Source organism: Miscanthus floridulus, unplaced genomic scaffold (genome assembly GCF_019320115.1).
Source record: "Miscanthus floridulus cultivar M001 unplaced genomic scaffold, ASM1932011v1 fs_504_4, whole genome shotgun sequence".
Lineage (NCBI taxonomy): Eukaryota > Viridiplantae > Streptophyta > Magnoliopsida > Poales > Poaceae > Miscanthus > Miscanthus floridulus.
The window spans coordinates 3,304-75,392 of record NW_027096852.1 but is presented as its reverse complement, the minus strand read 5'-3'; the positions used below and the strand labels follow the sequence as shown (position 1 = coordinate 75,392).

The window sequence follows — 72,089 nt, the reverse complement described above, 5'->3', positions numbered from 1 at the left end:
CGGCTCCGTTCTTCTGGACGACAAGCCGTTCTTCGTTGGCGAGAAGACGGCTGTGCCCAACGCCAACTCGCTCAGGGGCTTCGAGGTCATTGACGCCATCAAGGCCGAGCTGGAGCGGGAGTGCCCAGAGACAGTCTCCTGTGCCGACCTCCTTGCCATCGCTGCCCGTGACTCCGTCGTGGTGGTAAGGACGTACTAGCATACATATGCATGCATTGATCGATCAGGAGTTCAGGACACTTAGCTTCTTCTCAGTTACATCTTTTCAAGTCGTGCAAATAAAAAAGAATGTTCTAGTGAGTGATCATCGTTTGTTGCATCATTAAATTGTCCGGCGGCGGCCGGTTGATCAGTCGGGCGGGCCGAGCTGGGAGGTAGAGGTCGGCCGGAAGGACAGCCTCACCGCCAGCCTGCAGGGCGCCAACATCAACCTCCCAGCACCGACGTCTGGCGTCGCCACCCTCGTGCAGAAGTTCAGGAGCGTCGGCCTCTCTGCCAAGGACATGGTCGCACTCTCCGGTAGCTCTCTTGACGAATCTCTGCATACTCGGCACACACATGTACGTACGTCGGTACGTGCAGACTAAATAAATAATAATTCACATGAATGTATACACAGGCGCGCACACCATCGGGAAAGCGCGGTGCACTTCGTTCAGTGCGCGCCTTGCCGGCGTCGGCGGCGACTCGGAAGGCGGCGCGGGCGCGTTCAAGGACCTGACCTTCCTGCAGTCGCTGCAGCAGCTGTGCACGGGATCAGCTGGATCGGCGCTGGCGCACCTCGACCTCGCCACACCGGCGACCTTCGACAACCAGTACTACATCAACCTGCTCTCCGGCGACGGCCTGCTGCCATCAGACCAGGCGCTAGTGTCGCCGTCGTCGGGTGCGGGTGCCGTGCCTGGGGTAGAGGCGGACGTCGCCAGCCTTGTCGCCATCTATGCCTTCGACGCGTCCGTGTTCTTCCAGGACTTCGCGGAGTCCATGCTGCGGATGGGGAGGCTTGCACCCGGCGCCGGCACCGGCACCAGTGGCGAGGTCCGCCGGAACTGCCGGGTGGTGAACAGCTCCGGCTAGATCCTGTCACCAAGTTGCCTAATAATAAAGCCATGCATGCTCACGCTCAATTATCTGGTCCATGCGGCTTGCATTGCTGCTATGTTATCAGCTAGTAATTCAGTCCAATAAGCTTGTTTCGTTTCAATTAATTTTAGTTTCTGCTTTGACTTTATTTGGCATGCATGGTAATTATGGCGGCCATCGTTTAACTACTAGCAGGTCTATGTCATGTACTCTCTCCGTCTATGTGATGCAGACTCTCTGTCTCAAAACAAATAATTTTCTGAGATTTAAACTCTGTCGAAAAAAATAACATTCCACAAAAACATGAAACGCCGCATTCTAATGTGGATGCTAATCACAAATGCATGCCCAAATCTATGAGATATGAGACATGCATCCTCCGTGATAGGAAAGAATATGAGCTTATATGCGTCTTTTGTCAACGTCCTTAATCTATTTAAAAACTTTCAAAAAGTTATTTATTTTGGGATGGAGAGAGTAATGATGTATGCAAGCCATCTCAAAGTTCCAAAAATTTGATAACAATCTGGAGGTTACTAAGTTTGAATTAATTTTAGGGAGCATCTTTTTTCGCTCAAGCATTATAATTCTCTTTCACAAAAGATGGAATAGCAGAAACTTGCGATTGATAAAGGGAATTTAGATCAATTTGAGTGTTTTGGATATATCATCTAAGATGTGAGGGTCGGCGATCTATTTCATTCAAATTTTTGGAAAACAAAAGTGGTTTCTTTAAGGAAAGCTTACGAGCCTTCAAGCATTTCTAGCTGATTTCTACGGCGTCAGATCTGTCTTTTGTTCTAATACCTCCATCCCAAAAATGATGCAATTTGGGATTTGGATTGAGTCAAACTGTTGATGCGAGTATCTGTCCCACACGGAACGAAGAACGTTGCAGCGGAAGCATCCAAGGTCGATCTAGCCAATCACAGAGCCAGCTTGGACGATATCTGGATTTGGAGGGGCCGAAAAGCCTGTATAGTCGGCTTTGCCAACTAGTCGTGATCAGATAAAAAATTCCCCAAGTTTCACCTAGATAATGATATCAATCACACTTACATGGTGAAGAATAGTAAAGTTTACGAGCAAACTAGCAAAGGATAATCAAAGCACTTACGTGATAATGAGCGGCTAGATTCCAGGCAAACTAGCAAAGGAGTCGTTGAACCTCTTGCTCAGGAGGGACTTCGTCTAGGCAAGGATGTCACCAGGTTAGCCTAGGTCAGTCAGTAAGCCTAGGACATCATCCTTGGTTGTCGGATCAAGCGATGAACATCAACGTGTGGTTGGAAGAAATTAGAGCAAAAAAGAGGTAGAGATGAGTAGATTGGTTTGTGTTTCCATTGTGTTGGATACCTCAACCGATCGTAATCCTCTTATATATAAAGAGTGTGGTCCTGTCCCACTAGAAAAACCTTCCCAACCGATCGAAATCCACAAGTTTCCTAGTTTTTGAACTCAAAACCCGCAAAAAGTTGGCGTAGCCCATCTCAAAGTTAGCTTAGCCGACTTTCCATGGCAAAGTCGCTATCCAAACTTCTAAGTTGGCTATCCCAACTTTCCTGGCAAAGTTGGCTATATCAACTTTCTTGGCAAAGTCGGTTATCCCAACTTTTGTGGGGTAATTTTCTTGGGGTCGTAGCACTCATCTCCAGATTCTAAATTTGATGCTCTATATATGTTTTTTTACCATCTCAGTGAGAGAAACACAATAGTAAAGTTTAATTAACTTGCATTTTGAGAACTTCACTTCATCAAAGTCGGCTTAGCTGACTTGAAGATAGGCTTAGCCAACTTTAGAATTGTCAGCCCATGATAGTGCCAAAGTCGGCTATGCTAACCTCTAAGTCGGCTAGGCTAACTTTCCTACCTTGGTTCCATCTTTGGTCAATTTTATGTGTCAATATATGGCCTCCTATTTTTTAGTGAAGCTTAAATACTAAAAACATTCTTCTAAGCCAATTTAGCCTAAGGGTGATGGTCAATAACTATTCATTGGCCATTTTTCTAAGGCAATGTTGTATATCGGCCACTGTTTGAATAACACTTAAGTTTCTTACCAAACACTTGAAAAATACTTCCTCAAGTACCTCCCATTGAGTACTCTTGGGAGACAATCACCTTGCAACTTAACATCTCCATTAAATATGAATTCCCAATCACCACTTTATTCACCTCATGGGCTTCTCCCATACCCACTCTAGCTTGATTAACATCCGAGCATTTAAGCAACAAATGTTTGGTGGTTCGTCGATAGAGCTCATCATTGATCAAACCATATTTAAATGTAACACACTGAACATTTTTATCAACTTTGTTAGTGCTTGGATCATGTAAATAATTGATAATGGAATTCCTTCAATAATTACCCAAATCGGTGTTAGCATCAATGCGGTTCTGGATAGGCCAAGTCGGTTAAGCCTGTCTCAAGGTCGCCTTATGCAATTTGGCACTTTAGGAGACTATCTAAAGGTTGGCTTAACCGTCTTTCTCTAGCAAAGTCAGCTATTCCTACCTCAAGAGGTCGGTTATCCCAACTCTGCTTGCTAGATTTTTTTTTGTAGGACCATAATTCCCTCGTCCAGGCTTTGAGTTTAATGTTCTATACTGTAAGGTCCTAATGGCTAGAGAGGGGATGAATAGCCTATTAAAAAATTTCTACAACAACACTTAACAAACCGGTTAGACAATTATGAGGCGAAGCGAGTATTGCGCTAGCCTACTAAAAATGCAAGCCACCTACCACAATTCTAGTTTATGTAGTTTCTATCTACACAATAACTATGTCACCATACTAAGTTAGTGTGCTCTCAAAGGCTAACTAAAGAGTCACACTAACCAAACTAACAAGCTCTCATAACTAGCTACACTAAAGAGCTTGACAACTAGTTTGCGGTAATGTAAAGAGAGTGAGCAATTTGTTTATACCGCCATGTCGAGGAAGGAGCCAATCAATCACAAGAATGAATATCAATAAAGACTAATCACCTCGGAATCAAATGATGAACACAATGATTTTTTATCGAGGTTCACTTGCTAGCCGACAAGCTATTCCTCATTGTGGCGATTCACTCACTTGGATGTTCACGCGCTAATTGGTATCACACGCCAAACCCTCAATAGGGTGCCGCACAACCAACACAAGATGAGGATCACACAAGCCACGAGTAATCCACTAGAGTATCTTTTGGCTCTCCACCGGGGAAAGGTCAAGAACCCCTCACAATCACCCCGATCGGAGCCGGAGACAATCACCAACCTCCGCTCGACGATCCTCGCTGCTCCAAACCGTCTAGGTGGCAGCAACCACCAAGAGTAACAAGCAAATCCCGCAGCGAAACACGAACACCAAGTGCCTCTAGATGCAATCACTCAAGCAATGCACTTGGATTCTCTTCCAATCTCACAAAGATGATGAATCAATGATGGAGATGAGTGTAAGGGCTTTGGCTAAGCTCACAAGGTTGCTATGTCAATACAAATGGCCAAGTGGAGTGAGCTTGAGCCGGCCATTGTAACACCCCGGTGTTACGATCTTAGTTAGCACCGCGATTTAGGTCTCAATAAAGTTTTCAAAACGAGTTTCTCGGATTTTTTATTTAAAACGTATTCGAAGCGATACGCAAATCCTGTGTGACGTAATTTCGCGAATTCAAATAAACGTCCATAAAAAAAATTTCAGTGCGAAAAAATAGTTAAGAATTGCTGAACGACAATTCTGGCCAATCGATAACGAACGGTTCGTTCTATTAGATTAAGCATGAAAAGCAATGTTTATAAATAAAATAAAATCCATTAATAAATAGAACGATATATATATATATATATATATATATATATATATATATATATATATATATATATATATATATATATATATATATATATATATATATATATATATATATATATATATATAGAGAGAGAGAGAGAGAGAGAGATATTTAGAATCAAATTTAAATTCGAGCTTGCTGAATTTTTTCTGTGCCTAGACGTTGCAAATTGACTAAAGTAATAAACCGTTATATATATATATAGGTATGCATGTGTGTGTATATATATACACACACGCACGTTACGGTAGTCACTTTAATAAAGAACTTGTAGTAGTGCTTGTTGACCTGCTCCTCTGCGGCCTGTCTATGTCTGTCTCCGCTCTCTGCGGCTACAGCTGCGTTCATTATCTCGGTTGCCACGCGTACTAGAAGTGGGCCGCGAGCTGCCTTCTCTTTTTTTTCTATTGATGCCGTCATGTACGACTTTTTATTTTCAACAAATCATGTACAGGTACTAGTACGGAGGAAAAATCGGATGGCATGAATGTTGCTGCTCTCGCTTGGCACCAGCGCCCTCTTATATTTTTACTTCCCTGCTCTGGACCACAGCACCACGCCACTGTCGGCCGTGCTGCCTCTGTGCCTGCCTCGCTGTCTTGTCCATCTGCTCTATCTGTCTCTGTCTCAGATTAATTTTTCTAAGCCATAGCCTGCTGCCGCTGTTGCCGGGTACTCTCGGGTCCTCTCTTCCTCTCCTTCTTGTTCTTCTCCACGGTCTCTGCCGTGCCGCAGCAACCGAAGCCCCGCGCCCACTGTTGCCATGCCTCCACTGCGCGCGCTGCTCATCCAGCCACAGCGCCTCACCGTTGCCTCCCTTGCTCTCCGTTTCCCCACAGCAGCGCTGCTTTCCCGTCCACGCCATGGCCATCCGCGCTGGGCTGACCTTCCACGCACATGCCCTAGCCTACGCTGGTTAGCCACCTGAGCACGCGCCGCTCCCTTGGTTCCGTGCCCGAGCCGCACGCCGTGCCGCAACGCCCCGCGCGCTGGTGTCCCTCCATTTCCTTTTCCGCGCCAGGCCGCGCTGGCGAGCTGCTGGCACCGGTCCGGCCGCGAGCACCGCCGCCGCTCTAGGCGCACCACGCGTGTGCTAGCCACGGCGCTGTCCTCCTGCAGCGTCCAGCCATGGCTGCGCCAGGCCGCTAGAGCCGTGGGGCCCGCCTACCAGCGCGTGGCTCTGCCTCGCTTCCTTTTCCTCCCCGTGCTGCGCACCCGCCCCGGTTACATCGCCGTTGCTCGGTCGCCGTGCGTGAGCGAGCCCCCACTGCCACGCCGTTCTTGTTTCTCCACGGCGTCGTTGCCGCCACCACCGGCTGGTGCCCCTACCCTGGTACTCTGCTTTTGTGAAGGGAAGGTAGAGAGGGGTAAGTATCCAAACCGGAACGTTATACGTGGTCCTTACTGCAAATACATGACTCGTTTAAATAGTACTCGTGGACCGCGGCGTGATTTAGTAGAAGCTTAGGGGTCGTTTTGCGAAAATGCCGTGCCATCCGCCGACTGCTGGGCCGCTGCCACTTACCGCCTGCTGGGCCGTCCGCGCCACTAACCGCCTGGGCCGCGCGTCCTCTGGGCCGCCGCGCGGTCGCGCTTCTCGTGGGCCGTTTTGGCTGCTGGGCCACTTGGGTCGCCGCCGGCCCTCTTTGGTTTAAAAAGCATTTCCTGATTTAGTTTCCGTAATAAAATTTTAATTTCGATATAAAATTGTGCGGACGTCCAAAAATAGCGAAACCAATTTTGTTAGTCCCCTAAAATCACGCTCTACATGTTAGTATATTTTGTTCACGTAGTGGGTAATATTTTTGGGAGCTATATAATTAATCTAAGATACTTAATATTGTTAAATATAAACGTGTAGGAAATTTCCGTGGTAAAATGGTAATAGTGTTGGGGTCTGAAATTTCTATAGTAGGCTCCTAGTAATATTAGGTACTCACTATAATTTTTGTAGTTTTGGAATAATTAATTTGCTAAATAGATAAAGATGTCCTATTCGAATAAAGATTACACTAATAGAACGGAATTAAGAAACACCGTTGGTTTATATAACTAAACTAATTGTTGAGAAATAACGCCTTATCCGGCAATATGTACATGTAGCCTAAGTATGGTCGTCGTTAGAACTAGCCCGTTAGCTCAAGAGGCATACGCCGTATTTTACGAGTCACGATTGCAGTTGATTAATTACATCTTTGTATTTCATCGCATGCATATCATATAGGTACGATGATGCATCAACAGATTGATCGAAGGATGATTGGGAATCCGAAGATGGTGTAATGGTATTCTTTCCAGGAGGTGATGCAATGGGCTTTCTATCCAGATGATCTGAAGATGCAGATACTAACTTTTAATATATCTTACCCAGACAAGCCCCGGTGCATAACCCCTATCTTTCTGCAGTTTAAATTATATTTGTGCATTAAGTTTTAAGGAGTTGAATGAAACCCACTTGCATATATATATATATATATATATATATATATATATATATATATATATATATATATATATATATATCTTTATCCTATGAGTCTTACTAGTATGACATGATCGTGTAGATTGCTATACTACAGGACTCCGGTAGAAGTCGAGTGATTGTCTGTCACTCGCGAGATACAAGAAATATGTTACTATATGATTATCACCTGGAATATATAAAATGGTGGAAAGGAAAAATGGTGACCGGGCAGGGATATGGTTTGGGTATTGGTGAGTGTAAGGAGTTGTGTCGCCGTGGACACGGGGCATAGCTTGGTTACACTGTTTTTCCCTGTCTGGTCAGTTAAGGACCGATCGTTGCATATGACTCTATGCAGGTCACAGACTTATTATCCCGAGCACATACTTGTGTATAGGCGCTTGGAAGACTTGTTGCTCTCTTGTCATGGATCCGACTCTTTTTGGACCGACTGTTAGGGTTTCTTTTAGTGGAGGAGGTCCTTGCACCGCACTGAGTCCGGGACTCAGGGGCGGGGGCTTGGAGTCCCAGTTTGGACGGGGACCTGGACACCTAGGACAGGAGAGTGATGGGTTGGTCCTGCTTGTGCCTGGGGTACAAGCGGGGCATGTGTTTTTAGGGTACCCAGCTGGGGGCATTGATTCGCGAATCGCTGGGCTATCCGGTACGGCTTGTCTACGGTTTAGCATCGTAATAAGAACTGAAAGATGAAAGATGGAAGATGGACAAAGGAAATCTAATTGCTTACCACCTGCTTGAAAGTAGCATAGGTGCTCACATAGAATGGTTAGTTAATGAACCAATGTGGCTATTAATAAAAATCAAACATAAGGACACACGATTAGTAATGCTTCCTATAAATGTAATAAACCCACCAGTCAGATAACCTTGCATATCCTTGGAGTCTTTTCTTTTCTCCTGTCGGGTAAGTCTTGCTGAGTACAATTGAGTACTTAGGGTTTTATTCCCCCTGTTGCAGGTGCCAGGTGGATGTTAGAGCTGACTCTTGTGTGTGGATTCCTCCTGGTGGGCTCAGCGAGGATTCCTTTACGCTGCCATCGTAGTCTTTATTTATAACTCTCACTAAATACTTTTATAACCGAAAGTTTCAGAATTTGTTGTCGTAGTCTATATATCAATATTTCATCAAGTCATTAATAGATGTTTAATTCCACTGTAACTCTATTCACATGTTTCTATTCCGCTGTTCAATTAAATTGTTGATAACTCTATAACATGATTTCATTCCGCTGTTATATTAATAAATAGTATACTCTGATGTTGTACTAAAAATGATGTAAGAAATGGTTAAGAATGATGTAAGCTTTATTCTCTTATTTGTGATCCTGAGGAAAAAATGTGGATTTTCGGGTTCTCCCCTAGGGTGTGCCCGACGGAATCGAGTAATTTGGTGTTCTCCCTCGAGTGCTTAGTGTCTAATGAAAGACAAGCGCTCCTGTGAGGCATTAGATTAGGCGGTTCTGCCACAGGTGGTATCAGAGCATAAATGAGGAAATAAAGCTTCGAAAACCTTTTCTATACTAAAATTTGACAACCTATTGTTGCAAAAAGTTAGGGCGTTTGTATGCGAAGTTATATAAGTAGCCCTATTACTATGGTTATGTATCCAGGATAGATGGCACTCTGCTGACTGAGGTAGACTTAATCAAGTTTCTGCAGGTACACAAACTCGAGCATAGTTTGATAGTATCGGCTAGTTACAGGGAGAGAACGCTGTGCCAAAAAACTGAGAACGATTGCCCTATATGTTGGCAATAGGGAAAGGACGTATAGGACGTGCATTCATGCATATGCCGTTTGTGCATTGTAGCGCTCGTATTGCTGGTAGATACGCCATCCATAGGTGTCAAGCGCATCGTATTATGCACGAATGACTCGTTCCTGTTCTAGAGTTAGGTCTGCACCATGGCTTCGTGTTTCGCGTTCGCCCGTGGTTCCCCTTTCTGCGCTCTTGTCGGACCCTTGCCCTGCAGTCGTACTAGTCAGTAATGGCATCGCACGTCGCTTGCCTCCAACACGCGGAATTTGGTCGATCCGCCGTAGTGATCTCGCGCGGGAACCCTGGTGAACCGCGCTAGGACCACTAAATGCTCCACCTTTATAAGTAGAGCCTGGCTTAGCCATTGGTACCACAACTCGGCGCACTTTAACTCGCTTAGCTTTTCCTTTGAGCTAGCTTTTCGCTTAGCCTTCCTTGCAACCACCGCTAGAGATGGCAGGAGCCTGGGTTAGTACCTACTGCATGAATGTTGAGGGTTTTCCTAGAATCCTGCATGCCACCCTACAAAAGCTCAGAGTCAATGATTGCCCCGAGTATGAGGGCCGTGAGTATGAGGAGCATGGCACCGAGCGGTGTGAGGTTACCGTCTACATCGGGAAGAGTGAAGAGTTCCCTGACCTCACCGAAGCCTGGAGTGTGACCGCAACCGAGTTTCGCTTTATCAACACCTACCAGGTTGTGGCCCGCAAAGCCTTGCAGTACCTCTACCAGATCTTTGAGGAGCCCATTGCTCGTACTCCCATGCGGTTCTTTCCTCCTTTGGATAAGAATCGGCGGGCATGGAGGGCCCGCATGGAGGCTTTACAAGGACGGGATGTGCAAGAGGACAGTCCCACCATGGTGCACTTGACCACATACCTGCTCGCTCTAGATGAGCAGTACGACCGTCAAGCCTTGGTGCTGAGGGCGTGCCTTTGGCGCGCCGAGGAAGCCAAGATCTTCAACCAGATGCTCCAGGTGCAGCTCGTCGAAGCGCATGCCAGTGCTGCAGCTGCTGAGAGCCGGGAGACTGCCATGTCAGAAGCTCTGAAGGAGGCTGAAGATCGGCATGTTCATCAGCTGCGGGTGGCCTATCTTGTCACCAGGGCTGAATGGAGGACGCTGGCTGCTGGAAGGCAGGATGCCCTGATCTTGGAAGGGATCCCTATCCACCTGCTAGAAAGAAGAAGAACCGGTGTTGCAGCACCGCCAGCACCTCCACCCTCGAAACTGTCAGAAGAAGAACCCTTGATTCCTCTTGCTCAGCCGTTGCCCCATGAAGATGTAGACTAGCTGCCTTGGTACGCTGTACTCGTAGTAGTAGTGTTTTTCGTTGCTGTCCCCCCTGTATTGTACTCTTGCCATTGTTGTCGTCCGTAGTTGTTGAGATCGTCCGACCGTAGGTGAATGCTGTGTCGTGAATGGGAGCCTGAATGCCTGTATGCTGTACCCATATAAGACGGTTGGAACATGCAATTTATTTATTTCGATGTGTTTATTGCGTTCATCTACCTTAAGTTCGTTAGATGTGCTTAAGAGTTTCATGGGTGATATCAAGTGGGTTACAAGAGAAGTTGCCATTCCGATATAGCAGATCAGCCGTGATTGGGTGTTATTGGACACTGTATCGACTAATTGTGGATGTCCCAACAGAACACTTGATTTTTTAAAAAAACAAATCCGTCGTTGGATTTGAATTCCTTGTCCCTTGTTGTGGAGGGAAACTTTTGTTGTTGAATTTTTCCCTTGCGATACCCCCTTACTCTGTGGTCTATGACCCCACTGCCTTCATGGCGTGTAAGTTAGTAGTAGTTGCCTGGTTAATAGCTTACGGTGCTGCGACGAAACCGAGGGCTCCCTATGGAACAGCTACCACATGGTGCTGCTACTCGGCACGCGCTGGTATCGAGGTTGTTGATCAAGTACCTTGCCGAGTTACACCTCCATACCATTTGTTTTAAAATTTTTCTCCTTGGAAATGTTCAGGTGTTCAAACGGGAAATCCACAACGGGGTGATGCAGAAGTGTTCTCTCAAGGTAAACAAGAGATGGTTTGGAGAAAGAAAGTATGACATGATCTGGGTTTACAGAAAAGACGGATGTGATCGAGTAAAGGAAAGAAAAAGAAGAGTAGTAAAAGAAGGTTAGCGGTGGATAGCCGGGAGTAATAGAAAAGCCTGAGTGGACGTCATATCCTAATCCCTGTTTTTAGTTGACCGTGCTTCGCATGTTGGGTCATTTCGCTGCGTGCCCTTCGAACGCCGTCGGTGTCGGGTCCATTATTGTCCCATTTTTGCATGGCCGCGGCATCGTGCAGTGCTCGCCACCTGTGTGCACTGTGCGTTGCTCCTTTTCCCCAGCATCTGGTCGGCTCTCGACTCTCACGCCTCATCCCTCGTATCGGACCCCCCTTCCCCTCCCTCTTTTCTTCTTTTGCGAACATGGTCGCCCGCACGCCTACCTCATCGAGCGGACCCCCTCTCCTCTCCTTTATTTCCCCCCTCCGTCGCTCACGCAGGGAGCGCAACATGTCCAATCTTATCTCTATTCCGGTGTGTTGCTCCCCACCTCCATTCTCCACTATAAGTAACCCTTGGTCCTTGCTTTTCTCCTTCATCCCCATTTCCCCTCTCCTTTAGAGCAGAACTACGAAATCCAGTCGATGTTGTGAAGCTAGGTTCGTCTGTCTGAGGTGATGGTGTGATCGAAGAAGAAGAAAGGATCCAGTTCGTCGAAGAAGTTCAAGTTCTCTTTTGGGTAGTCAATCTTAGGGTTCACGATGTTTTACTTCTCAGTCGACTGTTTCTAGATTTGTTGGTGCTACGCCATATTTTGAATACTTATTATCCTGTTGTTTCTCCATTGCCCTCGTCTATCTCGACTTTTCGATTAAGTCTCGGTTGTACCAAGTTGCTCCTAACCATGTATCCCTAGCTCCCCGTGTGGTTTAGTATTCAAAGTTGTGTAATCTTTCGTGTAGTTCCTGATCTACGGAATGTAATCGTGTTTCTCCTTTTTTGGTTCCAGCTTCGAATCTCGGGACGAGATTCTTTTTAAGGAGGGTTGGTTGTAACACCTCAGTGTTACAATCTTAGTTAGCACCGCGATTTAGTCCTCAATAAAGTTTTCAAAACGAGTTTCTCGGATTTTTTATTTAAAACGTATTCGACGCGATACGCGAATCCTGTGTGACGTAATTTCGCGAATTCAAATAAACGTCCATAAAAAAAATTTAGTGCGTAAAAATAGATAAGAATTGTTGAACGACAATTCTGGCCAATCGATAACGAATGGTTCGTTCTATTAGATTAAGCATGAAAAGCAATGTTTATAAATAAAATAAAATCCGTTAATAAATAGAACGATATATATATATATTTAGAATCAAATTTAAATTCGAGCTTGCTGAATTTTTCCTGTGCCTAGACGTTGTAAATTGACTAAAGTAATAAACCGTTATATATATATGTATATATATAGGTATGCATGTGTGTGTGAACACGCACGTTACGGCAGTCACTTTAATAAAGAACTTGTAGTAGTGCTTGTTGACCTGCTCCTCTACGGCCTGTCTATGTCTGTCTCCGCTCTCTGCGGCTACAGCTGCCTTTATTATCTCGGCTGCCACGCGTACTGGAAGTGGGCCGCGAGCTGCATTCTCTTTTTTTTTTCTATTGATGCTGTCATATACGACTTTTCATTTCCAACAAATCATGTACAGGTACTAGTACAGAGGAAAAATCGGATGGCATGAATGTTGTTGCTCTCGCTTGGCACCAGCGCCCTCTTATTTTTTTACTTCCCTGCTCCGGACCACAGCACCACGCCACTGTCGGCCGTGCTGCCTCTATGCCTACCTCGCTGTCTTGTCCATCTGCTCTATCTGTCTCTGTCTCAGATTAATTTTTCCAAGCCATAGCCTGTTGCCGCTGTTGCCGGGTACTCTCGGGTCCTCTCTTCCTCTCCTTCTTGTTCTTCTCCACGGTCTCTGCCGTGCCGTAGCAACCGAGGCCCCACGCCACTGTTGCCATGCCTCCACCGCGCGCGCTGCTCATCCAGCCGCAGCGCCTCACCGCCGCCTCCCTTGCTCTCCATTTCCCCGCAGCAGCGCTGCTTTCCCGTCCACGCCATGGCCATCCGCGCCGGGCCGACCATCCACACACGTGCCCTGGCCTACGCTGGTTAGCCACCTGAGCATGCGCCGCTCCCTTGGTTCCGTGCCCGAGCCGCACGCCGTGTCGCAATGCCCCGCGCGCTGGTGTCCCTCCATTTCCTTTTCCGCGCCAGGCCGCGCTGGCGAGCTGCTGGCACCGGTCCGACCGCGAGCACCGCCGCCGCTCCAAGCGCACCGCGCATGTGCTAGCCACGGCGCTGCCCTCCTGCAGCGTCCAGCCATGGCTGCGCCAGGCCGCTAGAGCCGTGGGGCCCGCCTGCCAGCGCGTGGCTCTGCCTCGCTTCCTTTTCCTCCCCGTGCTGCGCACCCGCCCCAGTTACGCCGCCATTGCTCGGTCGCCGTGCGCGAGCGAGCCCCCACTGCCGCATCGTTCTTGTTCCTCCACGGCGCCATAGCGCCACCATCTCTCCCTTGCGCGTGCCCCCTCAGCCCGCGCCTGAGAACGCCATGGCCGCCGGTGCCGGAGTTGCCTCGCCCGTCGCCGCTGCCCCCACGGCGTCGTTGCGGCCACCACCGGCTGGTGCCCCTCCCCTGGTACTCTGCTTTTGTGAAGTGAAGGTAGAGAGGGGTAAGTATCCAAGCCGGAACGTTATACGTGGTCCTTACAGCAAATACATGACTCGTTTAAATAGTACTCGTGGACCGCGGCGTGATTTAGTAGAAGCTCAGGGGTCGTTTTGCGAAAATGCCGTGCCATCCGCCGACTACTGGGCCGCTACCACTTACCGCCTGCTGGGCCGTCTACGCCACTAACCGCCTGGGCCGCGCGTCCTCTGGGCCGCCACGCGCCCACCTGCCTGTGCCGGACTGCCGCCGCGCGGCCGCGCTTCTCGTGGGCCGTTTCGGCTGCTGGGCCACTTGGGTCGCCGCCGGCCCTCTTTGGTTTAAAAAGCATTTCCTGATTTAGTTTCCGTAATAAAATTTTAAATTTGATATAAAATTGTGCGGAAGTCCAAAAATAGTGAAACCAGTTTTGTTAGTCCCCTAAAATCATGCTCTACATGTTAGTATACTTTGTTCACGTAGTGGGTAATATTTTTGGGAGCTATATGATTAATCTAAGATACTTAATATTGTAAAATATAAACGTGTAGGAAATTTCTGTGGTAAAATGGTAATAGTGTTGGGGTCTAAAATTTCTACTAGGCTCCTAGTAATATTAGGTACTCACTATAATTTTTGTAGTTCTGGAATAATTAATTTGCTAAATAGATAAAGATGTCCTATTCGAATAAAGATTACACTGATAGAACGGAATTAAGAAACACCGTTGGTTTATATAACTAAACTAATTGTTAGGAAATAACGCCTTATCCGGCAACGTGTACATGTAGCCTAAGTATGGTCATCGTTAGAACTAGCCTGTTAGCTCGAGAGGCGTACGCCGTATTTTACGAGTCACGATTGCAGTTGATTAATTACATCTTTGCATTTCATCGCATGCATATCATATAGGTACGATGATGGATCAACGGATTGATCGAAGGATGATTGGGAATCCGAAGATGGTGTAATGGTATTCTCTCCAGGAGATGATGCAATGGGCTTTCTATCCAGATGATCTGAAGATGCAGATACTAACTTTTAATATATCTTACCCAGGCAAGCCCCGGTGCATAACCCCTATCTTTCTGCAGTTTAAATTATATTTGTGCATTAAGTTTTAAGGAGTTGAATGAAACCCACTTGTATATATATATATATATATATATCTTTATCCTATGAGTCTTACTAGTATGATAGGATCGTGTAGATTGCTATGCTATAGGACTCCGGTAGAAGTCGAGTGATTGCCTGCCACTCGTGAGATACAGGAAATATGTTACTATATGATTATCACCTAGAATATATAAAATGGTGGAAAGGAAAAATGGTGACCGGGCAGGGATATGGTTTGGATATTGGTGAGTGTAAGGAGTTGTGTCGCCGTGGACACGGGGCATAGCTTGGTTACACTGTTTTTCCCTGTCTGGTCAGTTAAGGACCGATCGTTGCATATGACTCTAGGTAGGTCACAGACTTATTATCCCGAGCACATACTTGTGTATGGGCGCTTGAAAGACTTGTTGCTCTCTTGTTGCGGATCCGGCTCTTTTCGGACTGACTATTAGGGTTTCTTTTAGTGGAGGAGGTCCTTGCACCGCACTGAGTCTGGGACTCAGGGGCGGGGGCTTGGAGTCCCAGTTTGGACGGGGACCTGGACACCCAGGACAGGAGAGTGATGGGTTGGTCCTGCTTGTGCCTGGGGTACAAGCGGGGCGTGTGTTTTTGGGGTACCCAGCTGGGGGCATTGATTCGCGAATCACCAGGCTATCCGGTACGGCTTGTCTACGGTTTAGCATCGTAGTAAGAACTGAAAGATGAAAGATGGAAGATGGACAAAGGAAATCTGATTGCTTACCACCTGCTTGAAAGTAGCATAGGTGCTTACATAGAATGGTTAGTTAATGAACCAATGCGGCTATTAATAAAAATCAAACATAAGGACGCACGATTAGTAATGCTTCCTGCAAATGTAATAAACCCACCAGCCAGATAACCTTGCATATCCTTGGAGTCTTTTCTTTTCTCCTATCGAGTAAGTCTTGCTGAGTACAATTGAGTACTCAGGGTTTTATTCCCCCTGTTGCAGGTGCCAGGTGGATGCTAGAGCTGACTCTTGTGTGTGGATTCCTCCTGGTGGGCTCAGCGAGGATTCCTTTACGCTGCCATCGTAGTCTTTATTTATAACTCTCACTAAATACTTTTATAACCGAAAGTTTCAGAATTTGTTGTCGTAGTCTATATATCAATATTTCATCAAGTCATTAATAGATGTTTAATTCCGCTGTAACTCTGTTCACATGTTTCTATTCCGTTGTTCAATTAAATTGTTGATAACTCTATAACATGATTTCATTCCGCTGTTATATTAATAAATAGTATACTCTGATGTTGTACTAAAAGTGATGTAAGAAATGGTTAAGAATGATGTAAGCTTTATTCTCTCATTTGTGATCCTGAGGGAAAAATGTGGATTTTCGGGTTCTCCCCTAGGGTGTGCCCGACGGAATCGAGTAATTTAGTGTTCTCCCTCGAGTGCTTAGTGTCTAATGAAAGACAAGCGCTCCTGTGAGGCATTAGATTAGGTGGTTCTGCCACAGCCATGGAGCTTAAATAGAAGCCCCCACGAAATAGAGCCGTTGTACCCCTTCACTGGGCACAATGCGGGGTGACCGGACGCTCCAGTCATATCGGCCGGACACTGGCCCTCAGCGTCCGGTCACGTGATACACGCCACATGTCCCCTCTCTTTGAATACTGTTCACCTGATCTCAACGGTCAACAGTCGATCGGACACTGCGGCATAAGTGACCGGACGCTGAGCCTCCAGCGTCCAGTCATTTCCAGTAAGGTTCTAGAAACGAATTTCTTTGACCGGACGCATCCGGTCTTGCTCGATCGGACTCACCCAGCGTCCGGTCACTTGCCATTTCCCATGTGCATGACCATGTCAGTGTGACCAGACGCAGCCAGCCAGCGTCCGGTCATTTCAGCGTCAGCGTCCGGTTGATGACCGATGCTGCGCTTCTTCTGCTGCTACTGACCGGACGTGCCGGTCCATCAGAGACCAGCGTCCGGTCACTTATAGTGACCTCCGTTTTTTCTATTTAGGGCGCCGGTAAAGTTCCTATCCCTTGCTCAAATGTGCCAACCACCAAGTGTATCACCTTGTGCATATGTGTTAGCATATTTTCATAAATATTTTCAAGGGTGTTAGCACTCCACTAGATCCTAAATGCATATATAATGAGTTAGAGCATCTAGTAGCACTTTGATAATCGCATTTCGATACGAGTTTCACCCCTCTTAATAGTGTGGCTATCAAACCTAAATGTGATCACACTCTCTAAGTGTCTTGATCACTAAAACAAAATAGCTCCTACTATTTATACCTTTGCCTTAAGCCTTTTATTTTTCTATTTCTTCTTTTCAAGTCCAAGCACTTGATCATCACCATGGCATCACCATCATCATGTCATGATCTTCATTTGCTTCACCACTTAGAATGTGCTACCTATGTCATGATCACTTAATAAGCTAGGTTAGCACTTAGAATTTCATCAATTCACCAAAACCAAACTAGAGCTTTCATATACACTGGTACCTTGCTCTTTATTTGAATGCTCTAGTCTATCACTGTTATACCTAGATTAGAGTAGTAATCGTTAGTGTAAGTGTGGTTCTTAGACTATAGTTTACCAATGTGTGTGGCTTGCTCCTCGGATGTGTGTTAGCTAGTGGATGGTGACAGCTCTAGGCTCTGTAGTCTCCACCATGTGTTTGGGCAAGTTCTTAAAACGTAGGGCCCGAAGCTATAACGACACAAGTTATCTTTTATGGTGCTTGACCGAAACAGATCAGCTCCGAAGTGAACCATCTTAGTAATCTCTTCCTTGATCTAATACCCTTACCATAAAGTTTCTCTCTACATGTATCCTAAACACCTTTGAAATGACCATGACGCCTAAGAGGGGGGGGGTGAATTAGGCAACTTAAAATTCTAACTCCAAACAATGGCCTCTTTTTCTACCTCTAGCAAAACCTATGCAAAAGATAATCTATCTAGATGTGCAACTACGGTTTTGCTAGTGTGTTGCTATCTCTACCGCAAATGATGATAATATGATCAATGTAAATGCGGAAGCTTAAAGAGCAAGGTAGAGATATGCAAACTCCCGTCGATGACTCCGGTATTTTTACCGAGGTATCGAGAAGCGTGCAAGCTTCCCCCTAGTCCTTGTTGGAGCCCCTCGTAAGGAATCCCTCGCAAGGGCTAAGCTCCCGGTCGGGTAACTCCGTGGATAGCCTCGGGCCTTCCCCACGCGCAAGTGGGTCTCCGATGTGCCTTCCGGCAAGCCTCTCCCGGATGCTTCCCGCCGTCTTCACTATCAAGCTTCCAGCCCAAACGCCACGGGCCTTGTTCCCTTCGGTACACGGTGGCGGCCGCACCACAAACGCGGTTGGTGCGATCTCACAAGACTTCAAGCCCCTCCGATGTACAACACTTGTGCTCGCAAGCACGGGGTGGCAAGAGGTATGCAAACCTCACTAAACACTAGGCAAACACCTAGAGCAAGCACATGAGCGGTGGTCTAATCAACCTAAGCACTTCGCAAAGCACTTATGCTAATCACCTAATAACACACTAAGCACTATGCATGTGGAGATCACTAAAATGGTGCATCAACACCCTTGGTATGTTTCATCAGCTCCACTCACTTCAAATGGCCGGTTGGGGGTTGTATTTATAAGCCCCACTGAGAAAGTAGCCGTTGGGGTCGAACTCCCGCAATTCTGCTACTGACCGGATGCTGAATCGTCCTGACCGGACACGTCCGGTCATCCCGACCGTTGTAGCCGTGAACCACCGATCGGACGCTGCTAGCGTCCGGTCGCAGTTTCGCGCGCCTGTAACCTCTCTGTACTCGATCGGACGCTGCGTTCCTGCGTCCGGTCGGTTGCCACCAGCGTCCGGTCCTCGCGTCCGGTCGCCTGTCTACCGAGCCACCGGTCCAGCATCCGGTCGCGCTTCTAGCGTCCGGTCCTTGCGTCCGGTCGCCTCTACGAGCTCGTTTCTTCGTGATCTTGCGTACGGCTTGGTTCCTATCTTCATGCTTGGACTTTGCTTGATATCTTGGGTCTTTTCTTGTGCTCCTAAGGTCTTGCTTAAGGTGTTGATCATCGGATCATCACGTCGCCTTCGTCCAAGTCACGTCTTGCACCCTATTGAACTACAAAATAAACACTTGCAAATTTATTAGTCCAATTTGGTTGTGTTGGTCATCAAACACCAAAATCCAAAGTAAATGGGCCAAGGGTCCATTTTCCTTACAACCTTGTTGTCATAGGACAAACTTGATTCTTAGTGTCAACAATGTTACTCTTAAAACCATCTACTCTAAGCTAGAACAAAACTAGTGCAAGCGAACACAACAACGTTGAGCTTAATCCATGACATCTTCATCCTCATCTGATAGGGGAATCATTGGAATAGCTACAACCTCTGCTTCAATCCTACATGCCACAAAAAACTTTAGTATCAGAGAAGGCACTTGGCATTTTAACTACATTCAACAAGGTAAATAATTGTCATAATTATCACCTACATGGTGAAGATAATAAAGATTTCACATTCATCCTAGTACAATATATACAGCGACTAGTACCCACATGGGCTAATTACTTATGTTTTACATACCAAGATTAGATATGAACCTAAGCAACAATAAATAAAGAGAGCATACTCAATTAGCTAGATATGTGCAACAACATTGCTCTATTTTGTCAAAGGTGGACACAATTGGCTAGTTGTACAACAGTAGTAATATAATGCAAAGGAAAATGAGAAGAAAAAAGTCAAAAAATATATGCAAGAAGAAGCAAATATAGGAAATACAAGCAACTCGATACACTAACATCGGCCTTTCCTACTTCTGGGCTATGAAATACTTACGTTTTAGCAAGATTATATATGAACCTAAGCAACAACAAATAAAGAGAGCACACTTAGTTAGCTGGATATGTACAATCGTATTGCTCCATTTTATCAAAGGCGAACACAATTAGCTATAGTTGGATGTATACAACAGTACTAGAGATGAGCCTAAGCCCTCCTATATCTTCCTTGAGCTCCAACACACCACAAATGGTCATTATGCCTCAAATGAGACGAGAGAGAGAGAGAGAGTCAACAAGGAAAGAAAATCACCAATTGAGAAGTGTTTTTTCTTTACCCCATAGATTGATGGAGATAGGGCTGCAAAGGCTCGTGGCTATTTTGGTCCTCGGTGTATCCAAAAGGTCATAGGATCAGCGAGGGGAGCAAACTCACGGTCTTTTTCTAGTTCTCGGTGTATCCAAAAGGTCACAGGGATCAGCGTGGGGAGAAAACTCACGGTCCTTTTCTCACTTGTGTATTGGGCTGGGATCAGGTTTGGGGTATCCACTCCAAAGGAGCCCTTAAGTGGGAATTTATATCACTATTTGATGTGTGGCCGTCTAAGCACAGTTCTCACTTTATTACCAACTCTCAGTTTTTTTTTTTTTGAACTGGGACCTCTCAGTTATTGGTGAAAGGTAGCCGTCTAAACTCTTATTGCTCGTACCACTAAAATTTTCACTCTCATGAAATAAATAAAATATTTATAAACTCATACACCTCATAATTAGTAATTACCTCGACCAAACGTATCGATATGGATTTAGGGGAGTCCCAATGCACAGTTGTAGAGGTAGTTTCTAAGAGCAATAAATTCCAATATAGACCTAACTCTTTCAATACATAGTTTCTATAACAGTTTCTAAGTCTAGAAAGAATCTATCCCTAATAATAAAAAAATTAAATTTCTGGCCACTTTAAATTTTCGTCCAACTCCGTTCTCTATTTCGAATTCTGGTTTTTGTCCGGTAATCTCTAAGTCTGCTCGGGTGCACGTAACTCCTCAAGGAAACGGAAGCGGTGTCCGAAAAGAACGGTACCGGCTCAGGCCACTAATTTATATGAGAGAATTCTTTATTTGGCACTGAGAAAATAAGTCGTTTCTTTCTTAGCCTTGAAATTTTCTTCGTTCCCTATTTGACACTCACTTCAACTTTCATCCCTAATTTGACACTACCGTCAAATCCGTTAGCTAACGGTGTTAACTGGCTGTTAAAAAGACGTTTTTGCCCCTAGAAAAAAAAGCGGCGAAGCAAATTTGAGAGGAAAAAAACATGCGCCTTTTTTTGCAGCTGGGCGCATGCATCAGAGGTGGACGTAGGTTTTTTTTCCTCTCAAATTTGTTTTGCCGCTTTTTTTCTAGGGGCAAAAACGTCTTTTTAACATCCAGTTAACACCGTTAGCTAACAGATTTGACGGTAGTATCAAATTAGGGATGAAAGTTGAAGTGAGTGTCAAATAGGGAACGAAGAAAATTTCAGGGCCAAAAAAAAAAAGAACGACTCATTTTCCCAGTGTCAAATAATAAATTCTCTCAATTTATATAGTTCCAAAAAAGTTCGTACGAACCAGTTTAATTTCAAAGCACATATATGATGGGACTATGATGAGAAGCATGCAACATTTGGAAACACGTTAAAATTATTATCTGAAAAGTGAAAGCTGCTCCGGTGCAGGAGAAGAACGCGCGTCAGCGCCGGTCGCCGCTGCCGTAGCCGAGCACTCGCTCAGTCGCGTCGGCCGTTTCAAATTTCGATCTCTCGTAGGCCGTTTCGTTCCGAGTCTGGAGAGAGAGAAGCGAGGATAAATTTGAACGGATATGGTGCACATGAGGAAGAGATAAGTACTGTCTGATCTTTTTCATGTGTTTTTTTATTTTATTTCATATTTTCATTTATTTTCATCTGTCCCATCAATCATGTTTTATTTATGTTTTATAAATGAAGAATCAAGAAGCAACGTAATAATATACAAAAATCTTCTTCCTATTTGATTACGTTAATTGTATACATTAAATGATTTATCGATAATCAAATAGACTACCACTGTATAAGTTGTTTGTTCGTATGTACGTGAGTTCCTAAAAACTTATAGACAACGTGTTGTCTTAGAGTTGTCCATGCTGTGATATATGTTTTCTATGTTACATATCCCGCAGAACGGCTCAGCCGGAAAAGATATGCTCCAAAGACATCAACAATGACATTGATTTAGAAATAGTGTAGGGTTCCCAGTGCAAAATCATTTATTATTTTTAAACATAATCAAATCAGCTTAAAATTGTAAAATTCATAATAATAAACTATACAAATATTTCAAAAGTAAAACCAAATTTTAAGATTTTCTTAAACTAGATGTACATAATATAGGTGCATGAAATGGTCTATATATTTTCAATGTAATCAAATTTAATTTTTCGTCCAACCTAATCCAAAGTGGCTCAGTTCCATTATATCCGAAAAACCGTGTCAGTTTTTTTTCTGTGAACCTTCCATTATTTCCAATGCTCCCGTCCCTTTCCCGTCTCTTTTTATTTTTCTATTTCCTCTTCCCACCATGGGTTCTATAGGTGACTTTCTCTTCTCTTTTTTTATCTCTCACTTTTTCTTATATAAATAAAAATAATAAATAACAAATATATTATGAGTCTCTTATTTTCTTTACTTTCCAAATGTGCCCCTGTATGTGAATCTGGACTCAAGATCCGTGAGCATACAAGTAACCACAACTCACATTTCTTCTCTTTTTTATTTCTTACTTTTTCCTATAAACAAAAATAATAAATAATAAATATAGTATGAGTCTCCAATTTTTTTACTTTCCAAAATTCGGTCATGCCCCTTCGTGTCCCGTACGTGAGTCTAGACTCATGATCTGTGCTCATACAAGTAACCACAACTCGCATTTGGCAAAGCACAAGCAAAATCTATGTTGGATCAGTGAGACGCACAAAATCTACAAGATATGGGAGTAGGCGAGTACTTTATCGACACATTTTTAGGTTTTGTTATTTTCTTTTCCCAAGTATAGTTTGTTTTTTTGTGGTTTTTGTATTTTTATTTTTCCCAGCGCAAACTCAGATACGCGATGGGTCGTTCGTTCACACCCCGCCGGAGAGGAAGAAGAGCCGCCTGGTGCCGGGGGGGGGGGGGGGGGTCACGGTTCAAGGAGAGAATTCACTTACCGACGGGTGTACAAGAGGGTTTGTCTTGGAACATGGCAGTGATGGTGACCGAGACGACGTGGGCACCACCCACCGGGGCCATGGACGGATGTACATAAGACATTACTGGGTGCAGCCGTACCCACACAAAAACAGGAAAACAATGATTATAGCTAAATTTTTACCATATTCGCACCCTCAAAACAAAAGTCTACGCACCCACAAGGCAAGCGCACCCCCGTAAATTTTCTCTAGCTCCGCCACTGCGTGGTGATGGGAGATGGCGGTTTACGCAGGGCTGACGACGGAGGCGTCGTGCCAGAGTAGTCGACAGGAGGCTTGTGGTTAGGGTGGGGGCAGCATGAGAGATTGGTTGGGGGGGGGCAGTGATCCTGCATGAGCCGGTGACCGTGGTGCTGGAAGCCCAATGGAGAGGTGGCGCATGAGGGGTGTGTGAGGCAGTGTGCGCAAGCGAAAGCAGGGGGCGGGCCCGATGCTGGTAAGGAGGAAGAATGATCATGCAGTTCCCAACTATGCGATCTTTTTCCCGTAGCAACTCATGCATGCTTCACAAAGAGAGCTTGATAAGTTGTAACAAAGATTATATGTAGCAATGCGTGTGGCCACAAATCAATACCAAAAGCTTCTCATGCTCAGGATAAAAATAGGACTGGTACAACCTAGATCATAGCCATGTCAGATTAAAGCTGGGAGAGGGAAGCGACCTATATGAGAGAAAAAGATTTTTCTCCCAGCCAAAAAAATCATTCTTAGCCAGCGCTATCACCGTCGCGGTGGTGCTGCGACGCCACGCAGATAGAGGCGGCTTGCATAGATTCGGGCATCCAGCGCCGGCGCCGTGCCGTATGGCTACTCTTCTACGACGTCGCTGGACTAGACGCGGCCCCTCCATCGCGCGCGCTCGACTAGCCCGGACTCTGGATCCGTCATCGTTGTTCTCTTGCTCGGCAGGGAGCAGTGGATCTGAAAGAGGCGGATGGAAACGACTAGTTTCTCCCATATGCTACTCGTCTGGTTTCTTCACATCTTGATTCACGTGAGGACTCGGTTCCTTGGTGTAGAAATCTTTTCTCCCTTGCTCCGTACTCTCTCTTTATTAAATCTTTTGTCACGTCAGCGAATTGTTTAGTTGGCAAGGTAATTAAGATAGATAGAAACTATGAGTAATATCTTATTGGGAGTGCCCTTAGGGTGCATCGGCATAGCTTAGGATAAATTAAAGTGGTTTAAATATATATATTTAATAAATTAAAGTGGTTTAAATATATATATTTAATCTAAAATTTAAATGAAGTGATTTATGTTAATGTTGATCTCGTGTCTACGGCTTAGGGGGTGTTTGGTTCTTTAGTCGTTCCTAAAATTTATGTCACATCGAATGTTTATATACTAATAAGGAGCATTAAATATAGATTAATTACAAAATCAATTACACAGATGGAGGCTAATTTGCAAGACGATTTTTTTAAGCCTAATTAATCTATCATTAGCACATGTTTACTGTAGCACCACGTTGTCAAATCATGGACTAATTAGGCTTAAAAGATTCGTCTCGCAAATTAGTCGCAAGTTATGCAATTAGTTTCGTAATTAGTATATATTTAATACTCCATACATGTGTCTAAATATTCGATATGACAGGAATTTTAGGAGGCACTGCAGGAACCAAACATGGCCTTAGGATATACCATTTTTTTTATAAAGAAACAACTTTTAGAGTTGTCTCAAGTTAAATTATTCACAATTTGATTAATTGTATAGAAAAAAACATTAGTATTTTATGAGACCAAATTAATATCAATAGATGAATCATGAAATATATTTTTACGATGTATTTATTTAATATTATGAATGCTTAATTTTTCTCTCATAGCAAAACAGTATCATCTGGCTTATTAGCCACAAAAACCATCAGCCCAACAACAGAGTTGCTACTCTTGTTAAAATTGACAAATTTAAGATAACTTAACTTTAGATGATTGATTTATTGGTGGAAAAAGTCTACTTAACCCCCACCTTTCATACTTGATCTACTTCACCTACAACTATGAAACCGTCTGTTTTACCCTCTGGACTTTCTAAAACCGTCTATTTTACCCCATGGGCGGTTTTCAGCGGCGGTTTTGCTACAGTAACAACGGGTCTGCTACACCAACGGTGGGTTTGCTACAGTACCAGTGGTTTTGAATTTTCTTTTTTTTTATTTATTTTCGGTGAATTTTTGAAAAATCATAGTAAATCATAGAAAAATCATAAAATAAAAATTTTAATTTTATTGGACTCCACATGAGTAGATCTACACAGTGAATATATAATACTGTATGCTTTAGTACAAATTTTTTTTTGTAGCTTTAGATTAATTGGAAAATTCAATTTTGTCTGGAATTAATTAGAATTTATCTATAACTAAGTTATACATAGTCCAATGAGTATGAAATTTTTACTATAGTTCAAGCATATAATAATTAGCGTACCATAAAAATTTCACCATAATTGGACCATAGAAGCTGCAGCTATGAATTATTCCAATTAATTACAGACAAAATTAGATTTTCCAATTAATCTAAGGCTACAGTAAAAAAATTTGTACTAAAGCATACCGTATTATATATTCACTATGTAGATCTACTCATGTGGAGTCTAACAAAATTAGATTTTTTATTTTATGATTTTTCTATGATTTACTGTGATTTTTCAAAGATTCACCGAAAATAAAAAAAAAAGAAAATTCAAACGCATGGTTACTGCAGCAACACGTTGAACCGTCGGGGGAGTAAAATAGACGGTTTTGAAAAATTTATGGGGTAAAAGTTGGGGGTGGAGTAGACCATCGTTTATTGGTGATTGGTGATGGAGAGAGTACTGAAGCTTTCTTGAGCTACGAATTCTAGATCCAAATAGTAGCGCATATACAAGGCCACACCATCTGTCCTGAAAGAGAGAAGCGAAGGGGAAAACCCCTTATAGGTCAGGGGGGAGAGATGCCGGAGCTTCCGGAAGTAGAGGTGGCGCGGCGGGCGCTCGAGGAGCATTGCGTCGGGAAGAGGATCGTGCGGTGCGTCGCCGCAGACGACACCAAGGTCATCGACGGGGTCGCCCCCGAACGGTTGGAGGCGTCGCTGGTCGGGAGGACCATCGCCGCCGCGCGGCGCAAGGGCAAGAACATGTGGCTCGAGCTCGACTCCCCGCCGCATCCCACTTTTCAGTTCGGTCCGTCTCCGTTCTCATGTCCCCAGATTGTTTCCGTTTGGTTTCCTTACCTACGTCGCGTATTGGTCCGTATCTTGGTTCTTGAGTTTTTTATTGTTTGGTTTTGAAGGTTAGCAATACAGAAGCCTTTTTTGGTGATTTGAGATTACCTTTTCTTCCCCCTTTTCATTTCGAGTTATTGTGTCCAGGCTATTCTTGGGCTCTTTCCATGCTGCATTCACACAACTTTAGGGAGTTCCATGTGCCGACTGCCGAGTTTTATTTTCCTGAGGTGTAGTGCAAATGTGTAATCTGGAGCATTTAGTTTTTCCACAGTGTTCAACTATTAGTTTCGATTAAAATGCAAAATTTTCCACAGTGTTCAACTATTAGTTTCAATTAAAATGCATGTGTGTAATCTGTAGAATTTAGTTTTTCCACAGTGTAAATAATTGTAATGGTCCCTTTTGGGCTGTTGCGGTTTTCCCTTCTATGAATTGTTTCAGAAGTCTTGATTTTTTTCAAGCTGTAAGCATATGAGATCTTACAGAGATGGACATAACTTTTAGCCTTTGCTACAGGTATGGCTGGGGCTATTTACATCAAAGGTGTGGAGATTAGCAAATATAAAAGGTTTATTCTTTTCACAAATTTCATTCTTTTATGTTGCATGTTTTAGCTTAAGGCAGCTAACACCTCTCACTTAAGAATTAGCTACATAGTTTAGAAACAGAATGGTTGGTGCTACACAGAAACAAAAGAACTATCACAATTTTAGATTAATTCCATTTTGCATGCTATGCTGTAATAGCAGATACATACAATTATCATTGTGTTAGTTGGTGCCACCTGAGCCACTTTGATGGTATAGAAGGTGTAAGCATGAGGGCACACAATAAAACCAAGCCTGCAGTCAGTAAAGCCTTAATCTGTACATTGGGAATGGTAATTCTAGTTCTAGAAATTACTTTTGGACATGGTGTAGCTAGATTTTTCTTGAAAACTAGTTTCAAAATACCACAACTTTGCTTTGACTTGCATACATTTGTTACAATGAAGCACTAACTAGTGATCGAAGTAGTGTATCGGTGACCATATCAGTGTCCAAAATGGCACCCTCTGGGGTTTGGATGGTTTATTCAATAGTCCTCTCCTATACTTCTCCTAAAACAATAACAATATGGTCTCAATCCTATGATAAGGCCCGAAGGAGTGCATCCCCTGTAAGAAATTCCTATAGGCCATTCGAAGAAAGGCACCAAATATGAATGTCTGTAACTACAGGCTGCAAGACCACCTCATTGCAGGTGCTGGACGGCCGATCTTCCAGCAAGAAAAGGGATTCCTCATCCAGAGAGGTGTCATCATTGTGATCAATCTGAGGAATCCATCAACCATCCTCTCCTTTCTTGCATCTTTGCTTGGAATTTTTGGTTCAGGATATTCCAAAGGGTAGGCCTACAGATCCTTGCCGCTCAGATTGGAGAAGATTCTTTGATGATTGGTGGGAGAAGATTATCCTTGCTATTGGAGAACAACTGCAGAAAGGCCTCAACTCCCTTGTGATTCTTGGGGCTTAAACCATTTGGGATTGAAAGCACGTAGAATGTGTGGATGTATTGCATTGAGTCCTCGGGTAGCATAAATAGAGTACAAGACTTGGGGGTCAAGACGCCTCTCGAATACATATGGCGATATGGGATTACAATATCCCTAACTACCAAATGTACTCACATCCCCCTGTAGTCATAGCGGAAGCATCACAGATGATTAGACTAGAGAAGAAGTCGAAGACTAACATCCCCTGTAGTCGTAGTAATGCTGCAATGCAGATGCGACTGGAACTGGAATAGAAATCGACAAGTAGCTCATGAGGATGATAACCCTTTTAGTCTCTAAGTAGCTAAGGTCGAGGTGGACGTGGTCCAAGCCATGGAGGGAGGCTCAAACCTGAAACATCAATACAGGCACATGAGTACACATAATCACCATCTTCCCACTGACAACTGCGTCAGGACAAAGAGAGAGCTGGCTGGATGGCCAAGGTAGACCGGGCTGCTCAGACGTATCGACAAGCGCTCACGTCATCGATTTGCAACATTGGCGGCGACTTCTCGTAGGTGGTAGCAGTAGGCGGACTTGGATTGAGGGTTGGTGTGACAAGGATCAGCAGTATGGGTGGCGCCAGCCTAGATAGGCAACGACTAGGAAGATGGCTTGACCACGAGCAGCGTCCTTGGGAGGGTCAACGATCGAATGTCGAGAGATTGGCAGGCAGGGTGACAACCTCGATCTCTCATCGGGAAAATAAAAGAACATAGCAATAGATCAGATGGTTGCTGCAAGGCCAGGGGCGGCGCGAAGGTCCGACGTCCACTTGCGACGACGTGACGACCAGCCACCACTATGCGGCAAGCCGGCAACCGATGTCCCTAAGGGCAGCAGTCCGGTGTCCCCAAGGGCGTCCTCTGTAGCCATGTGCTCGTGCTCAAGGGGCAGCGACAGTAGTGGCGCAAGGGAGGGGGGGGGGGGGAGGCAGATCTGGTGTGGCTAGGGAGGGGCTGGTAGTTCCCGATGATAGTGATTCCAAGGGACGACATAGAGGGTTGGCAATGACAAGAATAGTGTGGCAACCCATCGATGCCCACGGCAAGCCATGCTGATGATTTGTTGCTGCTCAACGCCAGGGCGGCAGCATAACCTTCCTATGATGCCACTGCCCTTGGGGGAGATCGATCTTCTCGGGGGTGGTGCGGCGGTGTCAGTGTAAGCCTTGGCTCAGGATCAAAGCCCTAAATCGTGATACCATGAAAGTAGAAAAATTGCGTATAATGTGTGGATGTGTTACATTGAGCCCACGGGTGGTATAAATAGAGTGTAAGACTAAGGGGGCAAGACGCCTCCTGTATACATATGACAATACGGGATCCCTAACTACCTCTAACTGTAATAACAACAATAGATGTGTATTTGATGGTGTACCTCTTTGTTTGGCTAGAGCCTTATTGCTCGTTAGCGAGGAATTACACTTATGGGGTTTGGCCGGGGCTAAAGGTATTTCTTACCTTTTTGCCCAGTTGTCGGAGTAGTGCGTGTTTAGGTCGCGATCATATCCCTGTATTTTACTGGCGCAAATGTGTTTGTAACTTGTTTGTGTGTGTGTGGTTTGTAAGGGTTCTTTCCCTTTTTCTTAATATAATGATATACAACTCTCTTGCGTGTTCGAGAAAAAAAATAACAATAGGGTTCTAACTTTTTAGTAGAGTTTCAACATACTATTAATAGATAATTCTGGTTCTGTTATTACCAGGAAAGTCTGTACGCGAACTTATCACATACACAATTTGCATAGTTTGGTCACATGGGATGTTGATTGCATATGAAGACTAACCAAGAAATGTATAATATTGAAGTTAAAAATTAGCATCAAGGGGTGAAAAGACAGTGGAAATAATTCAGCTTATTTTCTTTCATGTGGCATTCCATGTAGGTCTGCAGTGAGCCCAACTGAGGAGTGGCCCTCAAAGTACTCTAAACTGTTCGCTGAAGTATGTATTCTAACCATATAACCTTCTCATTGTATTCCTGTTCTCTTATGAATTGAAAGTATGTTTGTTTCTGCTGTCAAATTACCTAACTCATTTATACACAATAACACATATTATTATTTGTTTTTAATATAAGATCCAATGATTTCACAGATGAATCTGAAATATCTTATATGAGCTATGACCTACAATTTCATGATATTGACTTATATTTGGATTGTGATTCTTAAATATCTTACTTCTGATCCAAGCAAATTGATGTCTTATGTGGTGATGGTAACTTCCATGGTATCCGATTCAGATAATTGTATTTACATGAGAAGCAGTAACATTGCAGAAGTTGAAAAAAATAACATATTGAAATATTCTAATTATGGACTTGTGTACCTGCTGGGGCATTTGTTTTTCTTGCATGCTAAGGGGGCTTGCTTGATTGCTTCTGCTGGGTTTCAACTCTAGCCTACCCCAACTTGTTTGGGACTTAAAGGCTTTGTTGTTGTTGTTGTTGTTGCTAAGTGGGCTTGCCTTCTTTTTTAACTGCAAAAGGATATTGAACCAACAAGTTGTGCTAGTTATTTTTTTTATATATAAATATGTTCTTGTTTGTTCATCTTCTTGTTAACCTGTTGCAGATGGATGATGGCTTGGAGTTTTCCTTCACTGATAAGAGGCGTTTTGCAAAAATAAGACTGCTTGACAACGTAATAGTCTATAGTGATTATTGGAAAAGTTTACTCTTCTATTTGCTGTGATGTTTGATATGTCTAATTACTTTTGTATGTTCTAATAGCCAGAAGCTGCCCCTCCAATTTCTGAGCTTGGACCTGATGCCTTATTTGAACCAATCAAGCTTGATGAATTTATGAAGTGATTAGGTCAAAAGAAAGGGCCAATAAAAGCCCTTTTACTTGATCAGGTATGAGTTTCTAAATTTTGGTGTGGACCCAAATTGCCTGAACCCAAATATTAAGCAGATAAGGTTTGTTTATGCTAGTTCCTAACACAACTCTGAATATAATTCAGTGCTTTAGTCATATGTGAAGTGGTGTGAAACAACTTAGAAATATCTTGCTCAAAACACAAAAAATTCAGACCTTAAAGGCATTTGATTCAATGTTTCAGTCAGTTATTTAAGGCCCCATTTGGCTAGGCTTCTTCCGGATCTGGCACTGTAGCGCACTATAGTGTAGCCGGAGGAGCCCCAGAAACACAGCTCCGCCAGCTCCGTCTGTTCGATAGGCAAAAAAACACGAGGGGATGGAGCTGTTCTGTTGGTGCTACAGTGCAGCACAGTAAGCACGGTGACATGAGGAGCCGGAGCTGCTCAGACGGAGCCCTGCCAAAGACACCCTAAGAGAATGTGGTTTAGGATACCAATGTGTCTCCTAAACAATAATTTTAATATAAAATGTTAATTTTTTTGAAACAATCATATAAAATGTTATTAGCAGGTGCAGATGTACTCTAGGTTCTGAACCCCTTGTTTTGCAGAGTTTTATATCAGGAATTGGCAACTGGATGGCAGATGAAGTACTTTATCAGGTCTGTGCTCTGGACATTGCTTCCACTGATTTACAGTTTATGATCCATGACAAAAAAAAAAAAATTAAATATAACTTTTATGTACTTCTAGTGTTGCACAATATGGATATTAGACAATTCTTTTATTGTTCTTCTGAACAAAATTACCATAGATAATATTGACTAGCTCAATGTTGAGCTTGCTGCTACACTATTTACCTCAGCGCAAGCAACTTCTCTCTGGTGTCATAGGAGACAAGTGTGGTACCCCATGTAGGGTCGGCACTGCCATGGTCACCAGCAGATTCATGAACTGTGTCGCCACAGGAGATCCATCATTTTAGCAAAGATTTTTGCTGCAACACAAGCAAGGAATTGGAAGTTATTATTATCATGTTTTATTGGCCTCTTATTACACTTGCAATGTGCCTGGTGCTTCACATTTTTAGCTCATAATTACCTATGCCACATATTTTTGCCTAAGGTTAATCTTGCCACACTGCCACACTTCTGTAGCAAGGAAATTGACCACCTAACTATTAGGCAGGTCTATGTGTGATTAGCTATAATTTGCACCTGCTATGTATACTTGATTGTATTCCTTGTATACCCAGCCATATTGGCTATATATATGAAGGTCACCCCCCATATTGGGTGTGAGGTGTGTCTCTACATGGTATCAGCCTATCAGATCCTATTTTTCCGCCCCCCCCCCCTGCGTGCCCCTTCCTGATCGCGCTCCTCCCCGACCACCGGTGCCGGCACCCTGCCCGCGACAGGCACTCCCACCATGCCTGCCATGAGCGCTGGCGCTGCTGCACCGATCGTGGCTCACCACTACGCCACAGTCAATGTCAAGTCCCACATCCCGATTACGCTGGACTTTCAATCCAACTACTCCAACCGTTCTTCAAGTCGCTGTGCGGCAAGTTTGGCCTTCGCTCGCACATCGACGGCTCTGCTCCCCTTCGATCTGATGATTCTCAGTGGGATGCCGCGGAGTGCTGCGTTCGGGGCTGGATCTCCGGCTCCGTCGACGAATCCGTCCTCGACCTCGCCATGGACGGTGCCGATCCAACCACCCGTGATCTGTGGGTGGCCATTGAGGGGATCTTCCGCGCCAACCGGGAGCCGCGCGCTATCTTCCTTCTCAACGAATTTCACTCCATGGTGCAAGGTGACAGCACCATCTTGGCGTACTGCCAGCGGCTGAAGATCAAGGCCGCCGCTCTTCGCGACGTCGGCCATCCTGTCGAGGACTCGCAGCTCGTCCTCGCCCTTCTGCGTGGCCTCAATCCTCGCTTCTCCAACACCGCCGACGACATCGCCAACTCCGCTGTACTTCCCACATTCGCCAGAGCCCATGACATGCTGGCACTAAAGGAGCTCCGTCTCGCCAACGATGAAAAGATGGTCGCCAGCACCGCCCTCCTCGCCACCGCCGGGTCTGGCTGCACCAGCCCGGGCGGGTGCTATGCTCTCGCTGCCACAGCCACCTCTGGAGGTGCACACAACCCACACGTGATAGGCTACAACAGCAGCAACAAGGGCGGCGGCGGAGGCAACAACAGCGGCGGCAAGAGCAAGGGCAAGGGCCGGCGTGGCTGGAACAGCGGCCCTGCGCAGCAGTGCGGCGGCGTTGCAAGCGCGTCCCAGCCAAATGGCCAGAACGGCCAGTACCGACCCATGGGCCCCTGGATTTGCTACAATCCATGGGCGCCACAGGGCCCTCCTTCGGCTCAGCAGGGCGTGCTTGGCGCCCCTCCTCCTCAGGCTCACACGGCCTTCGCTCCTACGTAGCCCCCGACGACATTTGCGCCGCTCCACGTCTCCCAACAGGCTCCCATGTGGAACCAGGATGGTCTTGTTGCTGCACTCAATCAGATGCATCTCCAAGGCCAGCAACCCTGGGTCCTGGACTCCGGCACCTCCTCTCACATGAGCTCCTCGGATGGTATACTCCTTTCTCGCCATCCTCCCCTTCACTCTTCCATTACCGTTGGCAATGGTCAAACTCTTCCTATTTCCTGTCGTGGCGAGTCTGTCCTTCATACACTAGAGTCAAATTTTCATCTTAATAATGTCTTAGTTGTCCCATCCCTAGTCTGCAATCTGCTATCTGTCCGTCAATTTACTAGGGACAACAACTGCTCTACAGAATTTGACGCTCTTGGTTTTTCTGTCAAGGATATCCCGACCCGACGCGTGATGCTTCGCTGCAATAGTGTTGGCGACCTTTACACCTTCCCTACTGCGTCTTCCGCTCCACACGCCAGCATCGCCATCTCGACCTCTGGCATCACCGTCTTGGTCATCCCAGCTCTGCCACCATTGACATTCTTCGTCGTAATGCGTCCATCAGCTGTAATAAAGTAGAGCACCACCTGTGTCATTCTTGTCAGCTTGGCAAACATGTGCGCCTTCCTTTTTCAGATTCTAGTTCATTTAGCTCCATGCCTTTTGAACTTGTTCACTGTGATGTATGGACATCCCCGGTTGCCAGTGTATCCGGGTATCAATATTATCTCGTTTTACTTGATGATTTCACTCATTTCTGTTGGACCTTTCCCCTCACTCGCAAATCTGAAGTCCCCACACATATTATAATTTTTTGCAATTATGTCCACACTCAATTCAGCCTTGCCATCAAAGCTGTCCAAGCCGACAATGGCACTGAGTTCGTAAACAATACCCTCCATACTCTCTTTAATTCCCGTGGTATTCATTTACGCCTCTCGTGTCCATATACCTCCCCACAAAATGGCAAGGCTGAACGCCTTCTTCGCACATTGAACAACATCAGACACTTAGATGGAATAGGCCCGCTAATATGCCCAAAGTACCCGCAGCACGATGCTCCTCCATGCACACATGCCTGCTCAGTACTGGGCTGAGGCGCTCGCCACAACCACATATCTTCTGAACAGGTGTCCATGCTTTGCTGTTCGCCACACCATTCCATATACCCTCCTCCACAACAAACCTCCCGAGTACTCCCACTTACGTGTCTTTGGGTGTCTCTGTTATCCGAACTTGACCGCCACGGCTCGCCACAAACTCTCCCCTCGCTCCACAGCTTGTGTTTTTCTCGGCTATCCCTCTTCCCACAAGGGGTACCGTTGCCTCGACATGGCCACTCAGCGAGTCATCATCTCTCGCCATGTGGTCTTTGATGAGACTTGTTTTCCCTTCGAGCTTTACCCCTCCAGGTCCTCGCCAAGCAACTTGGATTTTTTTATTGCAGGTACTACAGTGCCAGTGCGTACTGCATCCTTGCCCGCTGCTGTTGGGCGGCCACACCAAGGATTCATTGAGGAGATGACCGACGACCCCGCGATCTTGTTTCACAGCCCCGTACTGCCTGCGGCTCCGCCAGCAGCCGATCCACCACCTGCTGCTCCACCAACGGTTGCCCCGGCTCCAGCTGTTGCTCACGCCGCTCCACCAGCTCGGGACATCCGGCTTGTCTACAGCTAGCATCCCCGGGCGCATGACGGATCCTCTACAGCACCGGGACCGGCTCCTGCACCTGTCCAGCAGGCTCCTATGCCTGTCGAGCAGCCTCCTGCCCTTGTACAGCAGGCTCCTGCTCCTGTCCAGCAGCCACAGGTGCCCGTAGCTTCACCAACACCTCCTGTACAGTAGGAACGACGCATCACGCGGACCCAGTCCAGGGCCATACCAGTTATGCGGTATGTGGGTCTCTCTGTGACAACCACTCCGTCTCCGCTTCCCGCCAACTACCGTAGCGGTTTGGCTGATCCAAACTAGCGTGCGGCCATGGCTGAGGAGTACAAGGCGCTCATCGACAACGGGACATGGTGCCTCGTGCCCCGGCCACCCGGCGCCAACGTGGTCACAGGCAAGTGGATATTCAAGCACAAGTACCACTCCGACGGTACCCTTGCCCGCCACAAGGCTCGCTGGGTGGTTCGTGGCTTCTCCCAGCGCCACGGCATCGACTACGACGAGACATTCAGCCCGGTGGTCAAACCAGCAACCATCCGGGCTGTTCTCAGCATTGCTGCCTCACGTGCCTGGCCATCTGGAGGAGACCGTCTACTGCCAGCAGCCCCCAGGCTTCGTCGACCCTGTTTTTCCTGACCATGTGTGTCTGTTGCAGCGCTCCCTCTATGGCCTGAAGTAGGCTCCCCGAGCCTGGTACCAGCGTTTTGCGACATACATTCGCCAGCTCGGCTTCGTCGCCTCGACTTCCGACACCTCCCTCTTTGTCTACAAAAACAGGACCAATATCGCCTACTTGCTCCTCTACATCGACGACATCGTCCTTACTGCGTCCTCGACGACATTTCTTCAGCAGATCATTGGGCGCCTCCACTCTGAGTTTGCCATGACTGACCTGGGCGCACTCCATCACTTCCTCGGGATCTCTGTCACTCGCTCCGCCGATGGCTTGTTCTTATCCCAGCGACAGTACGCTGTTGAGCTCCTTCAACGCGCCGGCATGGCTGAGTGTCACTCTACGTCAACACCTGTTGACACTCAGGCCAAGCTATCCGCAACCGCCGGTGCTCCTATTGCTGATCCGTCCGCGTACCGGAGCCTTGCTGGCGCTCTCCAGTACCTCACGCTGACCCACCCTGACTTGGCATACGCCATCCAACAAGTGTGCCTCTTCATGCATGATCCCCGCGAGCCGCACCTCTCGATGATCAAGCGGATCCTACGCTACCTGAAGGGCAGTCTCTCCTCTGGCCTCCACATCGGTGTCGGCCCTGTTCAGTCACTGGTCGCCTACTCCGATGCCGACTGGGCTGGCTGCCCAGATTCTCGGCGCTCCACCTCCGGCTATTGTGTCTACCTCGGCGACAATCTGATTTCTTGGTCCTCCAAGCGCCAGACCACGGTCTCCCGCTCCAGTGCAGAAGCAGAGTACCGTGCTGTTGCTCATGTGGTGGCCGAGTGTTGCTGGCTGCGCCAGCTCCTACAGGAGCTCCACGTCAACATTGCTTCGGCGACGGTTGTCTACTGCGACAATGTCAGCGCTGTCTACATGACAACCAATCCCGTTCATCATCGTCGCACGAAGCACATTGAGATTGACATTCACTTCGTCCGTGAGAAGGTCGCCTTGGGACAAGTTTGGGTTCTTCACGTGCCGTCCTCTCACCAGTTCACAGACATCATGACCAAGGGCCTTCCTGTACAACTGTTTACTGAATTCAGGTCCAGTCTATGCGTCCGGGATCCTCCCGCTTAGACTGCGGGCGGGTATTAGGCAGGTCTATGTGTGATTAGCTATAATTTGCATCTGCTATGTATACTTGATTGTATTCCTTGTATACCCAGCCATATTGGCTATATATATGAAGGTCAGCCCCCCATATTGGGTGTGAGGTGTGTCTCTACACTAACCTTAGGCACACTTCAGCCAAAACTGTCTTTAGCATTTGGGCCAGGGGCCAAGGATAGGCAAGCTGGTGCTGTGGTGGCAGCCAAATATTAACAAACAAAACTTGCAGCAGCTTGAGGTTAGGTGTGGCGACCTTAGTTTGAAATCTATAAAAGGTAAGTGATGCTTACATGTTTGTGTAAACTTCCAAAACAGGGACTAGCTTCCAAACTTTTGTGTAGAACTTTGTGCAATGCTCTCTGTTTGATAATTTAGTGGCTCATCTTTTAAACACTGTAAGTTATAACCACAACTGCACCAGTATGTTTGTTTGAAACAAGAGTGATCTGCTAATTTCAACATGTACACTTAAGCTCGTTTCACATTTGCACTGCTTTCAATATCTGCAGTGTTGTAGAACTAATTTGCTATTTCTGACTATGCTTCACATTTAGGCAAGGATTCATCCTGGGCAAACTGCATCGAAGATATCAAAGGACAAATGTGAGATACTCCATCAGTGCATCAAAGAGGTAGGTCCATGCCTCCATGGTTGGCATCCAGAGTTTGCCTTGTTGCAAATGGATTGTAGGCTTGAGAACTTTACTTGGATCTAGAATTAGTACGTGATGATGCGTCTTCCATTAATTTATTCAAACAGTCAGTCTGAAAAGACAATAATTGTGTTTGCTAATCGTTGAAGACTGATACGGCTGATATGGGATAGAAGTGCTTGAGCCGTCACCTTAGCATACCAAGTGGGCATGCTATGTTATTTCATACATCTAAAGCTATTGACTAAACAATTAAGGAAAGTCTGTGTGTCAGCATTTTATGTATACTCATTGACAAGTACAGAAAATTCATTGAAATAAGACTTTAAGAGTCATGATAATGCTATCCTTATGCAGCGAAAAGAGTGTGACATTATTGGACATCCATTTTCTCTTCTTATGCATGTCATTGGGATGATAATTTCATACATAATAATCTTTGTTTACCTTACACAGGTTATTGAGGAGTCCTTAAAAGTTGGTGCTGACAGCAATCAGTTTCCAGAAAAGTGGATATTTCATTCCAGGGAGAAGAAACCTGGCAAGGCCTTTGTGGATGGTATGAGCATATCTTTTTTTTTTGGATGCGTGGGGTGCTCAGGGTGGCCTATCAACATTAAATGTTGCATTTGTTGGTTGCAGGGAAGAAAATTGACTTCATTACAATAGGTGGTAGGGTAAGTTCTTTTGTATCAAACCAACTCTATCTTGTGTGATCCTGCTCTTACTCTCAATGTGCTTCTATATTGTTCAGACCTCAGCATATGTGCCAGAGTTACAGAAGCTGGATGGGACAGATGCGGCAGCCAGCAGATCTAAGGGAGGCAAAGACAAGGAGAATGATGACGATACAAAGTCAGGAAAAGGTAGAAATGCTCCAAAACCAGCAAAGGGAAGAGTAAAGGCGGCAAAAGGCTCGTCAAACAAAGCTACAAATACTTGTGATGATGGCGACGATGAGGATTATGAAGTGGAAGAGGCAAAACCAGCAAAGCGGGGAAGGAAGCAACCAGCAAGGGTAGCTAATACCTCATCTAAAAATGCTGGCAGTATTCATGGTGATGAAGCTACTTATGAGGAAGATGCACGTCCAACAAAGAGGGGAAAGAAGCAAATAGAAAAGACCACAAAGCGCTCATTGAAGGAAACCAATCATGAGGACAGTGATGAAGAAGCAGTTGGTAAGATAGAGGCCAAACCTGGGAAGGCACCAACACAGGCAAAGAGCTTGCCAAAGCAAGTTGATGATGCTGGCCCAGCAAGGAGGCCGCAGAGGAAAGTGCGGCAGCCTTGAGCATGCAGGGAATTAAACAATGTATTTTGCAATTAGATTCTCAACTGACTTCAAAGGTTTAGTTAACTTAGGTACTTGATGTGGTGCAGTCGTGCAGAGGAGCCTGTTTCTTCTGCACCGGCACATGATATTGCATCAGCCGGATCACGGTCATTTTGTTGCTTATATGGCCAGATCGACAGATTGAAATATCCCAACGCAGTTGTGTAAGCAATTAAAAACACCGCTAATGGTTGGATGCCGACATGACGTTGCCTGCATCATCACCTGTCTCTGTCTGGAATGAAATTCTCTGAAGTGAGGGAAAGCTTGCTTACACAAGAATCAAGATGGCTGGCCTAACATCCAAACAAAGGAAGTGTTGGGTTGATATGGATTATTTACTGTTCGTGCTGGAAAATACGAAAATACTGCTTCGGCTGGAAAAATAAGTTGAACAAGCTGGCTTCTTTCCCAGTTGAACACAGCCGGCGTGTACTGTTCTAACTTCTTGCTAGGCAAGGCTAGGCAAGCTGCAGCAAGGAATCCAAACACCCTCGTTTTCCAGGATTTCGGGTTTGTTTGATTTCGGGCTTGTAGAGCACTGTAGGATCTTATACATCCCTGTAGCTCTTGGGGAAATGACTTTGGCTCCGTCTCGAAACAACAGCAAATGAAGAGGAGCCGCCGGAGCTGTGTGGGGGTGGCTCCGCCTGGCTCCGTCACAATGATTGCACAGTACTGCTACAGGGTGAGAGCCGGAGCTGGGTGGAGCCTGGCCAAACGGGCCCTTTGGCCCCGACATGATCACTAGGCGAGACGCGTGCTGTAGAATGCAGGTTCGTTACATGATCCCTGGAACCACAGCTCCTAAACAGAATCTGATGTTTAGGTTTGAGCTAAGTTGCTTTGAGCTATTGACTATGGCAGGGTCAAATCCTCCCATATGAAGCAGACAGGCAAATCTTAGAACAAATATTTGCATCGTAAATATAAACAACCCTATAAACATTTGTTTTGTAATACTGGCCTGTACATATCCATATATATGTTTGCTAGACTTATTCAACTACTACAAGACTAGAACGCAGCATGTATGGATATGTATAGTCCAGTATTACAAAACAAATGTCTATAGAGTTGTTTATATTTACCATGCAAATATTTGTGTTCTAAGTATGGGAGGATTTGACCCTGCCATAGTCAATAGCTCAAAGCAACTTGGTTGCTGGTCTGCACATTGGTGTTCCATTCGCCAAAGATTCCATGGAGATCAACGGCCTCCAGTTCAGATGCAACTTAAAAAATCAACAAATATATTCAGTTGGGTTTAACGAGCTCCAGTAAAGACACCACACTTATTAGGGATCTAATTCTACAACTATTGCAATTTGCAAAGTGTCCCGCGAGTATTGTTCTAACTGAGCTCAAACTGGTAGCAACCAAATTTGCTTCTAACAAAACAGTGGGTAATAAAGTTTCCACAACAAAGTGCGCATTCAACAAATAATTTCAAATCACTAGACAAGATGAACGAAACAAAAATACTGTAGGCGTGTCATGGATTGTATCAAATTATTGTTTAAATTTCATGTTCCCATTCTCCTGAACAACTTTCCAATAATGGAATTGACACTTTCCCGGCTCTGATTGCAAAGCTGAAGCTCCAGAGGATACTTTGCACTAGCACTTGTGTTAGAGCTAAGAGCAACTATTAAACTATCCCTTGCACAAAGATCGACAGAGCACAACGAGCAACACGGCACAATTACATATCACTAAAAGTAAGCCTGACACAAGCCCCAGTTATGCCATCTACGGTCACTATAAATGCCATGCCATATATTTTTCAAGATTTAGAAGAACTTGCACCAGCAACTTGAACCTTTGATGCTCGGGAAGCACCAGCTCCAAGTTCCTCACCTGCAGATATTGCTCCCAGTCCTGAAGAAAAAGAAAATACAAATTTAACATCAGATGAGAAACCAACAAGTTGTTGCCCATGAAATTAATTCTAAGTTGGCAGAATAACAACAAAGCTGTTATTGCTACAGCCACAAATATAATAGGTCGTTTAGTTTGGAGAAAGGTAGTCATTTAAGGCTCACTGTATGAAGGAAAGAGAATTTCATGAGAAATATAATATCATGTCTATTTGGTCAGAATGGACTGAGAATCACAATAGTGTAACCAATAGCATATGCACTTCCCTGTTTAATGACAGGGCTAATACCTCTGTTCTTCTTAATGTTAGCCCCTCCACTAGAGCATGTACATGGATAAATAACCAAAAGGAATCATACAGTTACTGTTGGAGTATGAGAGTATGAGTGTATTAGGCCCATGAGGCCCATGTATGACTAATATACATTGCTACCCTTCTAGGGTTAGCCCAAGCCCAATGAGAATTCCAGCATGGTATCAGGCTAGCTTTCCTCCCTCCCCTTCCCCAACCAGCCGCGAGGCGCCGCCGGCCGGCCTCTTGCCGCCGCCATGGCTGGCCGCCCTCCCCCTCCCCCTCCCTCCCCAACCTACTTCCACGTTTTCCCCTCCCTTCCCTACCCGTCGTGGGCCCATCGCGCGGGCGCCGGCCCCCTTGCCGCGGACGCGGATGGCCCGGCCGCCGCCGCTGTCGCTGCGGGCGTGGGCGCGGGTGCCGGCGCGGGCGCGAGCGTGGGTGGCCCAGCCGCCGCTGCGGGCGCGGGCGCAGGCGGCCCCGCCGCCGCGGGCGCGGACACGGGCAGCCTGCCCACTGCCGCCGCCGCCGCTGCAGGGGCGGGCGCGGGCGCAGGCAGCCACGCCGCTGCCGCTGGGGGCGCGGGGGAGACCCTGGAGCCTTTCTTCTTCCCCGCTCCCCCTCCTCTGCCGCCCCCTGCCCCTCTCCAGACGGCAGGGGCCAACTCCGCTCTCGCCGCCGCTCTCGTGGCTGCACGGGCTGCTGCTGCGGACAGCCAGGCCCGGGTGCGGGCGGCCGCCCTCGCTTTGGAGCGCGAGCGCGACGCAGCTGATGCCCTGGCCCGCCAGATCGCTGAGGCGGAGCAGCTCCTCGTCCTCCCTACATCCTACGACACCGTGGCCACCTCCTCAGGCTCGACGGGTCACCGCGCGTCTCGCACCACGGTCATCTGGCACGACCCGGCCGACCCGCACGTGGCTCAGCTCCACTACCAGGCCGGGGGTGTCCAGAACATCCGACTCCTCGTCCCGGTCGTCCTCGAGCCTGAGTCGCCCTCTTACGCTCGCTGGAGGGACCTGGTTCTCCTCACCCTCCGCCGCTACGCCCTCGACGACCACGTCCTAGTCGACGCCTCGGTCGCGGTCCAGACCCCATCGTGGCTGCGCCTTGACAGCGTCGTCCTCTCCTGGATCATCGGGACGATCTCCCTGGACCTCCACGACCTCGTCCGCAACTCTGCTGACGCTCGCCGGGCCTGGCTTGCGCTCGAGGGCCAGTTTCTGGGCAATGCCGAAGCCCGGGCCCTGCGTCTCGATGCGAGCTTCCGCACCTTCGTTCAGGGTGACCTCTCCGTTGGCGATTTCTGCCGGCGCATGAAGAGCATGGCGGACTCCCTCGGCGACCTTGGCTGGCCCGTGGAGGACCGCATTCTGGTCCTCAATGTCCTCCGCGGGCTCAGTGACCGCTACGCCCACCTCCGGACGTGGATCACCCGGCAGAGGCCCTTTCCCTCCTTCCTGCAGGTCCGTGACGACCGTGTCATGGAGGAGCTCACTCAGGGCGTCCAGCCAGGGTCCACCTCCGCGCCAAGGTCCTCGTCTTCCTCGACTGCCCTGGCCGCTACTCCTCCGGCGCGTTCGTTCGCTCCACCGCCGTCGTCGCTTCTTGGTTCTCCTCCCCCCGGGCCGGGCGGGGGTGGGGGGGGGGGGGCCGTGGCGGCCGCCGTCACCGCGGAGGGGGGCGTGGGGGCCGCGGGGGCCACCACACACCGGCTCCTCCAGGGAGCCACCAGTCGCCCGCGACTCCACGGGGTGCAGCCTGGCCCTCTTTCCACAACCCGTGGTTGGGGCGCATCTCCATGTGGCCCTTCCCGGCTCCAGGTGGAGAGCCTCGCCCACCAGTGGCCTTGCTCACTGGAGCTCCTCCGGGGTTTTACTCCCCGTCTGCGTGGGCTACACCTCCCGGCGCATCTTCGTGGGTGCCACCTCCCGACACCTTGCCCGGGCCTGTCGGTTGGAACCCGGCGGCCTTGGCCAGATCCTTCAGCACCATGGCCCTGACACCGCCTGCCGGTACCGACTGGATTGCCGACTCGGGTGCCACTTACCACACTACTCCAGACCCTGGTATACTCTCCTCTATTCACCCTCCTTCTCCCTCTCATCCTTCGTCCATCATGGTCGCGAATGGTTCGTGTATTCCAGTCACGTCCGTGGGTGCCGCCGGCACTCATGGTTCCTTTCTTCTTCCTGACATTCTTGTTGCACCCTCTATGGTTCACAACCTTCTTTCTATTCGTCGTTTTACAGCTGACAATTCCTGTTCTGTTGAATTTGACTCTTCTGGTCTTACTGTAAAGGATTTGGCTTCCCGGCGTCCTCTTCTCCGATGTGACAGCACGGGACCCCTTTACACCCTTCGGCTTCCGACGTCTGCTTCCTCTTCGTCACCGTCTACTTTGTCAGCTGCCTTCGCCGCCACTCCTTCCACCACTTGGCACCGTCGCCTCGGCCATCCTGGACGTGATGCTCTGACGCAGCTTAGTCGCAGTTCCGACATTGGTTGTACTCGGGCTCACGATGAGCACTTGTGTCATGCGTGCCAGCTGGGCCGTCATGTTCGTCTCCCTTTTTATTCTTCTTCTTCACATGCTACGCATGTGTTTGATCTTGTACACTGCGACCTATGGACATCTCCTGTCATCAGCATCTCTGGGTATAAATACTATCTTGTGGTGGTTGACGATTTCTCGCATTACTCGTGGACTTTCCCCTTGCGTGCAAAGTCGGATACCTTCACCACTCTTCTCCACTTTTTCGCCTGGGTGTCTACTCAGTTCGGCCTTACCATCAAGGTCGTCCAGTGTGACAATGGCCGTGAGTTCGATAACGGCACCTCCCGTGCCTTCTTCCTCTCTCACGGTGTCCAGTTGCGCATGTCTTGCCCGTATACCTCCTCCCAGAACGGCAAGGCCGAGCGCATGATTCGCACCACGAACGACACCATGCGCACCCTTCTGCTCCAGGCGTCGCTTCCTGCTCGCTTCTGGGCCGAGAGTCTGCACACCTCCACCTATCTCCTTAACCGCCTTCCTTCCGCTGCCTGCCCGGCTCCCACACCACACCACGCTCTCTTCGGTACCCCTCCTCGGTATGACCACCTTCGTGTCTTCGGGTGTGCGTGTTACCCTAACACCACTGCCACCGCTCCCCACAAGCTGGCTCCCCGTTCCGCTCTGTGTGTCTTCCTTGGGTACTCCCCGGATCACAAGGGGTACCGGTGCTTTGACCTCACCTCCCGTCGGGTCCTCATCTCTCGCCACGTGGTGTTTGATGAGTCTGTCTTCCCCTTCTCCACCACCACCACACCATCTCCCACCCCCGATCCTGACCCCTTCTCTCTGTTTCCCACTGACACGGTGGTCCAGCCGCTTTTACCGCTGTCTCCTGCAGGTACTGCTTCCCCGTGCCCCTCGCCGGGCCCGTGCCCCCGCTCGCCGCCCACCAGTGACGCCCCTGGCCCTGCGCCCTGCCCGGGTCCAGAGGCGTCGCCCTCCGGAGCTGCCCCTGCCCCTCCATCCGCAGCGGGTCCGGGGACGCCGCCTGTCGCACCTCCTGCGCGTTTCGCCCAGCCGGTGCACGTCTACCAGCGCCGTGTGCCGGCGGCAACGCTGCCTCCGACACCACCGGGGTCCACCTCTCCACTGGTGACGCCTACACCACCGGTGGCTCCTTCTCCGCCGGCGACCCCTACACCGCCGCCGCCGCCTCAGGCTGCCCGTGTCGCGTCGCCGGTGTACCACCCGCAACTCCTTCACCGACACCCGCGGCATGTTCACCCTATGGTGACGCGTCACGCGGCTGGTACCCTGCGGCCCCGGGCTCTCGCGACGATGCCCGACGACCCGCAGATCTCTCCTGTACCCTCTTCCTTTCGCGACGCCTTGTCGGACCCTCATTGGCGCCGCGCGATGGAAGAGGAGTACGCAGCTCTCCTCGTCAACCAGACATGGGATCTGGTGCCCCGTCCACCCGGATCCAACGTCGTCACCGGCAAGTGGATCTGGACACACAAGCGGCGGGCTGATGGTACCCTTGAGAGGTACAAGGCTCGCTGGGTTCTTCGGGGTTTCACTCAGCGCCCTGGAGTCGATTATGATGAGACTTTCAGCCCCGTGGTGAAGCCGGCCACCGTACGCACAGTGCTCTCCCTGGCTCTCAGTCGCTCTTGGCCTGTGCATCAGCTGGACGTCAAGAATGCTTTTCTCCACGGGACTCTCACCGAGACAGTCTACTGCAGCCAGCCAGCGGGGTTTGTTGACTCTTCTCGTCCGGACATGGTCTGCCGGCTCAACAAGTCTCTCTACGGCCTCAAGCAGGCCCCCCGGGCATGGTACTCTCGGTTTGCTGCTTTCCTGCTGACACTGGGGTTTGTGGAGGCCAAGTCGGATACGTCCCTGTTTATCTATCACCATGGCGCTGATACTGCCTATCTGCTGCTCTACGTTGATGATATTGTCCTCACAGCCTCCAGCCCGTCCTTACTCAGCCGTGTCATCGCCTCTCTTCAGCAGGAGTTTGCTATGAAGGATCTTGGTGTGCTCCACCACTTCCTCGGGGTCACTGTTGAGCCTCGCCCCACCGGCCTTCTCCTTCACCAGCGGCAGTACACTCTTGATATCCTGGAGCGTGCTGGGATGACTAACTGCAAGCCCTGCTCTACTCCAGTTGACACACAGGGCAAGCTGTCAGAGGCCGTGGGCACCACCGTGGCAGACCCCACTGCTTACCGGAGTCTTGCAGGTGCCCTTCAGTACCTCACCTTCACCAGGCCAGACATCACCTATGCAGTGCAGCAGATATGCCTTCACATGCATGATCCCCGAGAGCCTCACCTCACTGCGCTCAAGCGCCTCCTCCGTTACCTCCGCGGCACTGTCGACTACGGCTTACTCCTTCAGCGGTCTTCCTCCACCGAGCTCGTCGTCTACACTGACGCCGACTGGGCCGGGTGTCCGGACACTCGGCGCTCTACCTCCGGCTACGCTGTCTTTCTGGGCGGCAACCTGGTGTCCTGGTCGTCCAAGCGCCAGCCGGTGGTCTCCCGATCCAGTGCCGAGGCGGAGTACCGAGCTGTCGCTAACGGCGTGGCTGAGGCCTCCTGGCTCCGACAGCTCCTTGCCGAGCTCCACAGCCCTTTCTCCCGGAGCACGCTGGTCTACTGCGACAACGTCAGTGCGGTGTACCTCTCCACCAACCCCGTGCAGCACCAACGGACCAAGCATGTGGAGATCGACCTACACTTTGTCCGTGATCGGGTTGCCATCGGCGATGTTCGGGTCCTACACGTCCCGACCACCTCCCAGTTTGCCGACATCTTCACCAAGGGCCTCCCGTCACCGACCTTCACCGAGTTTCGCTCCAGCCTCAACATCATTGGTGGCTAGTTGCGTCTGTGGGGGGGCTCGTGTGTGTGCCTTCATGTCCAGTCTGTAACTCCGCTGCGACGGTAGTTCAGACTGCGGGGGGGTGTTGGAGTATGAGAGTATGAGTGTATTAGGCCCATGAGGCCCATGTATGACTAATATACATTGCTACCCTTCTAGGGTTAGCCCAAGCCCAATGAGAATTCCAGCAGTTACCATAGCTCAAGTCTTTGTTTCTACTTCCTGGGAGAGTAAATATCCTTTTTCCTCCATAGAAGATTTTTCAGGGGATGGGGAGTGACCATACACCTTTAATGTTTGTTCTAAAACTACCCCTTGGCAGATTGTAAAGTGGGGTTTATATCATAGTGACAAAAGATTTGGAATAATGTCCAGAAACTGAAACTATTGAGATCTATAAAAAAAACTTCCAGCACTATTATTAATGCTGCCAATAAGAAGAAAAAGAACACTACATTACAGCGATCGGGCATCTTTGTTTTTTTTTTCCAATTAGAACCTCTGATCTGATTCAAGAAAAATAGAAAAAAAATATATCTTCAGAACTTGAACAACTTAGGGAATGAAGGAACAAAACCACAAAGACAACAGGAGAAGGAAGAAATGATCGCTAGGGTAGAAGGTCCTGATGGCTCTGTGGAAGAAACTAACTATAACTTCTCGGGAAGTACTATAAATAATTGTTTTATTTTGATCCTAGGATTAATATTCATATTGCTTTTGATTTCTAGAATAGGGAAGATAAGGTGACTAATCTAGAAGAAAAGATAATAGTGAAGAACTTTACAGAAGAATAGATTAGTGAGGCAAAATTTTGACCAAATGTTGATGGGTCAATTGTCCTACTGGCCTGTCTTTTATGTTTTAGGGCTATTGTTGATACCAATACTCAAAATGATTCATTTCTTAAAGGACAATCGGGAGTGTAAGCACAAGCATCACCTAGCAAACTATCCACTTAAGTACGAAAAAAAAGAATAACAAAAAAATAAGAATAATTGTTGGTATTCCTAGTGTTAAAGACCTCAATCTGTCTTTTTAGCTTCTTGGGATAAGAGATGCCAAGTGCGAGATGATAGACTGTGGAAATCTATAACTGATTGCAAGTATAGAATAGAACAAATAATCACCAGATTCTATGCTGTGTTATGGGTGGAAGATAAGAAATGTGCTTGTTTTTAGGATTGATTTGGTCAAGTACAAAGATACTGAAAAGGAGACTTCTAGGCATGGTGCAAAAGTGGAAGATTAATGTTTTATTGTGTGACGAAACAGGAGGGGAGACCCTTCCTGCATTTCTATGGAAAAGGGAGAATAAACAGTGTCTATGCACAAGCAGGATAAGAGAGATAATGTATAGCATCAATTCCTACCACAAACTACTAAGCGTCTCAGTCAGTTAAACATAGCAATTTTGAAGGAAGGTTTAGCCCTTTGAAATCTGGACAGTGCAAAATAATCCTTGAGTTTCCCAAGATAAAGGGATAGAGATTGAACTCAACACCTGGGGGGGAAAACCTCCACAGAGGCATTGCATTAAGAAGCAGATTTCATGTTATGGTAGGAAGGGTATACCACCGTCGAAACAAGACGACTGGCTAGGGAGTTGGGCCTTGCACCAGAGGTGCGGCAGCCAGAACCAGGCGTGGGAGCCAGGCTGGGCTCCAGCCGGTTCAATAGGAGATTAGTTAGGAGGAGAGATATTTCAGTTGGACTCTGTTAAGTTAAGTTGTTAGCCCTTAGATTTAGGAGAGGTTGGTTATTGAGTTGGTTATAAGTGTCAAACAATCAAGAGGAATAAAGATAAGCCTGAGATTGAGTTTATCTCACCTTGGGCCCTCGGGCGTTACTGTTCACGGTCTTCCATTGTCATCGAGCTTCCAGCCAGGCGCCGAGCATGGCGCCACCAGTTCGTCGCCGGGGTTTCAAGCCCAGGCCTCACATCTCCCATTCCTACTCCCTCAGGTCCCTAAGTTCCAACAACCTGGTATCAGCCATGTCTGGTCCTGGGCCGTCCGCCACTGCCGTCGCTCCAACCACCGCCGCTGCCACCGCTGCCTCTACCACCTCTGCATTCCCTGTGTTCACCACCTCCGCTCCACTTGTTGCAACCACAGCGTCGCTGCTCAGCCCACCATCCGCGACCCCAGCATCGTCCACCGAGGCATTCAATGCCTTGACAACAGCCATCTACGCGATGCAACGCCAGATGGGGGATCTCTCCTTGCGTCTAGCTGCGGTGGAGCGCCAGCCCTCGTCTTCAGGGCAGCCGCTATTCCATTACGGACTGCCGGGTTACGGCGGAATTCCGGCGTTGCCGGCGTCGGGCCCAGCCATCTTGGAGTTCCCGATTCCCGCACCACCAGTGGCCACCACGGGAGTCACCATCGCCGGTGCCCTGTCTCTGCCGCCGCAGCCGCCATTTACGGGTGTTGCCATCACCCAGATTGCTTTTCCACACTCGCCGTCACCCGTGCCTTCCCTGTCGTCCATCATGCAAGGAGCAGGGGTTGCTGCACCGCCTCCTTCGGCCGCGATACACATGCCGCTGCCACTACCTCATCTGCCGCCGGAGCCGGAAAGCCCTGCTGTCCCCCGTTACCATAAGCTGTCCTTCCCCACCTATGACGGCAAGGAGGATCCGCTCGGCTGGCTGCTCAAGTGTGAGCAGTTTTTCCGCGGCCAGCAGACTCGTCACGCGGATTGGGTCTGGCTCGCGTCCTACCACCTCACCGGCACAGCCCAGATGTGGTACACAGTTCTGGAACGCGACGCCGGCCGACCCGAGTGGGAAGAGTTCAAGCGCCTGTGTCATCAACGCTTCGGACCCCCGCTCAATACCAATCACTTGGCGGACCTAGCACGCCTACCATTCACATCATCGGTGGATGCGTACCTGGATGCGTTTTAGGCGTGCATGGCGCACGCCGGTCGCCTCTTGCCATATCAGCAAGCTCAGCTGTTCACCGGGGGCCTTCCGGACCACATTCGCGTCGACGTCGAGCTCCACGACCCGCAAGATCTCCAGCGGGCCATGCGGCTGGCACGCGCGTATGAGCGGCGGAATATGCCTGCACCGCTCGCCCTGCCAACGCCGTCAGCCCGCCCGCCTCGCCGCACTGCGGGGACTGCTCCAGCACTTACCTCCGCGCCAGCAGTCAATACAAGGCCATTCAAACGGCTGTCACCTGAGGAGCGGCGGAACGCCGCAAACAGGGGCTATGCTACAACTGCGATGAGCAGTACGTCCGTGGACACAAGTGCGCCCGACTCTTTTATCTGGAGGCATCAGACTACCTTGTCGAGGAACCAGACGACGCTGATGAGGACCCAGCTGCACCTGCAGCAACGCCCCAGCCGCCCTTCAACCCCGATGCCCCCATGATCTCGCTCAACGCCATTACGGGCATTCGGACGGAGGACACCATGCAGCTCTACATACAGATTGGCAATGAGCAGTTTGTGGCGCTCTTGGATTCGGGGTCCACGCATAATTTTGTGCGCGGCGACGTCGCCCAACGCGTGGGCCTTCAGTTCCATCCCAGCCCGGGTGCTGGGGTCATCGTCGCCAACGGTGACCGCGTGACCTGCCGTGGCCTCGCGAAGGACGTCGCCATTCGCATTGCCGACGAACACTTCTCCATTGACTGCTACTCCATCCCAATTGACGGCTACGACATGGTCCTCGGCGTCACTTTTCTAAGGATGTTGGGACCCATCCTCTGGGACTTCGATGATTTGTGTATGGCGTTTTCACACGAAGGTCGCCGCGTGTTCTGGCGCGGCATCGGCTCGACACGGCATGATGTCCAATCAACTCAGCGCCTCCATGCCCTTCGCCAAGATGGGCCAGCTCTGATGGAGCGCTTACTGCAGTCTTTCGAAGACCTCTTCGCTGAACCCAAGGGCTTGCCACCGGTCCGTGCCTGTGATCACCGCATACACCTGCAACCCAACACGGTGCCGGTAGCAGTTCGCCCCTACATATACCCACAGCTCCAGAAAGAGGAGCTCGAGTCACAGTGTGCTGCTATGCTGTCCCAGGGAATAATTCGGCCAAGTACGTCGGCATTTTCAGCACCGGTGTTGCTGGTCAAGAAGCCAGACTCCTCTTGGCGCTTTTGTGTGGATTACCGCGCCCTCAACGACAAAACAGTCAAGGACAAGTTCCCCATTCCAGTGGTAGAGGAGCTCCTGGATGAACTCAAAGGCGCCAAATTCTTCACCAAATTGGATCTCCGTTCGGGCTACCATCAAGTCTGGATGCACGCGGATGATGTTGAGAAGATGGCCTTCCGCACACATCATGGCCACTTCGAATTTTTGGTCATGCCCTTCGGCCTGACCAATGCGCCGGCGACATTCCAGAGCCTCATGAACACGGTCCTTCGGCCCTACCTCCGTAAGTTCATCTTGGTTTTCTTCGATGACATTCTAATCTACAGCCCTTCGTGGACGTCGCACCTCCAGCATGTCAAGGCCGTCCTCACAGTGTTGCGGGAACAGCAGTTGCGCATCAAGCGCAGCAAGTGTTCGTTCGCCGCACCCTCCGTCGCATACCTGGGCCACGTCATCTCCGCTGGTGGGGTGGCCATGGACCCATCAAAGGTGGAGGCGGTGACGTCGTGGCCTCAGCCGCCCTCAGCGCGGGGTCTCCGGGGCTTCCTCGGCTTAGCGGGCTACTACCGCCGCTTCATCAAGGATTTTGGAGCCATCGCTGTGCCTCTCACGCAGCTCCTGCGCAAGGACGCCTTTCTGTGGTCTGAGGCGGCAGCATCAGCATTCACGGCGTTGAAACAAGCACTGACTGCGGCTCCGGTTCTCCAATTGCCGGACTTGAGTTACCCTTCACGGTGGACTACGATGCGTCTGGATCAGGTTTTGGCACTGTACTGCACCAGGGCACGGGCGCTATCGCATTCTTCAGCAGGTCGTTCTCGCCAAGACACATGAAGCTCGCTGCGTACGAGCGGGAACTCTTTGGATTGGTACAAGCTGTTCGGCACTGGAGGCCATATCTTTGGGGGCATCGCTTCGTCGTGCGCACGGATCACTATGCGCTCAAATTCCTTCTTGACCAGCGCCTCTCCACCATGCCTCAACATCAGTGGGTTTCCAAGCTGTTCGGCTACGACTTCGCCGTCGAATTTCGGCCGGGGCGCCTGAATGTGGTGGCCGACGCGCTGTCCCGGCGTGACGAGGCTGCTGATCATCTTCACGCCTTGTCCGGACCATCCTTCGCCCTCTTCGACAACCTCCGCAGTGAGCTCCAGGAGGACACAGCCCTGCGCGCACTGCGGGACTCCATAGTCGCTGACCGCGGCGCCCCTTGGCGCGTCGTGGACGGTCTCATCCTCCACGGCACCCGCGTCTTCGTCCCGGTGCAGTCGGCCCTACTGCCCGCTGTGCTGGAGCTTGCCCACTCGGTTGGGCATGAGGGTGTTCAGAAGACTCTCCACCGCTTGCGTGCCCAGTTCTATGTTGAGGGTGATCGGGCACAGGTGCGCGACTTTGTGCAAGCCTGCGACGTCTGCCAGAAGAACAAGGTCGACTCCCTTCGGCCGGCGGGGTTGCTGCAGCCCCTGGAGGTGCCATCACAGGTGTGGTCTGACATCTCGCTCGACTTCATCGAAGGACTGCCGCGTGTTAATGGCAAGAGCGTCATCTTAACGGTGGTCGATCGATTCTCCAAGCATGCACACTTCATCGCGCTCAGTCATCTGTATAACGCGGCTTCGGTCGCCAAGGCATTCTTCGAGGCCATCGTTCGCCTGCACGGGTTCCCCAACTCCATTGTCAGCGATCGGGACCCCGTGTTCACTGGCAATGTGTGGCGGGATCTATTCAAGTTCGCAGGGGTCAAGCTTCGCCTAAGTACAGCGTTCCACCCACAAACTGATGGCCAGTCCGAAGCAGTCAACAAGACCATTGCCATGTATTTGCGCTGCATCACCGGCGACCGTCGCCGTGCTTGGTTGGAGTGGCTTCCCTGGGCAGAATACTGCTACAACACGTCCTACCACACTTCCTTGCGGACTTCGCCGTTTCAAGTTGTTTACGGCCGGCCTCCGCCTGCCTTAATTCCCTATACTGCAGGTACAGCACGCACCAGCACAGTCGACGCGCTTCTCCAGGATCGCGACACCTTCCTGGCAGAGGTGCGTGAACGCCTTCTCCAAGCCCAAGAGTATGCTAAGCGCTACTACGACGGCCACCATCGCCCCTTGGAGTTTGCAGTGGGTGATTGGGTGTGGCTCCGCATTCTTCATCGGCCGGTGTAGTCGCTACTGCCAGGACCGCGGGGCAAGCTCAGCCCGCGGTTCGCTGGCCCGTTCCAGGTGGCCGAGCGCATTGGTGAGGTCGCATACCGGCTATTGCTGCCAGAGGGAGCGCGCGTCCACAACGTCTTTCATGTTAGTGTCCTCAAGCCGTTCCGAGGGACCCCTCCAGCAATGCCCCCGGCCCTTCCTCCACTGCGCCACGGCCGTCGCCTCCAGCAATCGGCACGTGCTCTGTGTGCCCAGCTTCGGCGGGGCGTTTGGCATGTGTTGATCCAATGGGCGGCCTTGCCTGAAGATGAAGCCACCTGGGAGCCGCTGGACGAGTTCCGTGCTGAGTTCCCCGCCTTCCAGCTCGAGGACGAGCTGTTCATCAAGGGGGGGAGTGATGTTATGGTAGGAAGGGTATACCACCGTCGAAACAAGACGACTGGCTAGGGAGTTGGGCCTTGCACCAGAGGTGCGGCAGCCAGAACTAGGCGTGGGAGCCAGGCTGGGCTCCAGCCGGTTCAATAGGAGATTAGTTAGGAGGAGAGATATTTCAGTTGGACTAAGTTAAGTTGTTAGCCCTTAGATTTAGGAGAGGTTGGTTATTGAGTTGGTTATAAGTGTCAAACAATCAAGAGGAATAAAGATAAGCCTGAGATTGAGTTTATCTCACCTTGGGCCCTCGGACGTTACTGTTCACGGTCTTCCATTGTCATCGAGCTTCCAGCCAGGCGCCGAGCACGGCGCCACCAGTTCATCGCCGGGGTTTCAAGCCCAGGCCTCACATCTCCCACTCCTACTCCCTCAGGTCCCTAAGTTCCAACATTTCAACACAAGACCGAGAAAGGGGACCAGAGACCGGACTACCAAGCGACACGCTGGAAGTGACGTAACCTAGTGAGACCCCTTTTTTTTGTGAGACCCAGGGTTCGAACCCTGGTTGGCAGCACCACAACTAGACACCTTGCCACCGCACTACTAATGGCATCATAACAGGGATAGAGTTAAGTGCCCATTAATCGTTAATGAAGATGGTGGCATTGTGATGTATCCAAATAGCCCAGCACAAGTATATCATCCACGTCCCAGTCAAATATGAGAAACACAAACGAACCTGACTGAGAGAGCAGGAGAAGAGATTCATAAAGTGGAAGATAACGTGCAAGCATATACTGAAATGAAGCTGATGGACCTGTTTAGCTGAGAGGAAGATATCAAGGCCAGTCTAGGCCACTAAAACTCTGGAGTCCAGAATCTTCTGCTTCACTAGGAGGTCGAATAATTATATAGGTATAAGTTAAATAGAGATCATAGCAAGAGGTGGATCTGTGTTTCATGAAGTGACAAGCACAACCTTTGGGCTTTGGTAGCTTAAAATTTCTGGTGATAATGTAATAATATGTGTTTGGATGACTGTAAAACCACAATGCTGATGACATTTAAATCAGAAAACCAGGATGCAACCCTTTTATCAAAGCCGCTACTGGCTGGCCAAATAGCACTAGTGTATTACCACAGCCACATTTGCACAAAATAACCAAGCATACATTCAAAGTTTAGAAAAAATGTGTAGGAATATCATCATCTGCATTTCTAAGTTGATCAGTGACACTGCCAGATCACTAGGGAATACACGGTTGAAAACAGGCACTGGGGCTAATTGCCGGAATATGTAGAATAGACGAATAAAGTCCTAGGCATCATGTAGTGTACCCCCCCCCCCCCCCCCTGTGGCCCTTGGACCCTGTCGGTAGATAAGGAGTGGGAAATCTTGAAATACTCATATAGTTAATGACTTTTTTGTTTCTCCCCCGTGGATATCATCTTGGCTAATGCCAAATTTTGACCAATCATAGAGAAAGCATAATCAATCCAGAATATGTAGTTATGTACTGTCCATTTAAATATGATATTTAAGATAGGCTAATTAGTTAGAAAATGAACTAATTACCTTGTCCTGAAAATCATATATTTAAAATCAGAACCTGATAAATTACTAGGCATATATATCTATTTTCAAGATTATGCTTTGCAGGCACATATACACCATGATTCATATTTATGCCTTACTAACTGAAATATGGCAATTTGTGAAATATAGCAAAGCATGAACCAACCAGTGATGTACCTGAAGTGCAGAAGGCCATGTAGGGAACTACACTGTCTATGTCACCGCCATTGTATACCTTCTTCACCTGGCCAGATTTCAGATCAATACTGAATAGGCCATCCACAGTCTGCACAAAGAAGAGTGCAATGCCATCCGCAAAGCCAACCAATTCAGTAGAGATGGAGTTGGCATCAGCAGGGAGTAGTGTCTGGAGATCAATGACTTTGCTTTGTGCCCATCCCGCATCTCCAACACTACCACTAACGGCCTCCCATTACCAAAGATAAAGTTTGGAGTCACGCACGGCACCAAATCCAAGCCTAGCATCGTCCTCTGTGGCCATAAGCACAATGCGTGGCCCATGTTCAAGACGGGACAGTGGTAGATCAATGGTAAAAGTTGACCATAAGCTCATTTCGTAAGGCAGGTAGAATGCAGACATTTTCCATGTGCTCAAATCATACTTGATGATTTTGGACCTGAATGCTTGGATGCATATCTCAGACTTGAAGTAAAGCGCATTCCCCACAAGGGCAGCGCACGCCAAGTAGTCCACATCGGCATGGTCAACAGAATTGGTGGGCAGGCTCCAGTAGCCAGCCTCCGATGAGTAGACGAGGCCGAAGAGCACCCCGTGACCGCAGCCCACCACAGCCACGAGGAAGGGTCCACGGCGGCAGTTGAGGTGGTCACAACCCCCAGCGGCGCAGAGCACCGCCGCATTCCAGCTGGTCCACTCCTGTTGCCTCGGCAGTTCAGGCAGCTTCAGGTGGTCGCCAGTGATGGGATCCCAGATGACGAGGGGGTCATCGACGGGCCCGCGCTCCCGGTCCCAGTTAGTAAGGAGGACGCGGCCGTGGCGGGAGTCGAGCACGAGCCAGCGGCGGCGGTCAGGGAGAGGCTGGCGGAAGCGGAGGGAGGACGTGGGAATGAAGCGGGAAGTGCCGGCGTGGCCTGAGATGTTGCAGAGAACGCCCAGAATGGGAGGGGGCGCTTGGTGGTGGCGAGCGCAGAACCTGCGGCGGAAGCCAGGATCGGAGGCGACGCGGTACCAGGGCTTGCAGACCAAGGCGGCGTAGAAGAGGCTCGCGGGATCGTTGGGCGGGATGCGGATCAGGATCTCCTCGATGAGGTCGTCCGTCAGCGGCGCCGGCGGCGGCATGCTGCTGCCCTTGGTTGGATTGGACCCCGGGCTTGGGGACTGGTGCGAGGTTTAGAAAATGGTAAATCACGTGGAAACCCATCGATTTGTGCAAACTTCCGATTAGGACGTCGATCCAATGAATGAGGTGAGAGAATTTAAGCGTAAAAAAAATAATGGGTGGGGATTTAAGCGTAAAAAAAAATTCTACCTCTCATCTTATTCATTAGATCAGAATCTAGTAGTTCTGATTGATAGTTTCAACTTTATACAGATTAGTTAGTTTACATCTTATACGTCGCCTCAGAAAATTGCTAGTAGTATGTTAATCTCTTGATTAGGCTGATATTTTCTTCATGGGAATTTGACGTTTCTACCCTATGACTAAAGTGTAATTATAATTTTATTCTTAATTTTCTAAATTTATGATTTTGTCCTCACGATTTTAATTCGAAGCCTTCGTTTATCTCTGGTTCTGTGACTATGCTAAATATTAATAAAGGGACCATCTAGCTATCAGCTGATAGATTTATTGTGTCAAAATCTGTGAGATTTTTGGCCAATCAAAAGAAGACAGCTCACCCAAAAAACTGACAGACACTACATAGAGAAATCTGTCAAATTAAACATAAACAGATCAACAACCCATAACGGGTTTCCCAAACCCAACATCTATTAACAGACACACATAGAATAGTACAATATACACGGGTGTCAACTTAGGCCTCGTTTGGCTGGACTCCCGCGTGCTCCGGCTCCTACACTGTAGCGACACAGTAGCCAGAGCCGGAGGAGTCCAAAAACAAGCTTCTCCTTCTCAGAACGGCTCTGAGAGAGGAAACGAAGAGAGAAAATTGGCTCTGATGAACAGTATCCGCACAGGGTGTGAACAGTGTCACAACAGAGGGAGCCGGAGCCGCCCGGAGCTGCACCAAAGAGGGCTCATGTTGTTGCTTCCATCAGAACTCAGAAATACAATGTAGCCGTGCAGGTGATCGGGAAAAGAGATAGTTGACATAATGGGTGCGGATTTCGAAAAAATGGGTTTGCGGGTTTCAAATCTCCAGTTTGCTGATCTCTTAGTAGAGTTCACATCCGAAAAAGGCCACAGAGGCCCGTTCGTTTGGAGGAATTTTAGAGAAATCTAAAGAAATCTGGATGAATCTAGAGAAATTTGTAAGAGGAAAACACTGTTTCGGATGAAAAAAGAAGCGGGTCAAGCCGGGTTTAAGGGCACGTGAACGGAGCCAGAATCTTCAAACAGATCAAACACCCAAAATTCGATAGATAAAACTCAGAAAAAACAATCGACGGAAATCTAGCACTCCTCATTAGTAAATTAAATGGTGAAAGAATACAAACAGAAAAATGCCACACAAAAACGGTCAAAATACCCTTTTCTCTCTCTCTCCTTGATCCCTCCTTACCATTTTAGTTCAATAAACATGATACCTAATGTCGGTGCAGAAAGTGACTAACTAGTGAATATTTATAGTTTTGTTGTACGTTGTGATCGGAGGTGACCTAGCATTCAATGACACATGATTTATACTGGTTCGGGCAACGTGCCCTATGTCCAGTCAGGGTCGGTCGGTGACTTTATTCCTGAGCCCAGGTGTTCGAAGTTTGTAGTAGGGTTACAAACGAGAAGAAGAAAGAGGGGGTGTACAAGAGGTCCGGTTGGCTCCGGTCGGAAAGGCCGAGAGTGACAGGAACTTCGCTATAAGCTAAGTGTTCAAGCGGATGCTTGGGGTCTGAACCTGGTGGTTCTATGGTTGTGAGATATCGATCTAAGGAACTCTGGCCTATTGGAATCTGTCGGTCCTCTTTGTTGGAGAAAGCACACCCTCTTTTATAGATGAAGGGGGTGACTTTACAAGTGAGAGGGTGAGGGTACGTATGCTGTCGAGCCTTGTTGCCCACACCGGCGGGTACAAGATAGTGGTAGGCGCCTACAACACTGTTGTTGTCGCTGTAGAATGTTAGATGCACACGGGAGGTCGTGCTGCCTTTTTCAGGGATGGTTGACGTCAATACCTGGCTGCAAATATTGTTTGATGCCTAGAGGCATGTGAGGAGTCACGCTATGTTCACCCAGTACGGTAAATCCTGGTGCCCATACCGCTATGTCCAGAGACACGCGGAGGGTCTTACCGTATGGGAGTTTTAGCGGCCCCTATAATACTATAGAGGGAGATGCCGGCGCCTACAATACTATTTGTGTTAGGTGGCTGCAGAGTACTGTTCTGTGCAGGGTGTGGTCCCTGATACAGTGGTTTTGACTTGTGAGCCTTGCCTTGCCTTTCTCTGCACGTCTTCTGGTTCCTACCGAGCGGGCGTCCCTGGTCGAATGGCTCTAGTTGGCTCTGAGTGCGCCGGTCGGAGAAGAGCGGTGAGCAGGGTTCCTACGAGCCCCGGTCGGAGGGACATTGGGTTGGAGTCGGAAGTAGGGCTCGGGACAGGCCTTCTGATCGGAGAGGCCGTCCAAAGGCGGCTGAAGGCCGAATTGAGCGCTCCGGTCGGAGAGGTGGACCGAAGTAGCTGATGAGCGGGCGTTGTTCTTCTTAGGCCTGGCTTTCCGGTCAGTTGCTAGACCGTTCCTTTGTCCTGTTATTTTTAGACTCTTGGGCCGAGCCTTGACGCAGAAGCCAGTCCCCGAGGGACCCCGGGTTCATGAACCCGACACCTAATCTAAATCTCCTAAGACTATCTCCAATAAGGAGACTCAAACCCAAAATGGGTAGTGAAAGACTTAAAATCAGCCTACAACAAAGTACCTATATGGGAGACCTATTTTGGGTTGTCTCAGATACACAACTCAAATATGGGTATCCTCTCTCTTGGAAACTGTAACACCCCAGTGTTATGCCTACATTTAGGCACTGCAAATCACGCATATCATGCATCATCAAGCATCCAAATCATACATGCCTAATCATGTGAATAACAACTGAAACATTGTTTTGAAACATTTGAAACATGTGTGAAACCTGAATGTTGCATACCTTGGTTAGAATTGTTTTGCCCTGAATTTTTGCTTGCTAGGTTAGTAGAACTTGTTTGGCTATCATTGTAAATCATCTAGCAATCTATAGTTCAATTTTTGGAGCAATGTTTGTATTCAAACTAATTAAAATTTTGGCTTCAAAAGTAATTTCCCAAAAATTAGGGTTTGGAGTTAAACATTGACTTTGAATTTATAATTCAAAATCTAGAAAGAATTTGGCTTTGGTCATAACAGCAAAGTTGTAGAGAATTAAATTCTAGTCAACTTTTATTTTTGGTACATTTTCAAAAGATGTCATTTTCTTGCTCAAAATAATATTTGAAAGATGGCATTTAAAAATTTCTTGAAAATATATTTGAAAAAGGATTTTTCTCATTTGTGGGCCGCTGCCTCGTTTTCGGCCCACGGCCGAAGCCGGCCTGGCCCGCGTCCCCGCCAGCCACGCGCCTCGCCCGCCCAACGCGCCAGCCCACCTCGCGAGTTGGCCCAGCAGCGCCCGCCGCTCGTGCGCCTTGACTCGCTCGGCCTAGCCCAGCGCCGTGCGCAGCGCCTGTCGCCGCGCCACGCCCCCAACCACGTCAGGGCTTGCCCGCCGCGCGTCGCCGGTCTTCTGCTCGCATAGGCCACGCGCCGCGGCCGTTCTGGCACCACTAGCCTCGCCTTAAGCCCCGCGCGCCTGCCCGACCAGTTCAGCCGCTCGTTTTTCATTTTCCTTCACCTTCTCCGCTCGCTCGCAGCTCCACAGCAGCAGCCGCAACAACTCCAACGAGCTCGCTCTTGCTCGCCGTCACAAAATTGCTCACTACATCTTCATCGTAGTGCCGCCTTGTTCTCTTCTACCTCCTCCACCCCTTGGCTGCACCGTCTGAGTTTTGGTAAGGGCGCATTGTCCGTTCCCGCCACCGCCGCCATGCGTGTGTCCTCACCGGAGTTGAGGCTGCTGTGGTTGGGGCAGCTAGGGACTCTTCTGTCTGCTTCTAGTTGCTTGGGTAGCTCCGTAGTAGTCTCGTGAAGCTTGTACCAAGCTTGTTTGTGACAATGGGAGTTCGTCGTCGCCGGAGCGCCGTAGCGATCTCGCTGCCGCCCGCCGTTGCTAACGCCGTCGTTGCTAGGGTACGGTAGAGGTTGAAATGAAGGTATGGATGGGTGCGCATAGTTGTGGGGAGCACGCCGGTGCCGTCGGGTTCACTGGAGAACTCGCAGTCGGCGAATTTCGCGGCTGCCGCGCCATCGTCTCCCTCCGTCCCCTGTTTTCTCTCGCTGACGTGCGGGTCCCATTTGCCAGTCGTCGCTGCTGAGAGGAAGCCAGAGCTGGGCTGCGCCATTCTGGGCCATGTGCGCGCACAGTCGTGGGCCACCTAAGTCGTTCGGGCTGGCCCAGTAACGTTTAAACGAATTGTTTTCCATTTATTCTTTATTATTTGAAATTTAAAATGGTTTGAAAAATGTTTGGGTACTCAAATTTGCTCCAAATTTGTTAAAATAAATTTGTCTAGGTTTCTTATCATTAGATCTACTTGGGAAAATTTTTGCATGACATTTTTGAAATACTTTTCTGTAGAACTTTATTTAATCATGAATATTGCTGATAACTTGAAAAATATGTAGAAAAATCTATAGGCTTTGGAAAAATATGATTCCCAGTTTGTTAATCTTCTTATGTCATGTATTTCCTAGGAAAAATATGTTTCATGCATGTGCTATGAGAAAATTTTTAGGTGTAGTTCAAGTACCTTTAATAGCTGATTTTTGTTATTTTTGCTAGAGAGCAAACTTTGTATAAAACATGCATGTGATAATTTTTGTATAGTCATTGTATGCTATGAAGAACATAGGAAAAATACTAACTCTGTTGTTTGACATTTTTCACGGTACAAAGTATTTTCATGTACAAAATCATGCCATAGCTTGTTATTTTTGTGTAGGCTAATCCACTCACTCAAATATCATGAAAATCTGATGATACACTTCTTAGGGTAATACTATGTTGTAGTAATTTTCTAAGATTTTTCTAAGCAAGAAAAATAGCGGTTGCTATTCAAACCTATTATTAATTAGGGTTTAATTAGGTGTTGCTTCATGTGTGTGTTTAAAAAATTAGTAAAGTTTTGGTGTATCTTTAAAGCATTTAATAAAATGTGTTGAATTAACATATTAGTAGTAGAAGAGAATGCAGTAGATGACATGTGCTTGTAGTATATTTTCTTGGATGATGTTGACTACCTTGCATTCCAACATATCCATTGTATTCATCTCATCCTATGCACCGATTGCATAAGCACTTACGCACATTGTATCATACAGGATCGCAAACCGAGAACCCAGTCGTCATACCCGAGGAGCCCAAGGAGCAGTTTGAGGTGTAGCCGCAGGAAGTGCCAGAAGCCGACGAGGAGGACGTTGAGGAACTTCCAGAGTGCCCCGATCACCGTCCGAGCTCCTTCAAGAGAGGCAAGCCCTGGAGCATTTTTCTCCTGGTTTGCAATTGTTAATTAAATGCTTTACTTTAATTGATGTATTATGTTCAGGAGTTGTTTGCAACCGTTGCTGCATTATACCTTGTTTACCTTTGTTATACTATATCCTTGTTACCCTGGTATCCGCAGTCAGTCAATGGTTAGTTGGCTTAGACCGGTAGAAGTCAGGTGATTTCCTGTCACCTGTGAGCTATAGGTGGTTACCTGGATCTGTTTGGATGACTATGAAGTCATGGTATAACTAAGTGTTAAATGAAGTTGAGACTGGACGGAGACTTGCAGAGTTTTAGACTGTAGTGCTTTTCGTCTGTGTCGATTAAGGACCGACCGTTGTTGGGTGTCGAGTCATGTTGAACGCATGCCTTACATTTAGCTGGCCGGATAAAGTATCTTCCGACCGTGAAGCTGGGAGATTTTTCGGGCCGAGTAGATTGCCCGCAACGCACTGTGCCGGAGCAGGTGTGGTAGGACACGGGGGCGGGATGATAAGACCAAAGTGCAGTCGGTCGGCCCCCGGGTACATGTGGTTCCTGGCAAACTCGAGATTCCTGGAAAGTTGACTCAGTGATCAATATCTCACTTTAGCGGGTGAGTGAGGTTTGTGTAAGGAATAAATCACCAGCTGGTTAGGAATCAATTCGAATCGCCATCGCTCCTAGATAGTGAGCACTTGACTTGAGTTACTTTATCATAGTAAATGTTATGGAACACTTGGACAGTTCTAATGAATATGACAGTATGGAAGTTGTTTAATGATAATTGGTTATCATTATCTGCTTAATCACATGTTTACTCTAGTATAGGTGCAAATCTAGTCGACAGGTTAATAATAATGAACTTGGCAATAATGCTTTTTGAAAGGTTCTTGAAATGCTAAAAATGCTTCTTTTTGCAAATGAGTCAGCTACCCTACTATAAAGCCCTTCATAATCCTTGGTGTCATTTATTTTTGGTTATGTCGGGTAAGTCTAGCTGAGTACCTTCTCGTACTTAGGGTTTTATTTCCACTTGTTGCAGATGGGCAGATGTATTATGGCTACTATATCAACTGCCTTTATCCTGCGATGGGTGATGCTTAGGACCATAGGCATGGTCATTCCTTACATCTCATCTGATGCTTTTGTTGGAGATGATCATTCGCGGGCACTATATTTAAACTCCACGTGAGTGTGTGTGGTTTGAACAAATGACTTCCGCTACTTTTATTCGAACTGGTGTTGTAATAACTATGTTGAAACTCTGATGTACCTGTGATTGTGAACTTTTATGCAATATGTGATGGTGACCGCTAAACTTATTACGATCTTGGCTGGAATAGAAGTTGGTTTGAAATCCTTCGTGATTTCACGGACTACCGGGTTATACGGGCTTAAGTTTGCTAAATCGTCTGCTCTGGCGGATGATTTTCTTACTTAATTTTGTATAATTGGTCGGTTCTGTTACAGCTGGTATTAGAGCATGGTTTAGCATGTTACTGTTCATAAGTGTATTTAAAACAAAAAGGCATTTGGAAAACGTGATTTTCAAAATATAAAGTGTGCTAGTGATCATATCCTTTATGCCTAGTTAAGGACTTTAGGTGGCTTAATTAAGTACTGACTGGGATTCTTGCATCATATTTCTCTTTCGTCGCTCATACGGCATGCTATTGTATGAGTGCCACTTGTTTGAGTGGTAATGAATGGATCATTTGCCTCTACGCCTCGGTAAGTGTGAGTTGTGAGAGCATGATCGGATACACTGCCGATCTAGGGTGAATGCTTATATGATGCTAGAGTAATTACATGTTCTACGCATGTTTTACAAAGGTATCTCATGTATGGGTCTTCCGTCTGTGGAGGTGATGCCGTCAATAGGACGATGGTTCGGATAGTTACTACCATTGTACACGTATCTGGGGATTCGTGTAGAGCATGTAGATAAAAGTTTTTGCTTTTTATGCATTCATTGGGAATTGGGCTGAAATGGATCTTCTGTAGGTACATAACAACGCTATCATGTAGAACGTATTAGCTACATATTGAGAGATCGTTGTATGCCACCGAATTCGTCGTTAGAAATTATTTATTTCCTAAGTTTGTGAGAACGTACGGCACGTACATACATCATGTTACTTGTGCATTTCATTCATCTCATGCATTCCTCCCTTTATAAATTGATTATCTCATTTTGATAAAAGTTGTATCACCTAAAATATGTTTCCCCAAGGTAATAAAAGAACTTTTGCTACAGATGGCCCGCACGAAGCAGACCGCCCGTAAGTCCACCGGAGGAAGAGCACCCCGACGTCCGTTGGCCCTGAGGGAGCACCGCACCACGGACACCTTCTTAAGCGAGTTTGGCATGCCAACTTTGCTTTGGAGAGTGCTCCATGATGTGGGGTACCTAGAGGGTCAAGAGTCGGTGTACTCTTAGAATGAGAGCCTGTTAGCAGAGGATGGACTTGCAGTGGTGGAGATCACGGTTCCTGCTCTCGGTGATGCTCTAGATTGGGATGGTTGGCATTTGGAGTTTGAGGGTCGCACTCCAGCTGAGGTGCAGAGGGAGCAGCCTTCTGTGTCATCAGGGACATTATGAGCAGATTTCCCAGTGAGCTTGCAGTAGCTCTAGCTGGTACTTTTCCTAGGGATGATCCTCATGATGCCATTTGGGTTCAGCCTCAGGGAAGTGCATTGGTCAGAGGTCCAGCTGAAGGACAGGCTAGCGACAACCAGGCAATGAGTGCTATGTTCGCCGCCATCAGAGTGTATGAGGGTCTCGAGAGTACCTATTGGACTTTGACTGGCTTGCGTAGTGAGGATAAGCTAAAAGGGAAAAAGCAGAAGAAGAGATAGGCACGTGTTATAGCTAGCTTGCAGGAGTAGTTGGCTGATATGAACTTACAGCGAGATCAGGTGGTTGAGAGAGGTGATAGAGCTATGCAGCGAGTGCATACATTGACTCAAGCCAACAATAATGCAGACCGCATGATTGGACAGTTGGTTCAAGAAAGGAATGAAGCCTGGAACGCAAGAAACCTTTTGCTACAGAGAGTCGATGAGCTAGAGGAATACAACAGCTACTTGCATGAGGAGTTTCACGTGCTCTACAATGGGGTTGGCCCATATGCTCCACTAGATGCCGCTGGCATGGATGTCGACAACGACAACGAGGACGAGCCTGCAGTTTCACCTGGGGGCGATGGTGACGTCTCCGATCCCGACGATGGCCCCGAGGAGTAGGCTAGTTGCCTTGCGCTAGTATCTAGGTTCTGCCGCGATGACCTTTCTTTTGTTGGCATGTAACCTATTGTATGTTGCTTCGAACATATGAGACTTGGCATGTGGTTGGAACTGATTTTCGAATGCGATATCTGAACACATAAAAAGTCCAGTGTATGTATGCTGGCAATTTAATTGTATGGACGCGATGTTTGCCGTTGAAGTAATTCGATTAAGTGCTGTTGTTTTAATTGGGATGCGATTGTTGTGCCTCTGTTTTATTGCATGAATGTATTCTCTCCGGTAAATTCAGTATGGCATAATTTTTCCTTCACTCACAATTATTATAGCTTCACTCAATCGTTACTTGTTGCTGAAATATGCAGATGACAAACACTCGCCAAACCACGTATGAGGCCACTGAGCCTGGTGCTAACGGTGCGGGGACTGGTGGTGGTGGTGGAAACCACAGCAACAACAATGAACCTCCCCATGAACCACATTTACCACCTCCTCCCCCGTTTACCCCCGAGATGTTCCTCGCACGGCTGCTCAGGAGTCAGCGCAACGCGGAACAATCTCAGAAGAACATGGAGGATCTTCTTCGAACCATCGCCAACAACGTTCAACGTGGTAACAATCAAGGTGGTGGCATGGGAGTGAACCAATATAGCAGCTTCAAAGATTTCATGGACACCAGGCCGCCAGTATTCAAGGAAGCAACAGAGCCACTCGATGCTGAGGAATGGATCAACACGATGGAAGATAAATTCCTTGTGTTGAGGATGACTGAGGTTCTAAAAACGGAGTATGCTGCACTTCAATTGCAAGGACCGGCGGGAATGTGGTGGAAGCACCATCGCACCACCTTCCCTCCAAATGCTCAGATTTCTTAGAGAGAGTTTGCTGAGGCCTTCCGTGGAGCCTATATTCCACCAGGACTGACCGAGATAAAGTTGGGAGAGTTTCTAGTGTTGAACCAGGGCACCAAAACCATGACGCAATACCTGCATGCCTTCAACAACTTGTGTCGCTATGCTCCCGACATGGTTGACACAGATGCTAAAAGAATAGCCAGTTTTAAGAGGGGTCTCAATCCAAAAATGATGAAGCATGTTGGTACCAACAACCGCGTCAGATTCAATGACTTCATCATCGACTGTCTAAAGCAGGAGAAGAATAACAACGCCAGCACCGCAGCCAAGACACGCAAGAGAGCATTTGAAGGTGGGCCATCTCAAGCTAGAGCCCCTATGGGAGGTCATTCCCCATATCGCCCATTGGCACCTGGCGCTAGGTTCCGGCCACCTCAGCAAAGAAGCCAAAATTTCCGTGGACCTTAAAAGCCGTACAAGATGGCAGTATAGCCCAACAAAGCAGCCGCAACTGCGGTACAAGGTAGTTCCAAGGGAGCTGTGGGATCTGCTGGGATAGTGAGAGGACCCTGCTATAACTGTGATCAACCCAACCATTTCTCGAGGTTTTGTCCGTACCCGCCCAAGAAGAAGCAGTGGACTTATAATGCTAGAGTGCACAATACAACAGTGGATGAAATTCCTGAGGGAGAGCCCATCACTGCTGGTAAGTTTCCTATCAACAAAAACCCTGCAGTTGTTCTATTTGATTCTGGATCATCGCATTCTTTTATGAGTCAAGCATTTGTACAGAAACATGGACAACTATGCACAGAATTGGGTTATGGGTACCGTATAAGTTCAGCAGGGGCTGATGTTTTGACCAACCAGATGGTTCGAGGGGCAACCCTTGAATTAGGTAGCAGGAAGTTCCGAGTGAACTTGATAGTTATGCCTGGGTTAGTCTTGGATGTCATTATAGGGATGAATTGGATGAAGGATTGGGGAGCAGTCATAGATACTGGAAGTCGAGTACTTACCCTTAAGGATCCCCTGGGTGAGGGTACTTTCCGAGTACCATTGCCTCGGAGAACAGACCTAATAAGTGTTACATGTGCTACGGCAGTCATTCCTATTCATCAGATTCCGGTAGTGTATGAATTCCCAGATGTATTCCTGGATGAGCTACCTAGTCTTCCACCAGATAGGGAGATTGAGTTTGGAATTGAGCTAGTCCCCGAAACAGCTCTGATTTCAAGGAGACCCTATTGGATGCCTCCAAATGAGTTAGCTGAGCTGAAGAAGCAATTAGAAGATTTGTCAAAAAAGGGGTTTATTCGGCCAAGCAAGTCTGAATGGGAATGTCCCGCTTTATTTGTGAAGAACAAGAAAGAGGGCACGTTGAGAATGTGCGTAGATTACAGGCCACTCAACGCTGTAACCATCAAGAATAAATATCCCTTGCCACATATTGATGTTCTGTTTGACCAATTATCCAAGGCCAAGGTGTTCTCAAAAATAGATTTGAGATCCGGTTATCATCAGATCAAGATTAGGCCACAGGATATACCGAAAACTGCATTTTCCACCAGATACGGGTTGTATGAGTATCTTGTCATGTCTTTTGGCTTGACAAATGCTCCTGCATACTTTATGTTTTTGATGAATACGGTTTTCATGCCAGAATTGGATAAGTTTGTGGTAGTGTTCATCGATGACATTCCGGTGTATTCTGAGAACGAGAAAGATCACGAAGAGCATCTAAGAACTATCTTGACCAAACTTAGAGATCATCAATTGTATGCTAAGTTTAGCAAATATGAATTCTGGTTGAAGGAAGTTCCTTTCCTTGGTCACATTCTATCAGAGAATGGAGTTTTAGTCGATCCAAGTAAGGTGCAAGAAGTTATGAATTGGAAAGCACCGACCACAGTCCCTAAGATTAGAAGTTTCTTAGAACTAGCTGGTTATTACCATCGCTTTATACCAGGTTTCTCAAAGATTGCCAAACCGATGATGAGTCTCCTACAGAAGGATCACAAGTTTGTGTGGACAGAGGAGTGTGAAGCAGCTTTCCACACTTTGTGGAAACTGTTGACCACTGCTCCTGTTCTAGCACAACCAGATATCGAGAAACCATTTGATGTGTTTTGCGACGCATCGAAGACTGGATTGGGCTGTGTTCTTATGCAAGAAAGGAGAGTCATTGCTTATGCATCACGACAATTGAGAAAGCACGAGGTCAACTATCCAACACATGATCTTGAACTAGCTGCAGTTGTGCACACCCTAAAAATTTGGAGACATTATCTACTTGGTAATGTGTGCAATATTTTCACGGATCATAAGAGTCTTAAGTATATCTTTACCCAACCAGAGCTAAACATGAGACAGCGCAGATGGTTGGAATTGATAAAGGATTACAACTTGAATGTGCAATATCATCCTGGTAAAGCCAATGTAGTGGCAGATGCTTTGAGCAGGAAGTCACATTACTTGAATGTGCAGCCATTACTTGAAGATGTGTTCAATCTAATGCATCCTGCTGTGTTACATAGTATTCAGATTAGTTGCTCTTTGGAAAGTAAGATAATAGAAGGCCAGAAAACCAATAAGGGGATATTCCACATCAAAGAGAAAATAAAAGAAAAGTCGTCTCAACACTTTAAAGTGGATGAACAGGGCGTGTTGTGGTTTGACAACCGTCTTGTGGTTCCCAAGGATCGAGAGCTTAGGAATAAACTCATGGATGAAGCTCACCTGTCTAAGCTATCTATCCATCCTAGAAGTAATAAGATGTATCAAGAATTAAGATCTCGCTATTGGTGGACCAAAATGAAGAAAGAAATTACAGCATATGTGGCCAGATGTGACACATGTTGTCGAGTGAAAGCCATTCACATGAAACCTGCCGGTATGTTGCAGCCCTTATCAGTCCCTAGTTGGAAGTGGGACGATATCAGTATAGATTTTATCACGGGTTTGCCCACTACTCAAAAAGGACGTGATTCAATTTAGGTAATTGTGGACCGTCTTACCAAGACCACTCATTTCTTGCCGGTCAAAACAGATTATCGACCATCTCAATATGTCGAGAAGTATATCGCAGAAATTGTGAGGTTGCATGGTATACCAAAGACCATAGTATCTAATCGAGGCTCACAGTTCACGGCTCACTTTTGGGAACATTTACACAAAGGCTTAGGAACTAGTTTGATTCGTAGTACCGCTTATCATCCTCAGACAGATGGTCAGACTGAACGAGTGAATGCTGTTTTGGAGGATATGTTAAGAGCCTGTGTATTGTCTTCTAAGGGATCATGGGAGTCATGGTTACCGTTAGCTGAGTTTTCTTATAATAATAGTTATCAAGAAAGCATCAAGATGGCCCTATTCGAAGCTTTATATGGTAGAAAATGTAGAACACCATTGAATTGGGTTGAGCCTGGTGATAGGAGGTATTATGGCATTGACTTTGTAGAAGAAGCTGAGAAGAAAGTTCATATTATTCAGCAGAATATGAAAGCTGCCCAATCACATCAGAAAAGCTATGCAGACAGAAGAAGGAGACCCCTTATGTTTGAAGTTGGTGACTATGTTTATCTGAAAGTCACGCCAATGAAGAAGAAAAGGTTTAGAATCCGAAGAAAGCTTGCCGCGAGATTCGTAGGACCGTACAAGATCTTGGAACGAAGAGGTCCGGTAGCCTACAAGTTAGAGTTACCTGAGACAATGAGTACCGTTTTCCTAGTTTTCCATGTATCACATCTCAAGAAATGTTTGCGTGTTCTGGAGGAAAGAATAGAACCTCAAGGTATTCAACTCAAATCAGATTTGGTGTATCGTGAACAGCCAGTCCGGGTGTTAGACACGAAGGAACGTGCTACTTGGAATAGTGTGGTGAAAACATACAAGATACAGTGGGATCATCATGATGAGGGAGATGCAACTTGGGAAACAGGAGAGTATCTGCAAAAAGCTTATGAAGAATTTTATAACAAATGGTTCGTAACCCAAATCTCGAGACAAGATTTTTATAAGGGGGGAGGGCTGTAACACCCCGGTGTTATGCCTACATTTAGGCACTGCAAATCACGCATATCATGCATCATCAAGCATCCAAATCATACATGCCTAATCATGTGAATAACAACTGAAACATTATTTCGAAACATTTGAAACATGTGTGAAACCTGAATGTTGCATACCTTGGTTAGAATTTTTTTGCCCTAAATTTTTGCTTGCTAGGTTAGTAGAACTTGTTTGGCTATCATTGTAAATCATCTAACAATGTATAGTTCAATTTTTGGAGCAAGGTTTGTATTCAAACTAATTAAAAATTTGGCTTCAAAAGTAATTTCCCAAAAATTAGGGTTTGGAATTAAACATTGACTTTGAATTTATAATTCAAAATCTAAAAAGAATTTGGCTTTGGTCATAACAGCAAAGTTATAGAGAATTAAATTCTAGTCAACTTTCATTTTTGATACATTTTCAAAAGATGTCATTTTCTTGCTCAAAATAATATTTGAAAGATGGCATTTAAAAATTTCTTGAAAATATATTTGAAAAAGGATTTTTCTCATTCGCGGGCCGCCGCCTCGTTTTCGGCCCACGACCGAAGCTGGCCTGGCCCGCGTCCCCGCCAGCCGCGTGCCTCGCCCGCCCAACGCGCTAGCCCACCTCGCGAGTCGGCCCAGCAGCGCCCGCCGCTCGCGCGCCTTGACTCGCTCGGCCCAGCCTAGCGCCGCGCGCAGCACCCGTCGCCGCGCCACACCCCCGACCGCGTTAGGGCTTGCCCGCCGCGTGGATGCCGTGCGTCGCCGGTCTTTTGCTCGCGCAGGTCATGCGCCGCGGCCGTTCTGGCACCGCTGGCCTCGCCTTAAGCCCCCGCGCGCCTGCCCGACCAGTTCAGCCACTCGTTTTTCATTTTCCTTTGCCTTCTCCGCTCGCTCGCAGCTCCACAACAGCAGCCGCAACAACTCCGACGAGCTCGCTCTTGCTCGCCGTCGCAAAATTGCTCACTACATCTTCATCGTAGTGCCGCCTTGTTCTCTTCTACCTCCTCCACCCCTTGGCTGCACCGTCTGAGTTTTGGTAAGGGCGCATTGTCCATTCCCGCCATCGCCGCCATGCGCGTGTCCTCACCGGAGTTGAGGCCGCCGTGGTTGGGGCAGCTAGGGACTCTTCCGTCCGCTTCTAGTTGCTTGGGTAGCTCCGTAGTAGTCTCGTGAAGCTTGTACCAAGCTTGTTTGTGACAATGGGAGTTTGCCGTCGTCGGAGCGCCACAGCGATCTCGCTGCCGCCCACCGTTGCTAATGCCGTCGTTGCTAGGGTACGGTAGAGGTTGAAATGAAGGTATGGATGGGTACGCATAGTTGTGGGGAGCACGCCGGTGCCGTCGGGTTCACCGGAGAACTCGCTGTCGGCGAATTTCGCGGCTGCCGCGCCGTCGTCTCCCTCCGTCCCCTGTTTTCTCTCGCTGACGTGCGGGTCCCATTTGCCAGTCGTCGCTGCTGAGAGGAAGCCGGAGCTGGGCTGCGCCATTCTGGGCCATGTGCGCGTACAGTCGTGGGCCACCTAAGCCGTTCGGGCTGGCCCAGTAACGTTTAAACGAATTGTTTTCCATTTATTCTTTATTATTTAAAATTTGAAATAGTTTGAAAAAATGTTTGGGTATTCAAATTTGCTCCAAATTTGTTAAAATAAATTTGTCTAGGTTCCTTATCATCAGATCTACTTGGGAAAATTTTTGCATGACATTTTTGAAATACTTTTCTGTAGAACTTTATTTAATCATGAATATTGCTGATAACTTGAAAAATATGTAGAAAAATCTATAGGCTTCAGAAAAATATGATTTCTAGTTTGTTAATCTTCTTATGTTCTGTATTTCCTAGGAAAAATATGTTTCATGCATGTGCTATGAGAAAATTTTTAGGTGTAGTTCAAGTACCTTTAATAGCTGATTTTTGTTATTTTTGCTAGAGAGCAAACTTTGTATAAAACATGCATGTGATAATTTTTGTACAGTCATTATATGCTATGAAGAACATAGGAAAAATACTAACTCTGTTGTTTGACATTTTTCACAGTACAAAGTATTTTCATGTACAAAATTATGCCATAGCTTGTTATTTTTGTGTAGGCTAATCCACTCACTCAAATATTATGAAAATCTGATGATACACTTCTTAGGGTAATACTATGCTGTAGTAATTTTCTAAGATTTTTCTAAGCAAGAAAAATAGAGGTTGCTATTCAAACCTATTATTAATTAGGGTTTAATTAGGTGTTGCTTCATGTGTGTGTTTAAGAAATTAGTAAAGCTTTGGTGTATCTTTAAAGCATTTAATAAAATGTGTTGAATTAACATATTAGTAGTAGAAAAGAATACAGTAGATGACATGTGCTTGTAGTATATTTTCTTGGATGATGTTGACTACCTTGCATTCCAACATATCCATTGTATTCATCTCATCCGATGCATCGATTGCATAAGCACTTACGCACATTGCATCATACAGGATCGTAAACCGAGAACCCAGTCGTCATACCCGAGGAGCCCAAGGAGTAGTTCGAGGTGCAGCTGCAGGAAGTGCCAGAAGCCGACGAGGAGGACGTTGAGGAACTTCCGGAGTGCCCCGATCACCGTCCGAGCTCCTTCGAGAGAGGCAAGCCCCGAAGCATTTTTCTCCCGGTTTGCAATTGTTAATTAAATGCTTTACTTTAATTGATGCATTACATTCAGGAGTTGTTTGCAACCGTTGCTGCATTATACCTTGTTTATCTTTGTTATACTATATCCTTGTTACCCTGGTATTCGCAGTCGAGTCAATGCTTAGTTGGCTTAGACCGGTAGAAGTCAGGTGATTTCCTGTCACCTGCGAGCTATAGGTGGTTACCTGGATCTGTTTGGATGACTATGAAGTCATGGTATAACTAAGTGTTAAATAAAGTTGAGACCGGACGGAG

General features: G+C 47.5%; 2 protein-coding genes and 1 pseudogene across 2 annotated transcripts in view; all 3 read left to right on the top strand.

Annotated features, from left to right (window-relative positions):
• The window catches only part of LOC136532010 (peroxidase 40-like), a 1,563-nt gene extending 486 nt beyond the window's left edge, over positions 1-1,077 (top strand). The window contains exons 2-4 of the mRNA XM_066524650.1: positions 1-184; positions 354-519; positions 620-1,077. The exon at positions 1-184 is cut by the window's left edge and continues 8 nt beyond it. Of these exons, the coding sequence (XP_066380747.1) occupies positions 1-184; positions 354-519; positions 620-1,077 (808 nt within the window). The remainder of the gene's footprint in view (positions 185-353; positions 520-619) is intronic.
• Positions 1,078-25,907: 24,830 nt separating this feature from the next.
• Positions 25,908-38,718, top strand: LOC136532011 (formamidopyrimidine-DNA glycosylase-like; annotated as a pseudogene).
• A 2,212-nt stretch (positions 38,719-40,930) lies between these two features.
• On the top strand, positions 40,931-43,290 carry LOC136532009 (uncharacterized). Its single transcript, XM_066524649.1, has one exon. The coding sequence runs from the start codon at positions 40,931-40,933 to the stop codon at positions 42,671-42,673; it is 1,743 nt and encodes a 580-aa protein (XP_066380746.1). The 3' UTR covers positions 42,674-43,290.
• The last annotated feature ends 28,799 nt before the right edge of the window (positions 43,291-72,089 follow it).

What these genes read in the sequence shown, in the direction of transcription:
- LOC136532009 (XM_066524649.1), top strand. Translation starts at nt 40,931, where the DNA reads ATGGCTGGCCGCCCTCCCCCTCCCCCTCCCTCCCCAACCTACTTCCAC.